Source organism: Musca autumnalis, unplaced genomic scaffold (genome assembly GCF_047663935.1).
Source record: "Musca autumnalis isolate F117 unplaced genomic scaffold, ASM4766393v1 scaffold_1, whole genome shotgun sequence".
NCBI lineage: Eukaryota > Metazoa > Arthropoda > Insecta > Diptera > Muscidae > Musca > Musca autumnalis.
This window is the reverse complement of record NW_027411644.1, coordinates 236433464-236505552: the sequence shown is the minus strand read 5'-3', so window position 1 is coordinate 236505552 and position 72089 is coordinate 236433464. Positions and strand designations below refer to the sequence as shown.

The window sequence follows — 72089 nt, the reverse complement described above, 5'->3', positions numbered from 1 at the left end:
CCCAAGACCAGAAGGTTATGACCTATAACCTGGAGTACAGCTAATTATCGGCGGGATGTATACGTTCAGCAACTCTACCTCGGCAGTTCCACACCTCACAGTTACTCCCCATACATTCCATGTATGGGTCCTTAGAGCTAGGCTCAATAGCGATAGGTTTCTATTGAATAGACTGGTGCAATAGGAAAGCTAATCCCCACCTCCACTTCTGGTGCGATCCTTCCTCAGTACGTTGAAACCATCAAAACGCTGTAAGGTGCAGTTGTTGTTAAGCTTGGTTTCCTTCACCGCCACGACCATGATATTTTTCCGACTCATGAAGTCCACTATTTCCTCGATCTTTCATCGGAGTCCATTGCAATTAAATTGCATAAAGCATTCATTTTCAGGGAATTTAACAACTACGGCTAGTATTGTGTGCTGTGTGTGAGTTTGCTGTCGAGGGGACTGCGGAGGAGTTGTTGTTGTTGTAGCAGCTTCTTCATATATATATGTGTATGTCTTAATTTTATTGATTCGGCTCTGCCCCCAGGTCCAACTTCAGAAAGGACGCCACCTAAATAGGATTAGTCCAAAGTGAGATTGGAGTTAGGTTAGTCGGGTTTGCTGGGGGGTTCGGGCATATCCACCAGATGGTTATTTGGGTGGTCTTGCCTATCCAAGCAAGTACTGCATTGTCAACATCCTGTTGTGTCGACGCGTGGGCAGGATCTTGGTTTCTTCATGCAAATGGTACACAGACGGCATGAGGTGACTCACTGTTGTTTTTTTTTTTTGGGCAGCATTCTGGCAGATTTGTAGTTATCCCATTGCGTATCACTTACGTTAGCAAACCACGCTGTTGCCGCATAGCTTACCACAGACCGATATATCGCGTCTTATGTGGTTAACAGGGTTTCTTTATCCGCACCCCAAGTGCTGCCTGCTAGGGACTTGAGGACCTTGTTCCTGTTTCTCAACTTATCGCAGATAACTGTAGCATGCTCGGACGACTTATACATGCTATCGAATGTGACCCTCAGGACTTTGGGTAGTTTGTGGTCGTAATAATTGAACGTCGACCTGTACATTCAGTGGGAGCTTCATTTGCGCCGTCCATGTGGTTCAGAGACAATTCGTATGTTCTAGAAAGTTGTTTACTGATATCTTTTCTACATTATTGTTGTTGAATGTTTTCTTGAATTTTGAATTATTTGGTTAATAATTTTCGTGTTGCATAGCGTTATTCCAACACCTTAAACAATCAACGACTTTTCACATTTTTATGCATGAAAGTTGAATACTCTTACCGTCAAACCAGATCATAGACACTATAACATTATTTTCTAGACTCCGATTCGCCAAAGGGCAGAACAGAACATTATAACATCATTATTTAAAAAAAATCTCCTTAAATTTTTACTATCCTACTTTGCGAACTTTTGCAGCAACCCACGGAAAAGTAGCATAACTATGCAGCTGTATTTTTTGCGAAACTGTCTGTAACGCATTTTATGATGTTGTTTTCAACTGGCGCTGGTATTGGCCTATGTAGACTTTTGTTTTCATTCCTAATGCCACAAACGAGTACACATGTTTCAAGTCTCTGGTCTAACACTGGTCTATCCTTCTACGCGTTATTGTAAGTGACTTTCCGCTTGGTAATAAAACGAAATTAGATTGCAATTTATGATTCCAGTTCTTGGATGGGTTTTACAACTGTTGTCTGTCTATGTAATTTTTATGATCATTGGTGGCATAATGGTGATGACGACGACAGTCTGTTGGTTGACTCCACATTTTCCATGGGTGCTTATTTACCCTTTGCCAGTTAATAACTAGCGAAACAACTGGTGGCCGGCCGGATGGCGTTGATTTTTTTTCTTTATAGCTCGTGTCAGTTTTCTAGTCAGAAAACCACTGTTGTCGGGTGTTATGTGTCACCTTGTGTACACGGCATTCATATTTGTGTGGCTATTGATTTGTTTTGACATCGATTTGACTTATTGGTTTTTAATTGATTTTCTGTTTTCTTGGCTGGTCGTCGATCGGTCGGTCGATAATCGGTGGACAATTTTTTACATTTTCATTCGTCGTGTTGTAGCAATAAAATTAAATCGTTAAAATATTGCGATTGTAAAAACAAATAAATCTTATAGAATAACAATAACTGCAACAACAATGAGATAATTGAAATAAATGTCATTGTTTTATGTCACTTTAGATGGAAGATGGATTGTTCTTCGGTATTTGTCTTTGCAATAATTTATGATAATTTTATTGCTCAGTTGGGCTTTCGGTACGGATATTGGGGGAGGGAAATCCTCTAATCAAAGTACAATAAATCATATGGACAAAAAATCCTGTTTGGTGTCTCCAACTCGAATGTTGATAGATGCTTTGCAATATCATTCATTTGTTTTTTTCAGGTAGCTGGTAATTTTATTTTGACAGCCCTTATAGTTTCACCTTTTATGTGGTGAATGTCAATCTGCATCTCTTGGTCCTTTTCCATGATTTTTCAGGTATTAGGCCACGTTATTATGGCCAAATTCAGACAATATCCCAGACACTATGTAATGTAATAGGAAACAGACTTATGACTCTATAATTACAGCTCAAAAAATCTCATATATTTTCTTATGGAGCGGACATAGGAGCCATCGGCTCCTGCTACCTTATTATTCTTCAGCCAGTTAATTGTTGTCTTCAACTCATCTTGGCCGGGCGGTATACACTCTCTACCATCATCTAGGATTAAATCTGTGGTGTATCTTCATCGTCTTCGTTAGTATCGTACACCAACAGTTTTTAAGCATGATGTTTACATTACCACACCATATTATCTGAATCAGTTACCAGATTACCTTGCTCATATCAACATGAGGATGTGCATGTACCAAAGCCAATAATACGTGCTTCTTTCCGACTACTTTATTCCCGATTTTCCTTTTCTATCCACGGTGTTCTTGAACCAATTTTACATGAAAGGAGCTTACATCTGGAAAGTTTTTGCGTATTCTGAAACTACAATGTTCATACCCAGCAAAAAAAGTCCTCCCAAAATCATGGGTTTTGTAAGGGATTTTTGGCAGCCGTAACTACTCGCAAACCCCCTTTCTTCCCCATTATTTTTACATGGGCATGTCGCACTCAGTTTGTAGTTATTTTATGACCACTAGAATAATTAGTTATTCTGTGGCCACTAGAAGTTGAAAAGTAAGTTGAAAAAAATATATTTTTAGAACAGTTGATGTAGAGATTTTTTTTAATTTCATCACACTTCTTACTTTTATTTTACTTTATTTAATTTCGCTCGCTGTGCGAGTTGAACACACGAACCCTCTGATTTCTAGCCAAAGACACTACATACTATGCCACGCACACGAACATTAAGGGTTGCTTAAGAACTTAAATATGCAGTGCACCACGAACTGTTATTTTTTAATTAAAAAAACTCGCGTGCCGACAGTGAGCGTTGAACACACAACCCTAGGATTTATAGTCGGACACACACTCACTGTGCCACCGTTCTCATTACTTAGTGAGGAGCAAAGTAAGTAGGTTTGCCTTGTAATTTTTTAAGAAGTATCCCATTACTTTTCAGATTACTTGTAATGGAAAAGAAGCTAGTTTACATTACTTTGTAATGGGTTACGTAATGACTAATGGATCCGAATTTTTGCTGGGTAGATGAGAAAAGTAAAAAAAAAACGCCAGAGCGTTTTTTAAATAAATCGCGATTAAAGTGCACATTTTTAGGGTTTTTTAAGTTTTCACGATTTTGTTAAAAACCGCAAGCTCTATCAAAATAGAACTAAAGAAAATTTTGTAGCAGTGAAAATTCTCTACAAGGTTGTCCTTTATAGAGCTTTCATAGGTTTTACCATTTTAGAGATATAGAAGTTCTAATTGGGACAATTCACTGACTGTATCGTCTCCTTATAAAACAATGTCATGACGGCAATTTCCAATCTTAAACTTAAATATCTCAAAAATTGTACCTCTGAAAATGTTTATCGTATTAACATACATATGTTCAGACAACTATCCCAGAAGGTACAAGGGAGGTTTCTCTCATTTGAATGAGTTAATCCAGATCTACTTTTTTTATCGCCGCGTAGACACATGGCTGAGAAGTGTTACCTCCCGCCATCATAAAGATTATAATGCATGCTGAAGATTGTAGCATCATAACATTGAGTCCCATATGTTATAAGTTAATATAGTTCTTTCATCTGTGGAATAAAAAATATCCGTCGCCACACTTGGACTGCTCAAATGAGATCCCACCTAAACCTATTGTTGATGGTGCCCTAATTCCGATGATCAAATAAAGGGTTATCCATTTTGTGGTTTGAAAAGTGTGGGACTGAAATTCGACATCTGTCAAACTAAGCTGTTAAACCAATTCTTTTTCTTTTCAGTTGAAAGTCTGACAATGACGAAAATGGATCGCTCAACTATCACAAAAATTTTCATTTTTTTATTGACTTTTAGTGATTTTAGAACAAATTTTCTTCAGCGATGAAGCCCATTTCTCACTCGGTTGGTATGTTAATAAACAAAATTGTCGTGTTAGGGGTTCAAGTTATTGAAGAGAGGCCATTGCATCCAGAAAAAGTCACTGTTTGGTGCGCTCTTTGGTCCGAAGGTGTGATTGGACATTACTTCTTCGAAAACGTCTGTCTCCGTCAATTCGTAGCGTAATGGTCATATGATAACCGACTTTTTACCTGCTATTGAAGAATACGACTTGGAGAATATGTGGTTTCAACTAGACGGTGCCACATGCCACGTAACCAGTGTTACCGAATTTGACGATTTTTTGGACTAAAAGTGACAAATGACGATTTGACGATTCTATGGTCTAAAATGACGATTTTCACTTAAGCTAAAATTGCATGATATAAAATATAATACCTATAATTTGATCAACATTTCTCGAAAGAATTTTAGAAAAACGATGTTGCAAACTCGATTTTATGAGGTTATTAATGTTCTTAGCAATTTCCAGCCAGATTGGCTATATTTAGGTATATGTCTGGAATACTGGTATTTTGATGGTTTTGCCCCACCTTCGACTAATATCAGCTGAAAATTTTCGTTAAGACTTGTTAATTGATGAAAATCTTCCATGAACATTTTTCGAGATACAATGAGAATAACTTGTTACTAATGCCAGTCAGTTTGGAATGACAGGTTTTCTCGATTTCCGTCATTGAATGACCTCAAACATGGTCAAACTGTCATGCAACGATTTTTTGAGCAATGCCCATATTTACATTCGGCAATTTTCTTTGAGACAATTGTCAGTTCGAAAGAGGAATAGGTGAGGCATATGGTAACCCTTTGCCTCTCAAAACCCTCTCTCATCGACAAACTGACAATTGTCGCAATGAAAATTGCCTAATGTAAATATGGACAATGCTGTCATTCATACTACGCTTATATATGACCGGATTTAATAAACCCACTGGGTTTCAAATGTCAACTCCTTTGCGTATACGTCCAATAAATCCACATTAAGAAGGTTAACCCTGCAAAAGGCTATAAAATAAACATGGCCTAACATCTTGTGAAAGTTGATTTAATAGCGGCATTTAAGATTGATATTATATATATTTATTCCTTTAAACTCCTATAAGGAGCATAGGGATTAGATTTATTGCTGTGGATTGTTTAACTTATGTAGTCAGTTTTATTGCAATAACGCATTACACGGTAACCAAACGTAGTTTTGGAACATGTTGACGACTTTTGACGATTTTCCAAATTTTATTGACGATTTGACGATTTTTTTGACGTTTTCCGATCAAAAACTGTCGGCAACTCGGGCGAATATGGCATTATTGCAAGAGACATTTCCTGGACGCGTAATTTCTCGTCGTAGCGATATCAACTGGCCAGCAAAATCATGAGATTTGCACATATAGTGAAATGAAATGAAAAAGTTTAGTGACCACTGGGAATCTCTATTGACAGAGTATAGGTAATTTAGTCAAAAAGTGTACCTAACTTTCTCAAAATACCTAAAATCGGGAGGTACTGTTAGAGAGGCGCTTTACCAAAACATGGATAAATGTTTGGTGGAGAAGTTTCGTGACTGTAGGGAACCTAAAATGTTAAATTACAGGTAGTTCATATGTATCTAAAACTCGCAAAATACAGAAAATCGGGGGTACCGTATATGAGGGCTATACCAAAACACTGACCACAATAGTAGTGGAGAAGAACTGAGAACCTAAAGTATCAAATTACCACTACAAAATCGGGAGGTGCCGTTATTTGGGGGTCTATACCAAAACGTGATCCGATATAGCCCATATTCGAACTTAACGTGCCTATGTTAAAAAAGACACTCGAGTACAAAAATATAACAACAATAGACGGACAAGGTTTCGTCGATTCAGAATTTTATCATAATAAAGAATATATACTTGTACTTTATAAGTTCACAAATTATTATTCAATGCTGGAGTGTATAGGTGAGCTTTATTCTAAAGAATATTTTACAATATATTTTCTTAAAAAGCCTGCAACATAATTCGGTTTTATTCTAACTAAATAAGTTCTATACTTCCATATTGAACACCATCTTAGTTTGCTTTCAGTTTATTTAAAAAATTCTTAAATTTCAAATTCACTAGAATTATTGTATTGACCCAATGCTCTTCAACTGCAAACTTTTACTTTGCCGTGGCCTATTGACATAAGGAACATAAATTGCGATGACCAGCCTCAAATACATAACAACTGGTAATTTTCAAGACAATTCATTTTTGTGTTTATTTTTCGTCACGACATAGAAGAACGTTGTCCATTCACAGAAAAATACTTTCAATTTTCACACAATTATGTTGATTTTCGTCGCCTTGAAAAGTGGGTGTTCTCAGTACACAAAACATTAAATTAAACAATTCCGATAATTTTATCTATTTCTATTCCAATTTGCATATTTGCATGTACAATCGACATTTTGTACATAGACTGACAATTATTTGTGCATTTTGTAATGTCATTGTTATTGTTGTTATTCTTTTAGGTCATGTAAATTGATAAATTAATTATTGACAAAAAAGGTCACACTCATGTCGAAATGTTAAATTGCCAAAGAATTACTCACCACCAGCGCACCAAACTCAGAAATACGCCTTCTTTGGCAGGAATTGTAAAAAAAAATAGTTAACTTCCATATACCAACATCGGATGTGGCTGGCTGGCCATTGTTCAAGTGGCAGTTCATTTTGCTTTGAAAATAAACACCATTCATTGTTGTTGATGTGTCACGACATTTCCGATAAAATATGACATGCACCCACATTGAAATTTTCATAAAATGTAGGGTTAGCTTCATGGCAGAACTACCAGGTAGTGGCATCGTAAAATTTTGAATTTGTTATGTCAAAACTTTCTTTATGTTGTTGGGGAAATTACAACAAATATTATTTTTTATAAAGGGATTTGACTTTTCATATTCGATCAGCTGGTGTGATACCACTACCTGGTAGTTCTGCCATGGTTAGCTTGCTATACAAACAAAAAAGAAAAGCAAAAAAAAAAAATGGAATATGTTACTACAAGAAAAAAATTGTTTTTGTATTTTTTAGTATTTTACTTCTCTAATTTTGGATGCCATGTTTTGTGATATCATCTTCAACATGGTCTTTCCATCGGAGTTTTGGCCTTCCGTCAAGTGGCTTGTAATCATATGTCCTTCTTGGCTTGTAATCATATGTCCTTGCTGACATGACCCAGCCAACGCAAATGCAGATATCCTCCACAAAATATACGGCCATTCTCTTCACCAAATGCAAAGCTCACGTGAGTGAATGTCATGGTCAATGGTAGAAGAATTCCGACCCCAAACTGCCCCAAAATTCTAGGGGCCACATTCGACAGCACGTTCACGTCGTCCGCGCATGCCGCAGCTATCTGTGACAAACAGAAAAGGAGGAACAAGGTCAACAAGCCGGCAGCATTTGGGGTGTAGATAAAGAAACCTTGTTGACCTCATATAATGCGATAGGTCGGTCTGTGGTAAACTATGCGGTGTCAGTGTGGTCCGCAAGTTTACGTGATACGCAATGGGGAAGACTCAAACTTGTCAGAATGCCGCCCTGAGAACAGGAACGGGGTGCTTCATCAAGTCTTCACCATCTTCTTCCAGTACAGCAACACAATGAGATGCTTTCGTTGCAGTACTTGCTTGTGTGTTACCGTGAGAGCCATCCCAATCGCCACCTGGTGGATAGGCCCGACACAGGCAGGCACATCAAGAAGGATCTTCACGTTCTAGGAGGTCCAATGATACAAGAGAGAACCCCTAGATCAACAAGCATATTAAGCTGCTTTGAATAGCATTCACAAGGATGTAGTTGCTAGGACCATAAGCAACTATAGTGTGAATAAAGTCTTCGGAGTACATTCCACATATATCGCAGCTGAGGAGCATCAACTGCCACGACAAAGCTGAGTGGTTTTGGCTTGATTTCGCTCGGGATATTACAGTTGCCTAAATTCTTATAGGGCAAAGATAGATAGCACCGTGCAAAACATCTGCCCGGCATGGGCCTGCACAATATGCTGCACCTTTTCAACTGCCTTGCCAAACCGACTCATCTAACTCCAGTGGATCTGTGGTTACATCCCATCAAAGCAGCCACATTCCTGGAACTGGAGAAATACCCATAGCCAGATTGTGAAGAACGAACACACAAATATATAATAATAAACACTGTTAAAAAACAACTACAACCATCAACGAATATTCGGCCATAAATATTTAAAAGAATTATTCTCTCAAACACACCAAGTTCTGCCTCATCTGTTTTCCTAAGTACCCATGCTTCGGATCCATACATAAGTACGAGTAGTATCAGTACTTTTCTGTTACTATTAACTTAGACCTCTTTATTTAAAATCTCATGTTTGTTTTATTTATGACTGTTTTTGTTGTTGTTGTATCAACACAAATATGAGTGGGAAAGATATGCAGCGTGTTGGGTGGGTATCGTGTCATTAATTCGGCCACAATATAAATAGATGCTACTGTATCGTAATTAGACTAAAACAACTCATATTTGCCTTGACAGCTGGCGTTCTTCTGCTGCGATGGATGGGGACTGTACCGTTGAACTGCCTGCGCAACTGCATCAGTATGAACGTTTTTCAAGCCTGCCTGATAGGATCGTTAATCTAGAGGTTTTCGTTAATACCTTTAGAACTTTCTCCTTTTAGATAATGAAGATAATGAATGAATGAATAGGCAAGATAATGAATGAGAGTCACCCTACTAGATCGTGGAAGGGATACTCACGGCGGGTACTAAATCGGCATAATATTATTGTGTTGATGCAAAATCGTCGTCTCCTGATGAAGATGATACGCTGGTGTCATGAGGAGGCACACTATTGTAGTTCTCAGTGCGCCAATCTGGCAGGAATTAATATTCTTCCACTGTGTAGCGCTAACATTTGCATACCACGCTGGCGCCGCATTTCTTTGTCAGCACCCCAAATGCTGCCCGACAGCGACTTGAGAACCTTGTGGGACATGTGTTGAGTATTTTGTTATCAATTCGGAACCAATACGAATTGAGGCGACTGCATCTTCCGTATCGTAATTGGGATAAAACCACTCATACCCACGGCAATAACATCCAAGCAGTATCGGTTAAATCTTTGTCTACTCATCAAAGTTATCGCCTGGTGTCATGAGGAGGCACCTTGTTACAGTCATTAGAGCGGCGGCATTCTGGCATGTTTGAATAATGCTCCCCTGCGCAGCGCTTACATTTTCATACCAGATTGGCACCGCATACCTTACCACAGACCAGTTTTGTAAGAAGTCAAAAAGGTTTCTTTTTCAGCACTCCAACTGCTGTCCGCCAGCTACTTGAGAACCTTCTTCGTACCTCTGATGTTTTCGCAAATAGCTGTGGCTTACACGGACGTGCTAGTATATTTAGGTCAACGTTGCATCTAATATCATGAGGTAGTTAGTGGTCGAAATCAGGATAACATAGGCCAGTATGGTTAGGGGGAGTCTCATTTCATACTTCAGGTGGTAACAGTGTGGAGTGGTTTAGCGGCAGATATTGTTAATTTTCTTCAGATCGTACAATCATCAGCATACATTACGACCTCTATGCGGTCTGCAGTGTATATAATTTCAGAAAAGTAGAGGTAAAACATTTCCGGAGATCTCACCCCTCCTTTTAGAACTTCCTGCTGTACTCTGCAGGTCTACGATAGTGTGGAATTTCGGAAAGGTAGAGGTTAAACAGTTCCGGAAATATCGCAACTTCTGGGGAAACTCCCTGTTTCACTCTACGGCTTTTGGACATATTTTTCCTGAATTCTACAAACGATCGTCGTCCCCACAAATTGTTGATTATCCCACGTTTCTATCACGACTGGACGTCTGCAACATCGCCCATTGTAAATTTTGTGTGCAGTTACTGTCACGCTGTTGAAATTTACAGCCGTTCTATCATCCTTCTTTCCAATATTTTAGAGTAATTTAATCGTGGCTCATAATTTACTTACTTTTTACCATTATTGCATTGCTTCAGGTGGTCTAGCCAAATTTTCCCCTTATGTTCGCCTGCTAGCCAGTTGATTTCAAGAGTTAGTTCACTAGCTTATGGGTTCTTCTGGGTTCGTTCGACAAAGATCATCACGCTCTGAGGGAATGGACAATTCTTTGAAGCCGTTATGAAGTTGTGTGGTTTGTTTACGGAGACGATGATCGGATGATGGTCTGAGGCAAGAGATATTACGGGTTGCTAGGATAGGTCATTTATCAGACAGGGTGCCAAAATGGTGATGTCTGGCGAGCTTCTCTTATCCTCGTAGGATACTGTGTAGTTACCAATTTGCTCGACCAGCGCTGTAATCCTCTGGTCACTGCCTAGGAAGGAATGTCAAAGCTCATGATAAGCATTGAAGTTGCCAAACTAATGTCGGGCATATAACTCAAGCCACAGCTATTCATCGGCGGTATGTACACACCACGCAAATCTACCTCGCAGTCCCACTCGTTACTACTCTCCCTATACATTCCGTAGTTAATCACAGTTAACTCTCTATGATTAATATATGGTAAAACCCAAAAATGTTTTACAATCGATGAATCCGAGTTTTACCCATTCAGAATTCACGAACTGTTAACATATTTTATATAGTATGACTGTAATTCTTTAAAACTAAGTTTTTAGGAGGGATCCCATAATGTCGACTATTAAAATTAATTTTCGTGGAAGCTGTGTCAATGTAGAAAAATGGGTAAAAATGGGTTGAAGCCAACAAGTTTTTTATGTTCCCTTCCTACTTCTGGCTTATGCATACATTTTATAGACCCATTTCCAAAGAAAGAATGACAGAATACTCCATGGACAACATGACACTAGTGTATGATTTTTCGCTATATCCACTGCATCCACCTAAAATTGATGCTGACATTTTGAAGCCGGAATTTCGGGGTTTTTGAATTTCTTTAATTATCCGGACGCGCAACAAGATAACATTTCATAATAGGATTATAGAACTTGTGATTTTACGTTATTTAATGCATGTCTCATGAGTGCGCTCCTTACAGTATCCTAGTAATTGGAGTTTAAAGATCAAAATTTGATGGGTGAATTTTCTTAAAAGCCTATTTTTTGCGTTTAAAATTTACAAGTGTTATTCAATTTCATTTGAACGCCGCGTGAATTTAGTTTTTTTACGCGGCGTATCTAATGAGCCCTTCCGCGATCGAATCCATCCACTAAAACCGCGGATTAAGATACCTGGGAATAGGAAATTCAGCAAAAAATATTTTGACAAACTCACGTACTAAACCGCTATTTTTTTTTAAATTTTTTTACAAAAATTGAATCCTTTATACGCGATTATAATATTTTCAAAAACGCATGTCATAAATTACAGAGATACGCGAGTCATTTACGCAAAATAGAATTTGGAGGCACATCCGCGGTTCTTGAAGTATCTATTTGAAATAGGTGTACAGTCAGGGACAAAAGTTTACATACACCCCATAAATCTCGGGTTTTAGGATAAGTAATGATTTTCATGAAATTCCAAGTATGCAGTTTTATTTATTCTCACTTTCTGTTGTTGAGAATTGTTTGGCTTTAGGCTTTTCATAAATAAAAATCCAATTTTCTGATTTTGAAGCTTTATTTTCCAATATTTCGATTGGACTCTCCAATCATCTTCAGGGAATTGAAAGATAGTTGTGGTAACTTCTACCAAGAGCTTTCTTCAACTTCTTCTTTATTCTCACTAATAAACAATACTTGAAAAAGCAAAAGTATAATCCATAACACAAATAACGGTAAATTTTACAAAAACCAAAAAATGATGGGGACAAAAGTTTACATACACCCCAAGGAATTATGTGTATTACCGTAGAATTGATGGAATTAGCAGCAAAATGTATACATTTTATTGTTTCTGCGAACGTCTCTGGGTGTCCAAGATATATTTTAGAGAAACAAAAATAATTTTTGGGGGTTAAATGCCGTTATTTAAGGTCAGAATTCTTGTATTCCTCATCAAAGCTGACTCTTGCTTAATTCTTTGCGTTTTTAGGTATTGTACTTTATAAAAAGCACAAAATTAGTTTCAGATGGCAAATCTTGAGCCCCTAGAAAGCTTTTAAGTTGATCTTGTATATACCATCCTGAACGTCGATAATGCACGTTTTTCCTCAGATTTCGCTGGAAGTTAATAGATTCAGCAGAATTCTTTGCGCAAATTTCATCCAGAAGGCCTTGAATTGCCTTGCAATATGGTCTGATACAATCCTTGGACATACATTTTGCTGCTAATTCCATCAATTCTACGGTAATACACATAATTCCTTGGGGTGTATGTAAACTTTTGTCCCCATCATTTTTTGGTTTTTGTAAAATTTACCGTTATTTGTGTTATGGATTATACTTTTGCTTTTTCAAGTATTGTTTATTAGTGAGAATAAATAAAACTGCATACTTGGAATTTCATGAAAATCATTACTTATCCTAAAACCCGAGATTTATGGGGTGTATGTAAACTTTTGTCCCTGACTCTATATTGACGTATTTTTGATGGGCGCTAATGAAACTGGATGTGCATGAAAATCGTATGCACATTGCGCGACTTTTACCCACTTTAAGGTTTTTGGCATTGTGAGATGCAATTGACGGCACACTTTGGCCGCTGAGTGAAACATCGAAATATGTATAGATATTGAAAGAGATTGATTCGCTATATACAAAATCGGATGCGTATCAAATGATTTTAACTAATTCGTGAATAACATGCTTTTTAATTTTTATATTTTTTGAATAATTGTAATTTTAATATTACTCTTAATTTCCTATTCTTATAAATTATCACAGTTAGCAGTAAAGCTCTCGCGAAGGTAACCATACTTCTTGATAAAGTTTTAGCAGTATATATTAATTACACTATGCAACACTGAAAATGCAAACAACTTCTAGTATGCATTTTTAGAAAGTACATATTTAGACTACAAAAACCCTAGTAGGAACTGTCAGATCCAGTTCGGATTTTATGGCCTCATCTAAACCGGGCCAAATCTATACTTTTTTGCATTTATCAGGCCTTTATCTCAGAAACGAATAGGAATTTGGCCTTGCTGTCTTTAGCAATATTGTAGCACTAATTTAGTAGAATTTATCTTTTGAAAAAACCACATAAGAAAAACTTCATCTAGGGCATCAAAATCTATAAAATATAGACAATTTTACATAATTGCTGAAATTCTGGTTAGTATCGGCTAAACTATTGGAAGTTGAACCCAGTAAACTTTTGCAAAAATCTTCCAAATAAAGTTCTCAACAATTCTTTAGAACATTCTGAAACTCTAAAATGCTTACTTCATGTTGTTTCAGCGGTATTTTGCATCATATCTTTTACAACATATATTTCAAACACAGTTCACACCAACAGTTTTTTTCTCGCATTTCGGATTTCACTACATTATTGACATTTTTATTAAATCGTCGTTGAAAAATGTACTGAAAACAACGGCATAGAGGCATTTTACAACAATGACATGTTCTGAAGAGTTGTATATTACATTCCAGGGAATATTTTTCCAAAAAAAAATTAACGGTTTTGGAGATACGGTGCGAAATGTATAAAAATTGTGGAATTTTTGCATATATTTTGAAATGTGAGGCAATAAATGTAGTTTTTCGAGTTCAATATTATTTCATATATTTTATTTTTGTCTTTATCTACAAATTTGCTTCAGAGGTCAGAAGAAGATTTGCATTGGTTTCAGAGATATAGCACCGAATATCTTTAAAAACTCAATATTTAACCATGTTTAGATGGGACCATAAAATCCGACTAGGGTTTCTTGTCGTTTGGGTCTGTACTTTCAAAAAATCATCAGTTCGAATTGTTTGCACAAGATCACCTTAAAAATGTTGCACAGTGTTATTGTATGGGATTTTAGCGAAATAGTTGGAGAACTCCCAAATATTTTTTTCTAATCGAATCAAAAAAAAAAAAAAATTATTTGGAATAATATTTTACAATAAGTTTTTTCTGTTTTGTTGTTGCTATGAAATACAATTTATAAAGCCAATGTTGCGTTGTCTAGATTCTGTACGTATTTTCAATTTATTTTTTAGAGGTTTATACGGACTCTGGTGCAGTATAATGTAGATTTGCTCCCAAATTTTTTTTTTTTTATTTTTTGGATTTTCGGCAAATATAAAAACAAATTTTAGAAATTATGGTGCATCTACGGATTGATGTCAAATTCTGTTACTGATATATGCATACATTTTTTCAATACAACAACTAAGCAATTCTATAATATTTTTATACCCTAATATTTGTATACCTTTAGGCTAGAAGGGTATATGAGGAAAAGTCAAAATTTTTTAGTTTCCATGAAGCCAAGGTTTGCACTATTATAATACGCGAACTATTGTAGTTTACCAGTAACTATGACTATTGCTGGATTATTTTAGATGTTTTTGTACAAAGCTCAAAAATTTAGCAAAAAAATTTAATTTACGTGGTAGTTACGACCGCGTAAAGGAAAAAACATAGGTAAAAACACGTTGAAGCTAAACAGGTTTTTTACATTGCTATTCGGTTTCTGATTAAACCATTCAAATGACGGACATCTGTCCAAAGTAAAAGTAGGAGAATACAAAATAAAGAGTACACTTCTAATGTATCACTTTCCAAAATTTCCACTGCATCCACCTTTTATGGATGCTGACATTTTGAAGCCGGATTTCAGGTGTTTTTTGTATTTTTTATGTAACTGGGACGCGCATTCGCATATTTCGAAAAACCAATTATAGGACTAAAGAACTCGCGATTTCGCATAATCTGATATGTATATTAAGTATGTAGCCCAAACAGCAGCAGAGTAATCTACTGCCAAAGGCCAAAATTTAGTGCGATATTTTTTCTAAAAAACCTATTTTTTGGGTACAGTATTTACAATATCGTTTTGAGTGTGCTGGTACCCCGCTATATTTTAGTTTTTCGACGATCCGGATCATATGAATTACAGATCGTAAAAATCCATCTACTAAAACGGCGGAAATGGCTACTGCAAAAATTAAAAAATTTGCGAAAAAGGTTTTTCAAAATATCGCTGACTAATTCGCGTTTTATGTGGATCGTTTCCATTTCCATGAAGAAAGTGAATCATCACTCGCGTTTGTGCGAAAACAGCGGTTTGAAAAATTTAGTGGCATGGGAGCTGTATCCGATTTATCCAAAAAATACTGTGTGATGCTACATCCACGGTTCTTGATGGATTTTATTGAAATATGTTTAGATCGATGTATTTTTTCACGGTTGATAGTGAAATCGGATGCGCATAAAAAGTGTATGCACTTTGTGCAAAATATAAGCGTTATACAGTTTGTTGCACACTAAACTGCAGACGATGCTACATCTTAGCGGCCAAAGTAAATCCTGGCAAATGTGTACAAATTAAAAGAGAAGAATTCGCTGTATTGGTAAACCGCATGCGCATCAAATGATTTTGAGGATTTCGCGATGTACACGCATTTCAAAATAAACATTACCCGATACAATTTTATTTCAAGAGTATTCCCCATTTAAAGGAACCCAACATTTATTTGAAATATATCCATATCTTCTGCTAGATGTTAGCGTGTTTTCGAGAAGTGATTAGAATAAAAAATGTGATTTATTGCGTGAAATTTAACTAAAATAGAAGAAAAACTCCGACCTATTTTTCTTACATTTTGTTCAACTAATTCACAAAATAAATTTTAATAAATATTTTCTCTTACAAAAATTTTATCTTCTTCTTCTTTATTGCGTATTCGATGTTCGAATGTTAGCGATCATATTACAATTGTCAAAAAATTACATATTTATGTTTTTATAAATTATTAACAAAATAGGAAAATATATCTCTATTTCTCGCAATGCTTATTAAATTTTCGGCGTTCTGGAATTCTGTCCATTGCTGGATATTTTGAATCCATGACATCTCTTTTCTTCCTCTGGTACGTCTTCCTTCTATGTTTGCTTGAAGTATTTCCTGGAGAATGGTGTATTTACGGTTTCGCATAATGTGCCCTAGATATGCTGTTTTCCGTTTCTTTATGTTGTTTAATAATTCTCTTGTTGTATTCATTCTTCGCAATACTTCAATATTTGGTACATGCAGGACCCATGGTATTTTTAGTGCTCGACGGTACACCCACATCTCAAATGCTTCGAGTCGTTTGATATCTGCCGCTTTTAACGTCCACACTTCGACTGAATATAACAAGACTGGCCATATATACGCTTTTATGAAACGAGATTTTGTTGCAACATTTATATGATGGCTTATTAGGACTTTTTTATATTTATGAAATGCATCTCTTGCCATTTCTATGCGACATTTGATTTCTTTTGAGTAGTCCCATTGATCATTTAGTAAAACTCCCAGGTATTTGAAACTTTGTACCCTCTCAATTTGGAAATTTTGTATTTTTAAAATCAACTCGTTATGAGCGTTGTTCTTACTTATTATCATGAATTTTGTTTTGAGGGTGTTTATTTTTAGCCCATACAACTCACTACTTGATGTTAGTCTATCAACAAGATTTTGTAGGCCTGATATGCTGTCGGATATTAAAGTAGTGTCATCAGCATATCTGATATTATTTAGGTAATTGTTGTTTATCAATATACCTTCTTGGATGCCATCTACTGCTTCGTGAAAAATTTTTTGGGAGTAAATGTTGAAGAGTAGTGGAGATAAAATGCATCCTTGTCGAACTCCTTTAGATATTGCTACATCTTCAGTTAAATCTCCATTTATGTTAACTTGGGCAGTCTGGTGCCAGTACAAGCTTTTAATACACCTTATCTCTTTCTCATCGATTCCAATTGCTGTGAGAATTTCCATGAGCTTATCATGCTCCACAGTGTCGAATGCTTTTTCGTAATCTATAAAGCATAAAAATACGTCTTTGTGGACATTTCTACATTTTTGAACGAGTATTTGTATGCAGAATAAAGCCTCACGGGTTCCCTTTCCTTCCTTAAAACCAAATTGAGTTTCTCCCATTTCCTTTTCACATTTCTCATATATTCTCTTCTGGATAATTTTAAGAAAAATTTTAAGAGCATGACTCATTAAACTAATGAGACGATAGTCATTGCATTTTTTGGCATGGGGTTTTTTTGGTAATGTTATGAAGGTAGATTTTAGCCAATCCTGTGGGTATATACCAGTATCGTAGATGTAGTTAAAAAGTTTTGTCAGTAGCTCAATGTTGCTGTTATTTAGCATTTTTAATAATTCAATTGGAATTTCATCAGGTCCTGTTGCTTTTCCATCTCGAAGGGATTTTATTGCTGATTCTACTTCATTATTTGTGATGCTGTTTCCTGTCATATAATCTGATGCATTGTTAACGTAGCTTGATCTGTTATCATCCTTAAATAGTGTTTGGATATATTCTTTCCAGATATGTTTCTTTTCTGCAATTTCAAAGACCGGTTCATTGTTGTTATTGAAAAGGACAGATGGATTTGTATTCCTATATTGTCCAGATGCTTCCTTCAATTTCTTATGCAGGTTGAAATCGTCATGTAGGCTCATAAGTCTTTCAATTTCGTGACATTGAGTATTTAGGTGATTATTTTTAGCATTACGTATCTCTCTTTGAATTTCTCTATTTAGTTCCCAGTATTTTTCGTAATCTTTATTTTTAAATGCTCTTCTTTCATCCATTAGCTGCAGGATTTCTTGAGTCATCCAAGTTTTGGTCTTTGGTTTTATAAAATTGCCTAGGGTGTTTCTGGCTATTGAGTTTATAGTATTCTTTACATTATTCCATATATTTTCTATATCTTCGCTGTCGACATTATTCAGCTCTGTATTTAGTTTTGTACATACATCCGATTTTAGTGTTTGGTTTTGAAGTTTTCCTAAGTCAAGTTTTTTACTTTGTGCCTTTTTAGAATGAGTTTTTAGTTTTATGCGTATCTTTGCCATTAAAAGGTTATGATCAGATGGTACATCAGCACTCGGATATGTTGTGGCCTTCCTAATTGATGAGCAGTGTCGCCTGTTGATAAGAATGAAGTCTATTTGGTTTCTAATGATGTTGCCAATTCTGTCCTGTGGAGATTTCCAAGTGTAGAGCTTTCTTGGCGGTAGAGTGAAAAGTGTATTTGCTATCTTCATGTTGAATTCTTGACAGAATTGAATGAGTCGTTCGCCTCTTTCATTTCTTTCTCCCAATCCATATCGTCCTGTAACACCAGTTACTTCACCTCTCCCTACTTTTGCATTAAAATCACCTTGGATGATATTTATATCATGTGGTTTTGTAAGTTTAACAAGACTTTCTATTTCATCATAAAACATTTCTACTTCTTCATTGCTTCTGTCTGATGTGGGAGCATATACTTGAATTATATTGATGTTGAGCGGCCTTGCTTTTATTTTGATCATCATGGTCCTATCTGACTTTGGAAAAAATCCTACCTCGCTTTTGGAAATGTTCCCTCTAATGATAATCCCAACACCATTCCTATGATTCTTGTTCGAATTTCCAGAGAAGAAGATTTTGGCACCATGGGATACGAATTCCGAAACATTCGGCCACCAGGTTTCACATACACCTAGGATATCTATATTTAGTCTTTCCATTTCGGATATTGTGTTGCTTAGTTTGCCTGACTCATAAAGGCTTCTAACATTCCAAGTACCAATGTTAAGCGTCGTTTTAGTTTTACCTCCGGGGATTCTTAGCACCCTCGAGTTACCGGAGATTGAGGGCCATATGTTTGTTTCTGCATTCATTGTAATATGGTTTTCAAGGGATAATACATCAGTGATTTCCCCTTATCTTCTGATGGGTTGTAAGTTTTCCGTCCTCGTTTCAGCCGCTCTTCTTAGAGTACAGACGCTGTTTGCAGCCGCCCACTGTGGAAACAGACACCGCTACCTGTTGGTCCGCGAGAGGTATTTGATTTCCCTCTTACCACCCATATCTGGGAAGCATTCCCCTATCCGCCACCTGGGGACGCGTCCTCTAGGGGTTACAGGCTCCCCCGAGGATTTATAAATTTTATAAATTTCCTCAATATATTTTTTTTTGTTTTCGCTATAATATGAAAACCACTAAACGGATTTGTATAGTTTTGGTTTCATTTGAATCTTCGCGATGTATAGATTACGTATATATTTTTTATATATTTTTCAGAGGCATAAGCAGGTTGAATTTTATTAAAACAAGTTGCAAACTACCAATTGTTTGGAATTCTTTCCTAATTTCCTCGAAAATGCACAACTTTTTCACTAAAGTTATGGGACCTCAGTAAACATATAGTATGTAGGGAGCCCCTAATTAAGAGAGTTTCTCAATATAATGATTAGAGTCTTTTAAAGATTTTTTTCTTTTTATCAGAATTGAAACCGCCATAACTTTTGCGCGCAACAACCAAAATTAGTATCACGAACAGATTTCAGAATGACATTTTTTTCCCAATCTATGTACCAAAAATCTTTCATGTAGCTTAAAAAAAAATTTATTTTTTTTATGGAAAACTAAAAAATTTTGTCTTTTCTTCATATACACTTTAATACGAAAAATGTCTGTCTGGCTTGTGCGCACGATAACTCTCGAACAGTTCAACCGAATATTGGGTATCGTAATATTTTGTCCAGACTTAGTTTAAGTTCGAAGATGGGCCATATCGGTCCACTCCTTCTGGTACCTACCCCACAAAAGCTGAAAATGTTTCTGTAAAATGGTCTGAACGATAACTCTCGAAGGGAGCAATCGATTTGGTCAGAACTTTGCACATCGTATTATTCCTTTCAGATATAGATCTGGTTCGAATATGAATTATATTTGTCCACTCCTTCGGGTACCTCCCACACAAAATTCGGATAAAGTGAAGTTTAAGGCTCCTCTCGGATGGTTTTGTAATTTTTTCAGTTTTCCTTGCGGCTCCCTTTATGACGGTACAATTTTTTTCTTGCGGAAGTCCATACTTCCTGAGATATTGGCGTAAAAGCTCCAAGAAACCCTGACGGCACCAACCAAAATGGCAAATCCGCAAGATAATCCTCCCAGGGAGTTTTTGATTGATGCATTCTTTGCACATCGTATTATTTCATCCAGTCCAGTATGGGATTGAAATATAGACTATATCAGTACACTCCTTCGGGTACCTCCCACACAAAATCGCATCGTTTTGACCCTTTCTCAGTAGATTGTTGGAGCGGCCTCATTTACAATGGTTCATTTTGTTCCGGAGTAAGTCAATACTTCCTAAGATAATGGCCCAAAAGCTTCAAAAGCCTGTCGGATATTGTGCAAGGTAACTCTAAAACTTTTTCACAAAATTGTTTCAAACTTATTTTAACATCATTTAATATTTTAAGTCCTTTATGAGGAAGTTTGGTTGCCAAAAATGTTTGGTATATGTCAATATGGTATACCTACGGTACCTACAGATTTTAAAGCAAACTCGTGATATAAAATCAATATATTTTTATACGGCATAATTATTGTGTTTTGTACTTGTTTCTTTATAAGAGAATAAAAACCGCTATAACTTTTGCGCGCACCGGCCAATTTTGTGAACGCGAACAGATTTGAAAACAGATTTTTTCCCTTAAGCTCTATACCAAAAATCGTAAATATGCTCGCAAAAAATTTTTTTAAATTTTTTTAAATGGAATTGTAAAGGTATTTTTTTTTACCACATATACTTTATCATGCCGCAAATGATAATTTCGATGAGATATAAACAGAAAAACAAACTTAATATACCCTCCATACTATGGTGGAGGGTATAAAAATAAGAGTATTTGGTTTCCACGAAATAAAACTCCTCCTCGTTTGATTCCATTTCGATTCTCTATACACAATTCTCCAAAATCCTGTGCAACGTAAAACCATAACGAATATGAAATTGTGGGTGTTTAAGGTTTCCATCGCCACCATGTTTTCGAATGGTTTAAGCCCACATTGAGGAACTGACGATTTCCTCTGACGAAATGATGAATGAAAGTCATCGATGAAATCGATACAAAAAAAAAAAAAATTAGTTTCTTTGTGTTCTATTGAATCTTTTCGGTTTTATTACTTTATGCTGGTTTTGCAAAAAAATGCGTTGGACATTAGCAACAGATTTCAGCATTTGTTCTAAGGAATTTATTCTACAACCTATGCAATGACACCACAAGGTTCTATTCTATTTTTGAATGTCATAGTGGGTTTGAATGAAATTAAAAAAGCTTAACTATTGCTGCTAATACCCTTTGGGGATAACTTAAGCCTGTACTTGCCTTATTGTGCGTCATTTCTTTTCTAACCTCAAGCATGGCTAAATATACAATTCGTTTATGACTGGAAGAGAATTAAATATGTATTTTATATAATTGGAAACAAATGAAATGTTGAAAACATTTGGTTAATTTTATATTTGCCATTCTAATCCGCCTTCATAAATCAATTTAACGGCATGATAAACACCATAATCAGTGCTGTAGAAATTCTAATGAAAAAATAATTGGTCGACTTGTAAGGTTGCCGTAGATACGATTTAAAACAATTATTCACACTTATCGTCGTTGTACATGACCGTCCACGTCTCCCTCCCTCAAGAATAATAGGCAGCTGTGAAATTGTACCACAAAAAACATCCGCCATAAATGTGTGGTCGATGGTGTTGTGTAAATCATTTAAGAAATTAATTAATCTTGGTAAAAAATTCAAATCTATAATTTACTGCAAAAGAAAAAAATAAATGTGGCAAATTGGTTGGTTGCTATATGCCACCACCAGCATCACCATCACCACCACCGTCATCCATACCAATTACTGTGAAATTTACACACTTGCGCCGTTACAAGTTTAAGGCCCGCATAATCTGTGACCAATGTGAAATATGAAAAATGCGTTTAATTACGAATTCATTTGTGGCCACACTCGAATGTTTAAATCTATGGAGGTATGCGGACAGGTATGTATGTACGTGTGTATGGGGGGCTTCGTTTGTGGACACAAAAGTGCTAATTGTTGCAAGGCAACAAAGGCGATTATGTGTGCTTCACCACATTTCGTGATTCGAAACAAAACTTGATTGTGCGAAAATGTCTCAAATGGTGTGCGGAAGAATTCCTGTTAAAATGCTGGTATTTGTCATCCAATCAAGCTTGGTAATGCATATTTGGTTGTCTTTTTCTGTGAAATTTAAATGGGAAGTAGTCATTTCTAGGAACAGCATTTATGGATATATGAATGATATTTAAGAACAATTGTACAAATGTGGAAATCAAAGGGGACGAAGAACCCTTTACAAACTAGTGTAAGGAGACCTGTAATATCTGTATTCGGAAGGTACACTCAGAAAAATATATGTTAGATATATGTTTGGATGCAAACAATATATGTTTGGGACTGATTGCAAACAAACATATGTTTGGGTCCAAACAAATATATGTTTGCAACATATTGTAACATATCTCAATTTTAGGGTTTTGGGTAGGGAAATCCTGCAGCGGGAATTTTCAGAGTTTTGGCCCGGAAATCGGGAAATACATTTATATATATGCATTTATCACAACTGATATTGAATGAATAAACTATGATGAGAAATTATATGACCGTCTCTTTTATACTATAGAATCAGAATTCGATTAGATTATGCAGAATCAGGAAATGACAAGGGACTTTGATATAATATTAATCCACAATTTTTTTTTTCAGGTATAAAGTTATTAGGGCCGCTCCAAAAACTTGGAATATAACGACGTATTTTCGCCCTGCTTCATAAAAGTGCAATTTTTTTTTTTATTTTAAAGTCTCAATTTTTGGAGCAATCTTATGGGGTTATGGCCACTTATTGAGCACCAATAAACCATCTTTCATGATTTTTTTAGAGGAAATCTACAAAACTTTTTAAAAGATTTTTTTCATCTGAAAGTTCGAACCTTGACCTAACTTCTTGCATCTTGCATAGTTTTCTGACAAATGCCCTCCTACCATACACTGTTTTTACTAAAGCAGTTTGCGGTGCCCACAGTAGCTCGGAAACGAATAAACCGATTAGCATATATTTTTGTGGGATCCTTAAGAACCTAATAATCTTGTCCTTATGCGAAACAGAGTTAAAAAAAAATATCCATATCCAAAAAATGTTGAACTGTCAAAGTCAAAATTTGGATTTTAACGGAATAAAATAAATAGTTTTTCGGCCTTAATTTCGTTAAAATTAAGGGCAATATTTTTATGTGTATAACACTGTACAACACAAAAATTAATTACAAGATAATTCGGCCAAATTATGAAAGAGGACCGAAAAAAAGAAGACACGTGTATCGGTGTTTTGAAACTTTACGTCGGGAAGTAACCTAAATAGGCGTGGCTATTTCCGCCCATTTCTACAGGTTTTGAAATATTCGACGTCAGATTCCTTGGAATCCTTGCATTTTAGGTATAAAGTGTCTTTGGCAATATCACTGAAAACAATGCTGAGTATCTTTTTATGAAAAATATTAACCCTCATGCGATTCACTAAACGGGTCTTTTTGGTCCTTTTTTCAAAAACGTTTAAAAACTCCTTTAAAATGTGATCGTATTAGATCAAAATATTCTACAAAATTATTTGTCATAAAATTTTACTATAAGTCCCCGAATACACCAAAACTCAAAATTGTACCTAAACGCCAGGAGGTAAAATCTCGTTTTAGGGTTAATGTTGTACTTTATTTGAGTTTATTAAGTTTTGTCCCACAAAACTTCATTCTAGATAGAAGGCGTCAAAGACAAAAATATTCTCCGTCAAATTTCCATATAAGTCGCCGAATAAATGAAATATGTATTTTCAATATATATCAAGAAAATATATACATGAAATTTGCATGAAAGTAACATGAAAGTTAGTTTTAGCTGAATGATGTTAAAAAAAGACATATTCTACACAAAATTTTACTGTAAGTCCCAGAACAAACTAGATATCTAATTAAAATACTTTGTTAAGAAAATGACGTTACAAAATTAAATATTATAGGTAGAAATTATTGTTTAAACTTTAAGACTCTTAATTAAAATGTATTCCATATTGAGTCAAAATCTTCTAAAATACTTCACTTTTTGGGGATTGTGTCAAAAGAAGAAATGTTCCAAATCAAATTTCATTATGAGTCTCTGAACAAAAGAAATTTGTAGCTTTTTGTGGATTTTGAGTTTGTATATATACATATTTCACCCAAAAATATATTTGTTTGTACCCAAACATGTATTTGTTTTAGGACCCAAACATATGTTATACAAAAGACCAGTAAACAAGTATCAGTTGGCTTTGCCGACAGAGATATAGATAACCTCAGACTGTGAGGCTGTGGGTTAAACCTGCTCTGAAGCCTACATTTTGTGAACTTTTGTGGAGGAGGTATCGAAAAAGTGGACCGATTTTCGATTTTTTCGTAAATTTGGAAGAACGATTACGATGTGCAAAGTAGTAGGGTTTTTACAACTTTAGAATAATTACACTGTGACACAAAATAGAACTCAAAGTCTGGGGGTGGAGTATACTAAGAACCCAAAAGGAAATTGTCGCCATAGGTCAAGTTTCTGAGATATCGTACGATGAAGTTTTTGAGTTTTTCTCTATAATACTTGGGAAAATAGCTCAATATCTCTGATTGGCGTTGTTGTAGCTTCGTTTTGAGATGATCTGTCATCAGTCAAATCGATTGCGAATCTTTTTGTAGAACATTTCATTCTTCTAACTTAATGTTTTTCATGTCCTTTATTTCTTTCCAAAAGAAATTTTCACCTTGAAATCACCCTAAAACCATTTGATCACCCTGAAATCACGATACACCTCGCCAGAATCATATTGGGATGCATGAGAATGTATGAGAATATGATCCGTGTCATGTTCCAACAACTTTGATTCTGCTAAATTAGAAGGTCTCGCAGACCTAGTTCGGTTATCTCAACGAAATCGAGTTGGGACAGGCCTAGACCTTTAAATCTTCGCATTTGTGCAGGGCAGGAATAGAGGAAATGTGGTTCCATCCTCTTCTTCGTTTCTATAGCTGCGGCAATGGTGGTTACGTGGTGGATGTAGACGCTTTGCACGGGTACCAGGAGCACCGAGACCGGTTAACGCCGTATTAAATCCTACTAGGCTCCGTCGCTTTTGGATAATCAGGAACGTTGTGCCTTTAACATTGTAATGTGGCCATATACTTGTGATAGATAATAATCAACTTGTGATAGATAAGACTTAAAAATGTCGCCTTTAAATGTTAGGACTGACGCCTTCGGGATCTCCCTGGATCTCCCGTTACCAAAAAGTCCCTTGACCTGAGGTGCAGGTAAGAAGTACCCAAGTCAGAACCTTAACTTCCCAGCAAACCAAATGTCGGATGTCCGACACATCTGAACAATTTCCGAAGTAAAATCGTTCAGATTTCGTTGCGATTTCGGAGAGAATGTCGGAATTAAATTTCCCTTCGAATATACCAATTTTTTCCATCGTTCCGAAAGCGGACGTAGCAATCCGACATCGGACGTAGCGTCCGAATTTCGTACCAATTTCGTTACGGTGTCCATACTATTGGCTTGCTGGGTTATTACATTTCTCTATGAATGCTAGCTTTGATTTGATAGCTTTCGATTTAAATGCTAGTAGCGCTGCCTTGACTGTCCACAAAAAATCCTACTGAGCTTAAGGACTTATGGGCCGAAAAATGAAAATTTTCTTGACTTTTTTAAAAGAAATCTACCAAATTTTTTAGAAGATTTTGTTTTTACCTGATAGATCACTCCTTGAGCTAGTATCGGATTTTCTTGTGTTGAAAAATATTGCACAGTGTTCCGACGAATTGCCACTTACGAAACAGTGTTTTTGCTAAAGTAGTGACCACTGTAGCTCGAAAACGAATCAACCGATCAGCGTATGTTTTTGTGGGATCATTAAGAATCTAATAATATTGTACTTAAGCGAAACAGAATTGAAAAATATAATTTTTTAAAAAAATTGTGAACAGTCAAAGTCAAAATTTCGATTTTACCTAAAAGTGGATAGTTTTTTCGCAAGAAATCCGTCAAAATATTTTTTTTTTTTTTTAAAAAGTCTCTCGATTAAGTACAATCTTTTTATATGTATAATAATCCCACAAAAACATATGAAGATCGTATCATATGTTTTCAAGCTACAGTGGGCACCGCATTCAAAAATTCCATTTCGAGAAAACCACGTTTAAAACTTCGATGTTACATACAAATCTCAATGATGTTTATACCCTACACCAAACTGTGGGGGTATTATGTATTTGTGCATTTGTATGTAATATACAAAAGGAAACGAAATAGACCCATAGTTCATTTTTGGGATATACATATAATCACTTTGTGAGTCGATTTATGCATATCCGTCCGTCCGTCTGTCCATGTATTTTTGTTCGCAACGTACAGGTCGCGTTTTTTGTCCGAGTCAGCTGAAAATTAGGGAATATAATTTTTTTAGCCATAGAAATAACGCTATTGCTTTTGGTGAAAATCGGTTCAGATTTGGATATAGCTCTCATATATATTTTTGGCCGATTTGACGTATTTGCTTCACCAAACACACTATATACGTCCGATTTTGATGAAGTTTGGAATGTGTGACTGAATTCGGTCTGAAAATAAATGTGTCAAATAACATCGAAATCGGTTCAGATTTGGATATAGCTCCCATATATATTTTCGAACCGATTTTGATGAAGTTTGGAATGTGTGACTGAATTCGATCTAGAAATAAGTATGCCAATTTATATCGAAATCGGTTCAGATTTGGGTATAGCTTCCATATATATTTTCGCCCGATTGCTGGTATTTGAACTGAACTAGGTCTAGAAATACGTTTGCAAAATTATATCGAAATCTGTTTCAGATTTGGATATAGCTCCTATATATATTTTCGACCGATTTGCTGCACCAAACACGCTATATACGTCCGATGTTGATGCAATATGGAATGTGTTACTAAATTCGGTATAAAAATAAATGTGCCAAATTACATCGAAATCGGTTCAGATTTCGATATAGCACCCATATATATTTTCAGCCGATTTGACGTATTTGCTGCATCAAATACGTTCGATGTTGATGAAATTTGGAATGTGTGACTGAACTCGGCATAGAAATAAGTGTGCCAAATTATATCGAAATCGGTTCAGATTTGGATATAGCTCATATATATATTTTCGGCCGATTTTACGTATTTGCTGCACCAAACACGCTATATACAACCGATTCTGACGATATTTAGAATGTGTTTAGGGGTGGAAGTGGGTTTTTTAATTATGTTCGATTTTATTTTTGTTATGTCTTATTTTGTTACCCTTTGTGTTCCTTTTAGTTAAAATAAAAGATGTTTGCTTTCTTTTGATTTCATGTTCAATTCAATTTATTTTCGATTTGGTATTTCTGTTTCATATTTATTTTAATTTATTCACATATGTATATCTAGTTTTGTTCTAAGTTTATGAATTTTTGTTTAATTTTATTTACAAATTTAGTTTTACAAGATTTTATTTATTTTATGTTGTATTTTCGATCTAAGTTTCAATGTTGTTTTATTTCTAATTTTCTATTTGTCTATTTGTTGTTATTATTTGCCTTGTTGTTAAAATTTTGCCTCCTTTGTTCTCTAGGTCTTAGTTGTGTCGATCACTTTGATGGTTGTTTGTTAACTAACTAGTTTCAATGCATTGCAGATGACATGGAGAAGTCATCGAGACAAAAAAAAAAAAAGAATTAACAATAACAACATCACAGCAGGTCCGTTAGTTAACTCTCATAACTATGAGCGAGGTCTGCTTGTTTGTTGTTGTCAATTCCAGTGGGAGAATTCGACGAAAATATTTTAAAGAAGAAATAGGTCAACGAACACATAATAATGGCAATGAGAATTTTGAGTAAATAGAACGACGAATTTATGCATATAGGTCATTCCATATGCATATAAAATGGTTTACAAATAGTAAATAATTTTTATACCATTTAATACAAATACTATATTTTATGAAGTGGTTTAATGTCGATGAACATTAAACATATCGGCCCCTCCGTGATGTGTTGCAACTTGATGGACATCAATGTATTCACTTTTAAAGGATGATGATTTTTAAACTCATTAGCATTACTGGTGTGATGTTGACACATTTGGAGGTTTGGCGAACATTTTGGATGGTAATTTGTTGGTGATGATTGTTGAAGATGGTGATATTATTATTGATGTTGGTACGTTTGAAACTGGTGACATCGTTTTGTTTCTGTGAGTTGTGATGTCGATGATCTGGATCAATGCAATGATTATTTGATGACTTTGATTAATAGTTGAAAGATTGCTGATGAGTGATGTCTACAGGATCATCCAAATATAAAGTCTTCTCGCATACAGATCAAGTTTGGCGATTTACAGGTTTGACTAGTGGACATATGAAATTTTTAAATGTGCAGCAAATATTTTAAACGGTTTGAAATAAAGTTTTCTTGCACAAATCTGCAAAGAATGAGAGTTAATATAGTGTTAATTTGAGTTTGTAAATGGGATTATTTGATTTCACGAAGAATATTGTGACTTTGTTGACTGTTAATGTGCAGTTTTAGGGCCAAGGTTAAAGTCTGAGGAAGATGGTTGCAAATTTTCATGTCTCGTTGACTGCGTTGCTGGATGTTGATCCATGTATAAATTGATGACCTTATAATGATGATGAATTTTGCTCGTCTTTGATGGTGATGACATGGTGTTCAATCTGAAGGTTTGGGCTGACGTCAATTGTTGTTTATTACGGTTGGATTTGATATGTCTATTGTCTGTGTATGCTGGAACTCCGTGTCCATTTGTAGACTTCCTACTATATTTATGGCCTGGTAATTGGTAGTTTATTTGGATCCCGTTGGTCACGTTGAAGTCTTCTAATTCCACCAAATCTGTAATGAACGATAATGAATATGGTTTCGATATAGATATGAAGTAAGATTTCGCAATGATTATTTTTAAGTTGGAATGTCTTTGTCGCAAAACAATAGTTTGATGTCCATTGTTGATTATTCTCTTTACTGATTTTAGTCGAAATTTCCAAGAAGTTCCAGTGAATAGCGGCTTCATACGTATTTGTTGTGGAGGAATATGACTGGAGTTAGGCAAGTGTGCGAACATTTTGTATGTGCGAGATGTACAGCGGAATTTTCGTTGATTAATGAAAATATTCATCTTTTTTATTTTGGATGGCAATATATTTTTGTGTGGAAATTTGGATTTGCTTCTTTTGAGATTTGAATAATCCGCTTCAAATGTCGATTTCTTTTGTGAATAAGAAAAGTAGGTTGTTAGTTGAAAATTTCTTATATGAAAAGCTTTCGAATCTTCGTTTGTAGTAGATTGAACTGGCTTATAAGAATGTCTATCAAACACTGTTGTTTTAAATATTAGGAGTCCCAGTAAATGTAAAGAAACTTCGAGGACGAACAATTTTGTAACGAGGTCTAGGTCTATTGGATATTCAGCGTTTCTGCAAGATTGACAATGGGAAGCAGCTAGACATTTTTCTTGTTTTTCGAATGTCAAACTAAACTGCGGATTACTTGTGATCGGAGCAGAATTGTCTGGAAACAATGGCGAGGGAATTGTGAAAATACAAGGTTGTGCTGTTGTTTCGATAGCTGCTGGATTTTGGACTGATATAAATGTGTGACTATTCTTCATTGGAAGTCTAAGTTGATATTTACCAAAAAGAAAGATTGATCTGAAATCGCTGATGGCCTTCACAAGTTGTTGATTAAGTTTCTGTTGAATGGGCATTGGATGATGCTTGATGTCTAAGTTTGAACAAAGTAAATTAAACAAAAAGGTCTTTCTAAAAGAAGCGCAGTCGTTTAATTTGAATTCAGGTTTCAATCGCGGGCAAAGTAAGAAATTACAAGCTTGTGTTGAGGATTTTGTCTTCGCTGGATGTAGTCCTAAATTGTGTTTTTCTTTATTTCTCCTAGGAAGTCTAAGTCGCGTTTCAAGGTCGTCGGAATTAAAGGTCAATCCGGAATCGGTGATTGCTCGGGCCTCGTAATTTCGACTGTTGGACTTAACTTGTATTAGAGAAGATGATGGCAAGGTCTCTTCCGATTTGGTTTCAAGTCTATCCTCATCGCAAAGAGTTAAGTGTTGGGAATTGTTTGACTTGGCGTCATTTGTAGATTGTAAATGGCATTCCGATATGGTCTGAGGTCTGTTCTCATCGGGAAGGCATTCTAAAATCGTAATATTGGATATGTTTGGAGGTGTGAATAAAAGAGTCTCGTGCGACATATTTGGAGGCATATCGCGAAGATCTAAAGACGTCAAATTATTTGTGTTTATAGGAGGTATAGTCAGCAAGGTGTCTTCTTTTATTCTTTGAGGTCTAATGGGAAGAACTAAGGACGATAATTGTCCCTGTTCAATTTGTGGTGTGGACAAAGATGCGTTTTTCGAAATTTCCGGAAGTCTATCGCAGAAATTTGAAGATGGACAATTGTTTGTAAAGACTATGTGTTGTGGTGCTAAGGTTTCTTCTGATATTTGTGGAATACGATCGTCAAAACCGGACAAAGTGCTTTGATTGTTGTCAAAGGAAGGTTTGAAAAACAAAGCTTCTTCAGATATTTTTTGATATTTACCACGAAGTGGTAACGACGACAGTTTTTTGTTGTTCTTAAAAGATGTGGACTGTATTTTAAGTTGTGATAATTGAAGTCTTTGGTTGTGGTAGGATGAGCCTACTTTGATTGAAGTCGCGCAAATCGCATCAATTTCGGTATTGAGAAATGCATACAAAAATTTATAAGTACATAAAGCTTTTCTAAAGGTCTCTCGTAAATGCTTCAGATTGTTGGGATTTTTACTTTCAAAGTCTCGACAATTTTCGTAATAATATTTAACATGTGACCATACGTAATCAAGATGTGCTCGCAGTACTTTAAGCTCATGGATATTGTTTTCCACCGAGCTTCTCACTTCTTCTTTGAAGTCAAGTAAATCATTGTAAACGTTATTGAATTTTGTAAAAAGGGCCATATTTGCTTGTAAACTGTGACGTCAGACGAGATGAGTATAAGAACAGGGATGGAAGGAAGTCCGAAATCGTTCTCTAATAGATATGTATGTTTGTTGTTGTACGTACAGATTCCAAAATGTTTTATACTTGCTCATTTGATGTATTTTCACTTCTCTTTAGGTTTGTAATTCGATTTACAGTTTGAAGTCGATGTGTTGGGTCCCAGGAAATCCAAATGTCCAATGTGAATATTTCAAGATGTTGCCGTTAGAAGAAACGGGATGTCATTTGTTGCAATTGTACATCAGTTTTGATTTGGCTTTCAAATGTTAGTTCCGTTGTTTTAAAATGTCACTTTTTAATTTACTTCTTGAACTAGTTTGTTTTATTTGGTGTTATTGCATTTTTAGGTCACAAAGTTAATAAAATGTCACTGGCACAATCATATTTTTGTTTTAAAGATGCAAATTTTCGAGAATACACTATTCGGCTCGCGAGGACCAATGTTTAGGGGTGGAAGTGGGTTTTTTAATTATGTTCGATTTTATTTTTGTTATGTCTTATTTTGTTACCCTTTGTGTTCCTTTTAGTTAAAATAAAAGATGTTTGCTTTCTTTTGATTTCATGTTCAATTCAATTTATTTTCGATTTGGTATTTCTGTTTCATATTTATTTTAATTTATTCACATATGTATATCTAGTTTTGTTCTAAGTTTATGAATTTTTGTTTAATTTTATTTACAAATTTAGTTTTACAAGATTTTATTTATTTTATGTTGTATTTTCGATCTAAGTTTCAATGTTGTTTTATTTCTAATTTTCTATTTGTCTATTTGTTGTTATTATTTGCCTTGTTGTTAAAATTTTGCCTCCTTTGTTCTCTAGGTCTTAGTTGTGTCGATCACTTTGATGGTTGTTTGTTAACTAACTAGTTTCAATGCATTGCAGATGACATGGAGAAGTCATCGAGACAAAAAAAAAAAGAATTAACAATAACAACATCACAGCAGGTCCGTTAGTTAACTCTCATAACTATGAGCGAGGTCTGCTTGTTTGTTGTTGTAGTAGGCTCATCCTACCACAACCAAAGACTTCAATTATCACAACTTAAAATACAGTCCACATCTTTTAAGAACAACAAAAAACTGTCGTCGTTACCACTTCGTGGTAAATATCAAAAAATATCTGAAGAAGCTTTGTTTTTCAGATATTTTTTGATATTTACCACGAAGTGGTAACGACGACAGTTTTTTGTTGTTCTTAAAAGATGTGGACTGTATTTTAAGTTGTGATAATTGAAGTCTTTGGTTGTGGTAGGACACATAATAATGGCAATGAGAATTTTGAGTAAATAGAACGACGAATTTATGCATATAGGTCATTCCATATGCATATAAAATGGTTTACAAATAGTAAATAATTTTTATACCATTTAATACAAATACTATATTTTATGAAGTGGTTTAATGTCGATGAACATTAAACAGAATGTATGACTGAACTAGGCATAGAAATAAGAGTGCCAAATTATATCGAAATCGGTTCAGATTTGGATATAGCTCCCATATATATTTTCGCCCGATTTTTTGCTGCACCAAACACCCTATATATGTTTGATTTTGATGAAATATGGAATGTGTTACTGAATTCGGTCTAAAAAGAAATGTGCAAATTACATGGACATCGATTTAGATATAGCTCCCATATATATTTTCGCCCGATTTCACGTATTTGCTGCACGAAACACGCTATATACGTCCGATTTTGATGAAATTTGGAATGCGTAACGGAATTTTGTCTAGTAATAAGTGTACCATATTATATAGAAATGAGTTCTAATTGATATATATCTCCTATATATATTTTACATATTCACAGTGGTGTAGGGTATCATTTAGTTGTCCCCGCCCGACTATGCTCCTTTCCTTATTGGTTTTCTTTATAACACAGCTAATTTTTGTCCGTTCGACTTGAATTTTTTTTTGCAACATATTCTATTCTACTTGAACTTTTGTAAAATTTGTAAGTGACCAAAACTCCTTTTTTATTATTTCTGTTCCAATGTTGGCCACCACTCTAGTGCTTCATATGTGAGTATTTGTCTACTTATGCTGGTGTACATTCATAAAACCACTTTAGGTTTCAGTAGGCCTATTCTGTAAGTTTAATCGATTAAAAAGTTGTTAAAATTTCTTTTGTTTTTGTAACAACAATAAAACAAACAAATGAAATTGTTGTAAAATAAACAATGAGTAAAGTTGTTAAAAAGTTACAGAATAAACCTACAGGGCCCAACTGCTGGCACACATTTTGCGACATGAACGAATTAGTTGGTATGATATTGCCGGTAGCATTAAGGTTCATATAAATCCTTGTTAAGGTTACATTGTTTTTGAAGTGCATACCTTCAGTCCAAAGTAAGATTTATTGGTGAGGAACTTGAGATGAAAAAGGGGTCAATATAAGGGCATGGGATTTGTAGCGGTAAATCCCATTAGCATCCTTTCGTGATATCCCTCATCTGCTATGACAGCCTTTCTTTTCTCTTCATTATATGATAAAATCATTTTACCTTTTTGTTACCACCGTTGTGAAAGATAACTTGGAATTGTCTCTGTCGTATTTACAGTTCACTGACTGGCTGCAAATATTCAATCACCGCATACCACAACTTCTGGGAAATACTCGAATTTCATAGCGATGTTAAAGAATGGTGGCGTTTGCATTCATTTCTTTCGAATTCTTGGGTTTTCCGCACATTCAAGAATGTTATAATTGTCAACTATTTGAGGTGATTTTTTGGAATTACCGTGTAATTGCCGTAAAGAATTTTAAAGGGCAACGTTCACCTTCGTTTGTGCTCAAATGAAGTGTTGTAAATAGTTTGATTTATTAAGTAACTTAGCAGGTTTTTGACTTGGTGAATAAAATTTACATTCATAATGACAGTTGTGTACCTTTTGGTTGATGTTGGAAGAAGAAGAAGGTGGTTATGACATGCCATGAACTTGCCATACGCCTAAGGTAGTAAATGTTGTTAGAGGAGCCATAATCAAGTTAGGAATTTGGTACATTTCCATTTTACATCCGCCATTTCGTTGCAATTAATTAAGCTTATAAAAATTCATTATGAAGCGAAGCAAATATTAGAATTTTCAAGAAAATTTTGAAATATTTCCGCTACCCATTACTTTATTAAACGATTTGTATTTTCATAAATTAATTATGCAAAAAAGTGTGTGTGTGTTTTTTTTTCATTGCATACCTTATCTGGTGCTATGCAAATGACGTGTAAATTTGTTTGTAGAACATTTATCTTTCTTTCACTTTTTTGCCTGACTTATGTTCACATGAAGGTGATTAATTGTTTATTTTAAATATAGTATTTAAGATAAATTAATTAATTCTAATTGAACAATTATAATGTACAAGTAAAACAATTAATTAAACCACATGCGTACCTGGGTGAATGAAAGATTGCAGGTGATACATACATAGGTGGGGTAATGTTCAGACAATATCCCCCTTACGTTGAAATGCTTTCTTCAATTCCATTTTAAAATGTCTTTAATATTCACATACAAATGACATTTTATTGATATATAAAGTTCCAAACGAGTATTTTTTATGGGTTAACAAAGTAGAAGAGAAAGACGAACAGAACCAGAGAATGTTCTACGAGCGCCTAGAGAGAGCATATGCCCCATACCCTGATCATGACCATGACCATTAAGATTGTTCTAGGAGATATTAATGCTCAAACTGGGAAGTAAAATATATATTAAAATATTTTCCACAAATATTTTCGTCTGCGGCGCTTTTCGTTTTTATACCCTCAGCCTTTAGGCTAAGAAGGGTATATACACTTTGATACGATGAAAATGTGCCTCATCGAAATAATGGTTTTAGACCCCAAGTATGTTTGGACGAAATGTGTTTCAGACAATTTTGAGTCGATCTAGCCATGTCCGTCCGTCTGTCTGTCGGTCTGTCTGTCTGTCCTGCTGGCTGGAGCGCACGATAACTCTCGAACGGATGAACCGATTCGGTTCAAATTTTGGCTTTCGTAATATTTTGCCCAAACTTAGTTTAAGTTCGAAGATGAGCTACATCGGTCCACTCCTTTCGGTACCTTCCCCACAAAAGTTCGAAAATGTTCGGAAAGTTTGTGCGCACGATAACTCTTGAAGGGAGTGACCGATTTGGTCCATACTTTCCCCATCGTAAAATGTGCACCAAACTTAGATTATGTTTCAAAATAGACTCAATCGGCCCACTCCTTCGAGTACCTCCCACACAAAATTTCGGAAAAGTTCAGTTTAGGGCCATCTCTCGAATCGCTCTGATTTTTGTTTTAGCAACTTGTATTCACTGCCCTCCATACGGCGGTACAAGTTTCATTAGGCGCAAGTCCATACTTCCTGAGAAAATTGCCTTAAAGTTGCAAAAAAAACCCTATGATACCTTGTGAGGTGGCTGGACCGCAAGATAATTCTAGAACGGATCTGCCGATTCGGTCCAAAATTTGGCCTTAGTAATATTTTGTCCAAACATAGTTTAAGTTTGAAGATAAGCCATATCGGTCTACTCCTTCAGGTACCTCCATCACAAAAGTTCAAAAATGTTCGGAAAATTTGTTCTTACGGTAATTCTTGAAGGGAGTGGCCGAATTGGTCCATACTTTACACATCCTAATGTATCTACTAGATATAGATCAGGTTCAAATATGGACTATATTTGTCCACTCCATCCGGTACCTCCCACACAAAACTTCGGATAAGTTCACTTTAAGACCTGCTATCGAATCACTTTGATTTTTGTTGAAGGAACTTGCATTCACTGCCTCAATTACGATGGTAAACGTTTTTTCAGGGGTAAGTCCATACTTCTTGAGCAAACATCCCGAAGGTTGTAAAACCCCCTATGGCACCATATGTAGTGGCTGGCCAATGTAGATCCATTCGTTTTAGTATCTCCTCCGCAAAACTTTTGATCTTTAATCCTAATCAACATTTTTGTCAATTTCAAACTCCCAACATTTTTAAAACCCCCTAAATACATACGATTTTTGGGAAAAAATTGTTTCAATATACACAGACTGAGGGTATATCTCTGTCGGCAAGGCCGACTGACACTTTTTTACTTGTTCAAAAAGTATTTGAAAAATCGCGCGATTTTGTACAAAAATATTTTCGACTGCAGCGCTTTTCGTTTTTCAGAAAGTATTTGAATATTTTTACAAAAATTGTTTATCTTCTTAAATTGTGAAAATATTTTTGTAAAAAATGCTCGATTTTTTTCAAAAATATTTTCTCCTGCTGCTCTTTTCGTTTTTCAGAAAGTATTTGAATATTTTTACAAAAACTTTTTATCTTTCTAAGATGTGAAAATAATTTTTGTAAAAATCGCGCGATGTTTTCAAAAATATTTTCGCCTGCGGCGCTTTTCGATTTTTAGAAAGTATTTCAATATTTTTATAAAAACATTTTATCTTCTTAAATTGTGAAAATATTTTTGTAAAAAATCGCGCGATTTTTTTAAATATTTTCGTCTGCGGCACTTTTCGTTTTTCAGAAAGTATTTCAATGTTTTTACTTAAAATGTGAAAATATTTTTGTAAAAAATCGCGCGGACATAGCTCCCAAAGAATTTGGGATTTATGTCCGCAAACCAAGGCGGATATAACTCCCAAAATCGTTTTGGGAGTTATGTCACGGCACCCACTCGGAGACCGTTGGTCCATTGTGTTCATCCTGTGTAGGTTACAGTTGCAGACGGCGATTTAAAGATGTAAGGCTGTTGATATGGATAAGGATCATAAGGTATCCTCATCTTATTTCACCATATGATGAGATGATAAGATGATGATGAGGTACATATGAGGTAAGAATGTAAAGATGAGAAGTTTTGATGACGAGGTAGAGATGATGTTGTACTGGAAAAGACCCTTGCCAAGGGTCTTTGGCAACTTTAGTAAAACAATGGTATCTATGTTAGACAGGAAGGCCAGAGTATCTATCTCAAATCTACCCAGTGTTCGGTACCTCCTTGTTTACAATAAGGGGCACCTACAAAACAGATATTCGACAGTCTCTATCTCCTCCGCATATTCACATAGTCTGCAATAGTCAATGTCACTGTCTTCCAATTTTGAGGTTAGAGATCTCACTCTGCAGTGACCTATTATAAGTCCCACCGCGATTTTCATCGCTAACTTATCAAGTGAGAGGAGCGACGCCGTTCATCGACGAGAGACCACAGGCCAGATTGCCTTCAATGCCCAACAACCAGGTTCCAATAGCCATCTTTTATGTGCCCTCTCATTGAAGATCTCACGAAGTTTACCGATGTAGTAGCACATCGGTGGCCGGACGGTTTCATCAACTGATAAGTCGATAGACTTAAAACCACCTCGAGCTAGTTCATCTGCTGCCACGTTTCCCATAATGTTACTGTGACCCGGAACCTAACATAGCTTTGCGATATCATGTATGTCATGCAGAGCTTTCCTGCAATTAAGAATAGCTCTTGAATTAATGGTCCATGACTTGAGTGGCTTGAGGGCCGCCTGACTATCGACATATATAGTCACCGGTCCTGTAAGACTACCTTCAAGCCTTTTCACCAGTTCAGCTGCTTTCCTGATAGCAAGATTCTCCGCCCGAAAAACACTACAATTATCGTTGAGCTTGTATAAATTTTTAATTAATGGATTGTCGCAATAGACTCCGGCGCCAGTACCTTCTTCCATATTGGACCCGTCTGTGTATATTGCCAGACCGTCCAGAGGAGATGTGCACTCAGTCCATGCGTCCGTGCTTGGGAAGATCACGGTTAAAGAGTCAAATTTCAAGGAAGTAGGCATATAATCGCTTACGCAACCATTGTCACCTAACTCAAGTCGACTAGCAATTAGTTTTAAGACGTTCGAGTGTCCGAAGTGTAAACCACGCCAAGATCCTGACTCCGGAGTCTAAAAGCAGTTCTTGCCGCCTGAAACTGGATTTGGCCAGAGGTTGGAAATCCAAGATGACGTTTAAAGTAGCTTGAAAAGTGCTTTAATCGATCTGAAATGACGCAGTTCTTTGTACAGTTGATAGTTTGGAGAGTAACGCTTTGTTCCCAAGTACTTGCCACCAAACCAACCCTCCATAGGTAAGTATGGATAGAACAACGGTTACATACAGCCAGTGTATAACTTGCGGTCTCAATTCCTTTTCCAAGTCATACGACGGTCCACAATAGTGTCGATGTATTTGGCTTCCGTAGAAAGTTCCAGGGCCACAGTGAACCAGGAACTTTCTGCGGTCTCAATCCCCAGCTTTTCCTAATAGAGTTCTTGGAGTTCTTCCTTCGTTCGCTCCTCGATATTCCTTTTCCATGTCATACGACGGTCCACAATATTGCCGATGTATTTGGCTTCTGTAGAAAGTTCCAGGGCCACAGGGAACCAGGTAACTGATACATATAGCGTGCTTTTGGCATCGAATATGGACGGCGGTGATATACCCAAGAACCAATCCCAAAAGACGGCATTGAGTGTTAACCACCACCCAACCAAAGTGAGGTGAAGAAGAAAATCATCGGTGAAGAACAATAAGGAGATCAGGTGATTAACAAAATTTGGCTGGACTAATCAGTTTCCTATGTCCTGTGCATAAGAAAGGAGACAAGACGGTTCGGGCCAATTGCAGAGGCAAAAGTCTGCTTCCCATTGCATATAAAGTGCTGTCGGGAGTATTGTGTAAATGGCTTATACCTATGGCCAATGAAATAATCGGACAAAACCAATGCGGTTTTAGACGTGGAAAATCTACCGTCGACCAAATCTTCGCCAAAACCTAGAGCAACCCCATGAGAAACAGATCGACACAGACCACCTATTCGTTGAATATAAAGTCACCTTCGACAGCCCAATAAGTCAAAAGTGTTCCAAGCCATGCCTGATTCAGTTTTGGTATTCCTGCAAAAGTAATAAGATTATGCAAAATAACAATAATTGACACGAGATCATCAATTAAAATTGGATGACATTTTATGGTGTGAAAGGTTTCGGCCAACTCGGATACTCAATTCATAAGTTTTAATGTTCATCACTCACTTGAGTTGATGCCGTCAGGGATATTTAGATCTTTTGGGATATTATCTCAGAGAGTATAGATTGGCACCCGAATGGAAATGTTGCCATCTTTAGAGGCCCCTTTTACAGTGTCCGCTAATTAATGTGTGGAAGAAATATTACGATGTGAAAAGTTTGGACGAATCGGGTTTTCCCTTCGAGAGTTATCGTGCTCAACATTTTAGCGACAACAATTGAACTTTTGTCGGAGAGATACCCGAAGAAGTGGACGGATATAGTCCATTTTCGAACTTGATCTATGTTTGGACAAAATATTACGAGAACCAAATTTTGGACCAATTTTGTTTATCCGTTCGAGCCAGAAGGAGTAGACCTATATCCATTCTCGAACTTTATTCGCTGAAATATTACGATATGAAAAGCACATGCCACAAAACATGGTGGTCGTAAGGAAGTATGGACTTGCTCCTGAAAAAACTTGTACCGTCGTAATAGTGGGCGTAATGTGAAGTTGTTGACCTTTTTGTGGGAGATCAGCCAGACGGACGGTTAAGGCTAAATCAACTCCAAATTGTCTGAAACGGATTTCGTCCAAGATATTTGCGCCGTAAAACAATTATTTCTATGAGGCGAATTTCGGTCGTATGAATATGTATATAACTTGAGGGTATAACAATAATTCTCATATATGTTACCTATAGGTAACAAATAATTTTATTTATTTATTTGAAAATTGTATTATATAAAAAATAGCACTAGCAACTAAGACTATCGGCTAAATAAACACAAACAAATAAGTTTTATGCCCTACGATGGCATTTTTATAATTTTTTTAAGTTTGAGATGTGGGTATCATAACCAATCGGTCTAATTACTAAACTGGTACATGGAATCTAAACAGTATACACGAATTAAATTCAAAATCCTTCAAACGTAACAAGAACGCAACTTATGCGGGTGAAGATCAAGTTTTGCAGATTTCGGCCCATTGTCGAGAGTAGAATGGAAAATACAATTATAGAGAAATATGGATCACAAAGACTACCTGCAGGCATTAAAAACCTGGATTTGATTGTATAGGAGGTGTATGAAGGAATGACCCTAAATATTGGGACATTTCCAGGCCCATTCCTCGGGAAGTAACAATCATATTGTTGCATGATAACAAAAACTGTCCGTTATTAAAAACCAGCCGAAAAGTGGCCCTATACTGGCTTTAAGCAAAAAATGTTGAACTTTTGTGGAGAGGTCAGCTGATGGAATGAACCCAGAGGCAACTTTAGTTGGTTAGCGTGGGAGCTTTTTGTAAGAAATATGCACTTGTTTACGAACATTTTTGGTTACTAAAGTTTTTATATGATTACTATCAAAATCAGTGATCACTAAAAATTAAGATATTGCCCACTAAAATAAAATTCTGAATTTCTGGGTGTCTGCAAACTCACTTTAGCATGTTTTAAAGGTATTAAACTCATTTGCACCCCAAATTGGTTTTAAATTTGGATTTTGTGTTGGTTAGAAAACACAAAAACCTGTCTATACTCGTATCCATAGGTCCACGTTTTGGTATGGTATAGCCAGGTATTTCGTAGTTGTTAGCTACATTTTCTAACAAATTAGCTTTGATTTGGTAGTTGGTGTTCCGAGAGGTCAAAAATTATCCACCTAAAATTGTGGACATAGCATATAGTCTCTACAACGGTACCGCTCGATTTCAAATTCAGTTCAGAATACTTCATGATGTAGGGTATAAAAAGTTCGGATCCTCCGAACTTAAAGCTTTTTTACAAACTTGGGGGTTACAAAGACTATTCAACTTTGCTGATGTCTACGAAATTTTCTCTCCATCTTTGATTTTGGACACCACTATTGCTGTTTTGTAATATACTAAAAAGTTCTTTGACTGCTTCACAAACTTGTTGCACTATTGATTGTCGGTGTAGAAAATATTGATATTGGCAATAAAATATTATTTCCACCATAAACAAAAAATCTTTATGAAAATAATATTTTGTTATCGTATATTCATTGATTCTAAACGATAACAAAACATTAATCCGCAAATGAATTTATAATTGACAACCTGTTACACCTGCACAATGCGGCAATTTAAATACGTTTTTTATTGCAAAATCCTATATCCATTGACACTCATAACAAAGTTGTGAAAATAAAAATGGATAACAATCTAAAAGCATTTGTCAAATACAGGATATTTCTTATCTCAAACGGCAATCGGCATCGATAATTTACTCTCCTTGAAAATCACATTAATTTCAAGAACATAGATTTGCATTCTTCGTTCCGCAATGTGACAGTTTTGCATCAGTCAGTCGTGGCAGCTAGACAATTGTCGTCATTTTTCACGATTACAGTCAGTCATAATTGCTTCACACCTATTAACGTTTTCGCCCGCTGTTATTAAAGCTAAGTAAAACAAAAGCGAACATTTACATATAACAATCAGATAACACAGATAGGTGGTTTTACAGTGTTCAATTCGATCAGATAGCGGCGACTAGCATCAACTTGGCTTGTTTAATGTACATACATACGTTATGCACTTAACTGTTACCTTACTTTCTGTCGAGCATACAAAAGTCACAACGAATATACTGATTTACTATGTCAGCACCTGTTGCTGAATCTAATTAATATTGAACATGACTTTGACATGAAAGCTTACATGTAAACAGACAATAGAACATTTGTAAACGCTCTTTTTTAATTAGAAAAGAAAGCGTAAACATAATTTTACAATATACATATGTACATTGCGTCCATTCACTAGAAAAAGAAGTGATCATTGTTGACCATTAAACATTGGCTTAACCATAGGTCATTGACTATAAACAGGTAGGAGGTTAATGATTTCACCATAGATACTATGATTGTGACAATAAATCTCGAAAATCGTAAATCTCTATTGGCCATAGGTCAATAAAAATTTTACAAAGATGACTATTTACGAGAGTTAGTGGACTATTGACCATAGGTCAATGGCTATCGACCATAGGTCAATGACTATTGGCAGTGACTATTGACCATAGGTCAATGGCTATCGACCATAGGTCAATGACTATTGGCAGTGACTATTGATCAATGCCCAATGATTATTAACCATAGGTCAATGACTATTGACCATAGGTCAATGACTATTGACCATAGGTCAATGACTATTGACCATAGGTCAATGACTATTGACAATAGGTCAATGACTATTGACCATAGGTCAATGACTATTAATCATATGTCTATGACTATTTACCATAGGTCCATGAATATTGACCATAGATAGATGACTATTGTCCATATGTCAATGTTGACTATATGTCAATGACTATTGACCAAAGGCCAATGTTTATTGACCAAAAGTCGATACTTATTGGCAATACATCAAAAACTATTGACCATAGCTTAATGACTATTGATCATAAGTCAATGACTATTGACCATATGTCAATGACTATGGACCATATGTCAATGACTATTGACCAAACGTCAATGATTATTGACCAAAGGTCAATGACTATTGACCAAAAGTCGATGCTTATTGGCAAAACGTCAAACAAAATTGACCATAGGTCAATGACTATTGACCATAGGTCAATGACTATTGACCATAGGTCAATGACTATTAACCATAGGTCAATGACTATTGACCACAGGTTAATGACTATTCACCAAAAGTCGATGCTTATTGGCAATACGTCAAACACAATTGACCATAGGTCAATGACTATTGACCATAGGTCAATGACTATTGACCATAGGTTAATGACTATTGACCATAGGTCAATGACTATTGACCATAGGTCAATGACTATTGACCATAGGTCAATGAATATTGACCATAGGTCAATGAATATTGACCATAGGTCAATGAATATTGACCATAGGTGAAAGATTATTGACCATAGGTGAAGGATTATTGACCACAGGTCAATGACTATGGACCATAGGTCAATGACTATTGACAATATATCAACGACTATTGACCATAGGTCAATGACTATTGACCATAGGTCAATGTCTATTGACCATAGGTCAATGACTATTGTCCATAAGTCAATGACTATTGACAATATATCAACGACTATTGACCATAGGTCAATGACTATTGACCATAGGTCAATAACTATTGACAATAGGTCAATGACTACAGACCAAAGATCAATGAATATTGACCAAAGTTCAATGACTATTGACCAAAGATCAATGGCTATTGACATAGGCCATAAGTCAATGAAAATTGACCAAAGGTCAATGAAAATTGACCAAAGGTCAATGAAAAGTGACCAAAGGTCAATGAAAATTTACGAAAGATCAATGACTATTGACCAAAGGTCTATAAAAATTTACCAAAGGTCAATGACTGTTGACCAAAGTTCAATGACTATTGACCAAAGATCAATGACTATTGACATAGGCCATAAGTCAATGAAAATTGACCAAAGGTCAATGAAAATTGACCAAAGGTCAATGAAAAGTGACCAAAGGTCAATGAAAATTTACGAAAGATCAATGACTATTGACCAAAGGTCTATAAAAATTTACCAAAGGTCAATGACTGTTGACCAAAGTTCAATGACTATTGACCAAAGATCAATGACTATTGACCATAGGTTAATGTCTATTGAACATATGTCAATGGCTGTTGACCATAGGGCAATGACTGTTGACCATAGGTCAATGGCTGTTGACCATAGGTCAACGACTATTTTATTGTTCATAGGTCAATGACTATTCTATTGACCATAGGTTAATGGCTATTGACCAAAGTTCAATGACTATTGACCAAAGATCAATGACTATTGACCATAGACCATAAGTCAGTGACTATTGATCAATGGGCAATGACTATTTACCATAAGTCAAGACTATTGACCATAGGTCAATGACTATCAACCATGGGTCAGTGACTATTGACCATAGGTCAATGCCTATTGACCACATGTCAATAACTATTTACCATAGGGTAATGACTATTGACATAAGGTTAATGCCTTTTGACCATAAAGCTATAACTATTGATCATTTAGTGATGACTATTAGCCAAGGTCAATGACAATTGACCATAAGTCAATTACTATAGGTCAGTGACCATTGACTACAGGTAAATGTTTATGCTCTACACTTAAATGAACCAAACTAATGGTTTTGCGGCGATACCTTTATAAAAAGACGAACTGGGAAATCTTGCTTGTGTACATATGTTATGTTTTCCGCATCATATTCTGCAGTTTTCCAGTTCGATCAAGGTGGTAGGGATAACACTGGGCTGTCATGATCCTTAGAGTCACATTAACTGCCAAACTAACTATGATTAATAATTACACAAATTTATCAATATGTCAAACCACACACAAAACAAAACCTGTTGAAGCTACCAAGAATGTGACTAAACTGTTATGCAAAATACACTTTGTCGTCGCTGTGGCGTTTAACCACTAATTGTGAGATTATTTAAGTATTATCATGGATTTTAAATCAATGCTAAGTAGAGCTGAACAGTAGTTAACACTTGTTCTTTTAATTGTTCTTATCATTTTGAACTAATCTCAAATAATACTAGAAGCTTAGCAGAATGGGAAAGCATGACAATAAAGTTCTGTGTGTAAAACACGATGTCATAAAATATAAAAATTACTGAAGTGGAACAAATAATATTATAGAAAACAAGCATTATTACCATTAATACATTGTGGTAATTAGAGAGCTTTTCATGTTCATCGAATTCCTTGCCTCGAGATGAACACATGTTGAAGTGTATATGTAAATGAGCATTTATATACTATAGTGTGCGCGAGTGTGCTCATGTACGCATAAATTACAACTTAATCTCAATTAAATTAATTTGCAAATTTCATTGTGAAACAAAACGTGGTTAAATTGCTGCTGGCAATGATGATGTTGTACAACCAACAAACCATCCAACCATCATCACTGGTTACCATTCAACTCATTTACAGGCATTTTAGGTTAGCAAATGTGAATTCATTAGCAAAACTACTATTTCCTCCTGTGGTGTAAACACGTTAAGGTACTTGTTTGGTAGTTTTCATAGCCCCCAGGAACAGCTGTTACATCAATAAACGCCCATTAACAATTTCATTAGTAAAAAGAGAACAGTTTAAACACCAAACCTAAAAACCCTTCTTGTAAACATTGCGAATACAGTCAGGAACAAAGTTTTTAGTTTTAATGTTGGTCACAATGCTTTAGAATAAGACAAAATTAGAAATATATTTCAATTTCAGATCAAGATTTTCCAAATATGTACAATTTCATGTTGGGGTGATGGTGCTGGGAAAATATGATAAAAGACAAAAGGGTTTCGAAAGTCAAATTGGAAGAATTTGGATATGGTAAAAATGGTTAAAAAAGGTTTTACAATCGTTGATGTTCAGGTATATCATTTAATAAATCGCGAACTGTAAATATATTTTATAAAATAAGAACATATTTCTGTGGATAAAAAATAATTTACCTGGAAGCTATGTTGTTGGTAATATGAACAAGTAAAAAAGGATCAGTCGGCTTTGCCGACAGAGATATATCCTTAGCCTATTTGAATTTAAACTTTCATCTACGGACATATCGAATGTATTTAGGGTCTTTTCACTGCTTTGTGGCCCTTTTCAGACTTTTGAACTTGTCCACAAAAATGTGGATTGCATGAACTTCTCCACGGAAAACATAATATCGTTTTAAACAGAACCACAACGAACAGCATCGGTATAAATTTCCAAAGGTTCTTCGAACAGACCCTAAACTGCACTTAGACACAAATGTTTAATTTTTGTGGAAGAGGCACCCTAAGGATAGGACCGATATAGGCTGTTTTAGAAGTTGAACTAAATTTGGACAAAATATTAGGAGATCCAAAGTTTGGAATAAATTGCCTCGTTCAAGAGATATCGTGCATATCATTTTAGCGATATTTTTTAAATATTGGACTAATCGGTTGGACTAAATCGGTTGATCAGTTCGAGAGTTATCGTAGTCCCCAACCACTACATATGGTGCCATAGAGGGTTTTTACACCTTTCGGCCTTTTTTCTCAGGAAGTATGGACTTGCCCCTGAAAAAACTTTCACCGTCGTAATTTGCGGCAGCGAATACAAGTTGCTTCAATAAAAATCAAAGGGATTCAAGAGCATGTCTTAAAGTGAACTTATCTGAAATTTTGTGTGGGAGGTACCCGAAGGAGTGGACAAATATAGTCCATATTCAAACTTGATCTATATCTGGTAGATATATTTGGATGTGTAAAGTATGGACCATATCAGTCACTCCCTTGAAGAGTTATCGTGTGCACAATTTTTTCGAACATTTTTTAACTTTTGAGAGGGAGGTACCTGAAGGAGTGGACCGATATGGCTTATCTTCGAACTTTAACTAAGTTTGGACAAAATATTTCAAAGGCCAAATTTTGGACCGAATCGGCAGATCCGTTCTAGAGTTATCTTGCGCACCAGCCAGACAGACAGACAGACGGACATTGCTAAATCGACTCCAAATTGTCTGAAACCCATTTCGTCCAAACATACTTGGGGTCTAAAACCATTACTTCGATGAGGCACATTTCGCCCGTATGAAAGTGTATATACCCTCGTTAGCATAAATGCTGAGGGTATAAAAAAGGAAACGAAATAGACCCATAGTTCCTTTTGGGGATATACATATAATCACTTTCTGAGTCTATTTGTCCATGTCCGTCCGTCCTTCTGTCCATGTATTTTTGTTCCCATAACGTTTGAGCGCAGCATCCAATTTTGTGAACGCGAACAGATTTGAAACCACGATTTTTTTCGCAACACATGTATCAAAAGTGTCAGATGTGCTCGCAAAAAATATATGTATATATATATTTTTTAATGGAATTGTAAAGGAAATTTGAAATTTACCATATGTATAAGCTTTCACATTTGCCAGGAATATTCACATTGCTCTGAGTATCGAACCGACCGAACTTAATATACCCTCCACCACGACTTGTATTAAAGTAAAATTGAACAATTAATTTATGAAGAAGACTAAATACAAAATTTCAGCAAAAGACAATGTGGTTAAACTTTAAAATACAAAAATTCGGGAGTTGCCGTTCATTGGGGGCTATATCAAAACATCGCACTGTGGTCCCAGGCCGCGACAAAAATACCAAAATCGATGTCTACAAATTATGATTGTAACTATTCAAATCTATCGTATACACATCCAATTTTAGTATTCCGGCTTTCTTTTTACAACTTCTAACGGTATTTGCTAAAGCAGAGCTACAGAAGTGAGCATTTCCATTTGTAGAAATTGAGACATTGAAATTTCCAATAACGTAGTGACAAGTTACAAATGATATCACAAAAAAGTAATGTGTAAAATTACAATAGTAAGAAATGGAAGTTAAAGTTAATGGTATTGTTATTGTTTTTAATTGATAACATCATAAAGTTGTATCTTTATTTTGTTGTAAAATTGATCTCTTTTGAAATGTATTTTTGTGAGTGTTTCTTATTTAATATTGTGAAAAGAAATAGACTTTTAGTACCTTGGATCGCGGATCCTCACGTTATTTTTATTTAAATGTTCGTAAAAGTGTCCAGAATTAGAAAAAAATTATCTCGTCTGCCGAAAGTTGCCGAGCGGTATTCAGTTTTCATTATACTGAGTATACTGGAAGTGTTTTGAATGGGTTTCTGGGTGTTTTCAAGCAATCGGTGTTGTTGTTTTGCATTTTTTTTTCGATCTTATTTTATAAAAAATGATGTTTTTAGGATTACAGTATGAATGTGTGTTTTCAAATTTGTATGTTTTTGAAATATGGCGTTCAAAAAACTTTATCAATGCCACCATGGGACGGACAGCATTAGAAGAAATTATAGCAAATCTTCAGGTGGATGTTGCGGGATATGATTTCATTTTATACACTGTCTCTGCAAGGAATTTTAAGAATTTGGATACACAACGAGATGACAAAAAAAATTATAAACATCATGCAAATTGGCTTGCTATAAAAGACACCATTATTTTCAATCTGCCGTTGAAAGTAAAAACGCGGCCTGCCGTAGATTTAAGCTCCACACGGAAATGGTTATATTGACATGCAGGACCACCTGTATGGTCTTGTTTGCTGTTTATATGCCCTGGTACATTTTTAGTCGATCTGGGAACTCTCCTAATCCAGAAATCCTGTAGCTAGTATTTATTTTAATAGATGCCAACCCATCATCGCGAACTAAACGTCTCATAAAACATCTTAGTTTCCAGATATTCCCGGTTTGAGAACTATAGGACATTGTTTACATCTAATATAATCTGGTACGCCCTTGGTCCATGTGTTAAACCTCTTAGTAAGAATATTCTATGCCTTATATTGTTGATAATTGTTACCAGTTAATCCTTGTCAAGAATAAAATTCATAAAATATCATGATTTTTACAAACGTATATGTAAAAAATTTAGACCAAATACTTAATATGCCAAATATCTGGAGTTAAAATGATATAGGACTATACCCAAATGTGGACGTATATTGATGAATTTTTGGAAGAATGTTTGATACAGATTATAAACTCGAAATGTCAGATTGCAGCAAATTCAGTTGGGAAATATGGTCAAAATCTTGAAATTATTAAAAAACAGGAGGTACGTCTATATGGAGAATATACCAAAGCATGGACCTCTATTGACCATGGACCTATGCAAGATGTTTTATACCACCAAAGAACACAAAATGTCAAATTACATCGAATTCACTTTGAAAATATAGACATAATCTTGAAATTAATAAAAAACTGGAGGTACCGTTATGAGGGGTCTACAACTAAAAGTGGACCAATCCTGACGATTTTTTGGGAAAATTATCTTCTAGTCACTACTAGTTTACGGTAAAATTTTCAGATCGATATCTTGATTATAAATATTTTTGTCGCTCTCTCCCATACAAACTAAACCACAGTGCATCGATCTGTACCTACAAATTTCTGGCGGAAAATTTTTAGACTCAAACAAGACTAAATACCACATTTCCGATATTTCGGTAAAACCTTCAAAATTATATGAAGGTGTGGACCTATACCTACAAATTTCTTGGATAAAGTTTTATACCCTCAATGAAGACTAAGTACCAAATTTAAGTCATTTCAGTGTGATGATGCGGCTCAAATCTTCAATCACGTGGTACCGTTCTATGTGGGCGTGGAACTATACCGAACGTTTAATATGCCAAATGAAGACCAAATACCAATTTTTAGCCATTTCAGTGGATAATTGTGGCCACAACCTTCAAAATACCGAAATCTGGAGGTACCGTTCTATGGGGGCTATATGAAGGCGTGAGCCTATACCGACAAATTTCTGGGGGGAAGCCATTTCGGTGTAATAATGAGGCTAAAACATTCAAAATGCCGAAAATCGGGTGGTACCGTTCCATGTGGGCTATATCAAAAAGTGAGCCGATATAGCCCATTTGCAATACCAAACACCCTGGGAGTGATTGAAACTTCTATACCAAATTACAAAGCTCTAACTTAACAATTGCGAGCTGTATCTTGATTTCAACAGACGGACGGACGGGCATGGTTATATCGAATTAGAATTTTACCCTGATCAAGAATATATATATATATATATACATATATATATATATATATATATATATATATATATATATATATATATATATATATATCTATATATATCTATTTACAAACGGAATGGCAAATTTAATGTTGCCATAAATAATTTAAAAACCTTGTTTTTTCTGTTACACTGTTCCAATCATTAGCTATCGACAACAAGAGTGCCTACTAATTATAAAACTGTTAATGGTAACATAAAAATAATAACACTTCTTGTTTTTGGGTTAATTAAAATGAATTAACATTGGTAATAATGAGTACGGCAACAATTTCAAAGGTTTTGTAGGACTCCTGCTGTCGATAATTGTTTTTAGTTTTTTTTTGTTCAACAAGTCTAACGACTTTTGGAACAGCAATTGTTACAATTATTAAGTGCGAAATATTCCCAATATTATTACCATAAAAAGCACCAACAACAAATTTACAATAACAACAGTTAACATGGTAATAACATATTTGAAAAAGAATTATTTTAGTTTGGGAAGCAAGCACCCATTTTTTGAGTTCTAAAATTTATAGTAAAAAAACACGGTGTTGTGCCTTAACCAAATTAAAATGGAAGGTGCTTACACCTAGGAAGTTTTTGCAGATTTTGAAACTACAATGCTCACAGATGAGAAATATCAAGAAACGAAAAAAATCGACGGAGGGATTTTCAAAAAAATCGCGATTTAAGTTTACATTTTTAGGGGTTCTTTAGGTTTTCACGATTTTGCTTGGAAACTGCGAGTCCTATTTAAATGGGCCTAAGAAAAATGTCGTAGCTGTGAAAATTCTCCACAAGATTGCCCTTTATGATATTTCCGTAGGTTTTACCGTTTTTGAGATATAGAAGTTCAAATTGAGAAAATGCACTGACTGTATCACCTCCTCAGTGCGCCTTAACTAACTTTTGATGAAAACCGCTTACACATGGGAAGATTTCGCGGATTCTGAAACAGCAATGTTAATAGATAAGAAAAATAAAGAAAACAGAAAAAATCGCCGGAGGGATTTTTAAATAAATCGCGATCAAAATTCACAATTTTAGGTTTTTTTAGGTTTTCACGATTTTGCTTGGAAACCGCAAGTCGTATCGAAATAAGTTTAAAAAAATGTTGAAGCTGTGAAAATTCTCTACAAGACTGACCTTTAGGTTTTTTCGTAGGTTTTACCATTTTTGAGATATAGAGGTTCAATTCAAATTTTTAGGTTTTTATCTTAAGTCTTCAAGATGTTGCTTGGAAACCGCAAGTCATAAAAAAATGGGACTAAAGAAAATGTTGAAGCTGTGAAAATTCTTTACAAGACTGTATGACTTATTTTTTCCTAGGTTGTACCATTTTCAAGATATATAAGTTTTATTTGGGAAATTGCAGTAATGACATTGTTTTATAAGGGGGCGATGCAGTCAATTTGAACTTCTATAACTCAAAAACGGTAACACCTACGGAAGTATCATAAAGGCTAATCTTGTGGAGAACTTTCACAGCTACAACATTTTCTTTAGGCCCATTTACATAGGGCTCGCGGTTTCGAAGCAAAATCGTGAAAACCTAAAGAACCCCTAAAAATGTGAACTTAAATCGCGATTTATTTGAAAATCCCTCCGGCGATTTTTTTGTTTCTTGATATTTCTCATCTATAAGCATTGTAGTTTCAGAATCTGCAAAAACTTCCCAGGTGTAAGCACCTTCCATTTAAAATTAGTTAAGGCGCACCGTGAAAAGTGAACAAAGGCTATAGTCGGGACTGGCCGACTATGTGATACCCTACACCACTACTCCTGTGCATAATGTTTTCACTGGTAAACTTTTATACCAACTAACCTGGGGCTAACTGAACCAAAATAATTGACAATTTTATATTTGACTACTGTCGACAAAGCTTTAAAGGCTTTGCAGAAGCGAAGCAGAGGTATTTGTCATTAAACTATACTTCAAAATACTAAAAGTGGAATAGCCTAAACATTTTGCAATAACTCTGACATTTTGTCATTAATTTCCGACAGAAGCAGAGATATCCGCATTGGAAATAAAATTCCACAGATTGGAAATTGGTCCTAGTTGCGACTCGATCAAAATTGTAATATGCATTGTCGACTATTGCGATATATCCATTGTTTGACTATCTAAGACAGCCTATTTTATGTCGTTGTAAAAGTGAACTTTTCTTCTTCGATAGACAGGCTTTGCTTTTGGAATACTCCTACTAGAAGCGGATATATTTGCATGAGAACAAAGCGTTGAATTTTTTTCCACATTCGTTGTTTGCCAATTCTTAAGTAGTTTCTTTGCAGCATGATTTATACACTTTTTCATGCGCTCATTGTTCAAGAACTTTTTCAACTCCGATTAAGACACTACCAAAACATGGTTTCTGAACGCTTCAACAGCATCTTCTGGCAACAAAAATCGTCACGTCTTTTTTTCTTTTATGTGCGAGAATCAAATGAAGTCAATTCCACGTTTTGTCCGGTTAGCGCTACGCAGTGCAAATTCAAAACTGCCAGAATTCCGCCCTGAGGACTGCCACCTCATGTTACCAGTTCATGAGGAGAAGAAGGTTTTATCGGTGCATCAGCACAACGGGATGTTATCGACGCAATACATGCTTTGGTGTTATTTAGTGTGCATCCCTGTCAAGATCTAGTGGAAAGACTTCCCCGACACAGGCACGTCAGGAGGGATCTTCATGATCTAGAGTGACGTCCAAAGGTAGTTGAGCAGGCAGTACATAGGTACGTTGTGAATGATATACTCGGAGACCTCATCCAATGCAGCAGAAGAACGCAATACGCCAAGACAAACACTAGTGGTTTCAGCCCAGTTAAGATCCGGACGATGCAGCCGCCTTAATTATTGGGTTCGAATTGATGCCACAATACTCAACACAAGGCATGCATGTGGATTGAGACTACAGGACACGCTGCATTTGTTTAGCTGCCCAGCTAACTCCACTTACCTCTCTGCTGATAATTTATGGAAGCAGCCAGTATAGGCTGTAGAATTTTTTGAGTCTGGATATAGTGGAACCAGGTAACTGAAATAATATACGAACAAACTCATGTGCGTTGCTGCAACAACAACCGAAGACATCCATTATAAATCTGGAATTCCCATCCTAATATTAGAAATATTCTTTTTTTGGGTGACGTAGCGGATGGAAGATACCAAGGAACGGTCCTGACCGGCTTTAACATGGCAAAGCCCTGGATTTATCTTGGTCCCTCTTTCATCTCAAGTGGACACTGACCTTCCCGTGGTGTCACCTGGGGAGCTGCCTTTAACACCCGTTAAAGGTAGTGAGCTAACATGTGCTGAGCGTTCACCCATAAGAACGTTAAAAACTTGGGTTTAGGATTCGGGTGAGTAACCCTCCCCTAGAAAAAGCAGCTTACTATGAAAATACGAAAGAAAAGAAAAACAAACCCCTCTAAAGTTGACGAACCCCGCAAACGTTTTAAGGACCATGATCTGCGAATCTGCAATTCACGTATTGGCAGATGTACTTGAAAAGAACAAGACCGACATTACTGCCATACAGGAAATTCGATGGATTGGGAAAGGCGTCACAACAACACCTATAGGTGACGCACTGTATTATAGCTGCCATGGCACAAAGCATGAGTTTGGTTGCGGATTTGTAGTTGGTAGGAGGTTAAACATCTGGTCTCCAGCTTCAACATCACTGAAGACAAGGACGAACAGACCAAAGATGTATTTTACGAGCGCTTGGAAGAAACTTATGACCGTTGCCCTGCCCATGACATTAAAATTATTCTAGGCGATTTTAATGCCTAAATTGGAAAGGAGAATATCTTTGGCCCAACAGTCTGGCAATTCAGTCTCCACAGTGAAAAATCTGACAATGGTATGAGGCTGATAGACTTTGCAGCTGCAAGAAACATGGTAGTTAGCAATACCAGATTTAATCATCTCGATATTCATAAGGGCACCTGGCTGTCTCCAGATAAAGGAACAAGTAATCAAATTGATCATGTTGTGATAGATGGAAGACATTCATCGAGCGTGTTGGATGTACGATCGTTCCGAGTCGCAAACATTGATTCGGACCACTACCTTGTTGCAGCAAAGGTACGTACCCGTCTAAACGTTGCAAATAAAGCACGAACAGACACAACGCGGAAGTTGGACATCGATAGGCTGCAAACACAACAGATAGCCACAGCATATTCCACTCAACTAGCCCAATTGCTTAATGAGAGCACTCCTTGTCCCGATAACATAACAACACAATGGCAAAATATTGCCCACTCCATGCAAACAGCCGCAAAATCCATACTTGGATACCAGAGACCACCACAAAGGAATTCATGGTATGACCAGGAGTGTCGTGCTGCTACCGAAGAGAAAAATGCGGCATATAGAGCTACTTTACAATCAGTAGCGGAAGGGTGAAAAAATCGAGATGTACAGGAGTCCGAAAATTTTACAAACGAGTGAAACATCAAACAGATGGCTTTGGTACAGGCACATCCTCCTGTAGAGACCAGCAAGGTAATCTGGTAACAGATACAGATAGCGTGCTCAGGATATGGAAGGAACATTTCTCCAATCTGCTGGTATCCAATAGTAGCGAAGACGATGATACCACAGATCCAATCCCAGAAGATGGTATAGAATGTATACCGCCCAGCCAAGATGGGGTAAAGAAAGCAATAAGTCGGCTGAAGAATAATAAAGCAGCAGGTGCCGATGGCTTACCAGCCGAGCTGTTCAAAACTGGAGGCGACACGCTGATGAGATGTATTCATCAGCTAGTTAGCACCATCTGGCAGGAAGAACGAGTACCAGACTATTGGAACCTGAGCATCCTGTGCCCTATCCACAAGAAAGGAGATAAGACTGTATGCTCTAGCTATAGGGGCATAAGTCGTCTCCCTATTGCGTACAAGATAGTGTCAGGGATAATGTGCGGACGAATAAAGCCTATGGTCAATGAAATAATTGGGTCATACCAATGCGGGTTTAGACCTGGCAAATCCACCATTGACCAGTTATTTACCCTGCGGCAAATCCTGGAGAAGACCCGAGAGATGCAGATCGACACTTACCACGTTTTTGTTGATTACAAAGCAGCCTTCGACAGCCCCCTACGTTCAAATATATTCCAAGTCATGTCTGAATTTGGTAACCCTGCAAAACTCATCCGGCTTTGTAGAATGACATTAACGGATACTCGATCGTCAGTTAAAGTAAAGAACCTCTCTGAAGAGTTTTGTACCAGAAGAGGTTTCAGACAAGGTGATGGCATCTCGTGTGATCGTTTCAACATTCTGCTGGAAAAGGTTATACGAGATGCGAAGGTGAAAAGAAGTGGCAGAATATATACAAACAACCATATGTTACTTGCTTATGCAGATGACATTGACATCGTAGGTTGATCGGCAAAGGACGCAACTGATAACTTTGATAAAGTCGAAAGGGAATCTGCTAAAGTGGGCCTGGCGGTAAACGGCGAGAAGACAAAGTTAATGGTGTTGTCGCGCAATGCATCCATTGAGATCGGGCCAACTGTTGACATTGGTTCCTATAATTTTGAGGTAGTAAGGGACTTCGTCTACCTCGGTACCGCCGTAAACACAACCAACAACATCAGTTGTGAAATACGAGGAAGAATAGTGTTGGCCAACAGATGCTACTTCGGGCTGAGTAAGCAGTTTAGGAATAAAGGCACATTTCCAACACAAAATTTCGGAAAAGTTAGGACCTGCTCTCGAACCGGTTTGACTTTTGTTGTAACAACTTGGATTCTCAAAAGTAATACGATGACCCACAGAAATGACGCGATATCTATAAACAAATATCTCTCCCACAACAAAATTTTCTCCTTAATGGACTTTGTCGGTCCATGCCTTCAAGTACCTCCTCCACAACACTTTTGAACTTTAATCCTAATCCACATTTTTGTCGACAAGTTAAAATGTCCAAAAAGAGCCACAAAATTCTGAAAATACCCTAAATACATGCGATCTGTCTGTCCGTAGAGGAAAGTTTAAGGCACATAGGCTATCTCTGTCGGCAAAACCGACTGATACTTTTTTACTTGTTTAATAACCCTTTACCAAAATTCCATTTAAAGTAACGCCCTCTTACTTTATCGTGTGCTGAGGAAACAATTACGTTAAACTAAGTCAAAGAGGAAAATTAGGTATGTATTTTAACTTTCGGAACAAGTAGTGTAATATAAACATACATATGTATGTATGTATGAATTTTTGTTGGTAGTTGAGTTGTTGTCTTGCTTGGTAATGCCCAAATCCCCAGTCATAGATATTTGAATAGGCAGATAGACAAATGAGTGGATGGATGGATGGATAGGCAGTCAAGCAGGTGGTCAGTTAGACAGGCGGGCCGGCCGTCTATTGCCATGTCCATCATTTTTTCTTTTATGCTACTCAATCACACACATCATACCGGTGTTTTTGGCATGTTAAGACCAAATATCAGTGATTTAGAATGTGATTTGTAAATGAATTGAACAAATTGTGCAGCAAAACAGACAATTAATTATAAACAGAGGCTTCTTTTAAGTTGTAGTGCAGAGAACACAGAAATATCTGCGCAATGTTTTACATAATTTTAATTAATATTGTAAAAATCTTGTTCTACTAATATGCTGTTGTTTTAGATTTTGTTAATTTCAAAAATTCCAAATAAAACAAAATATTACAAAAATTCCTTATTGCTACTTTAAATAAAATTAATAACCATCATCAGAATCGATATAAGAAAAAACAAAAACTCGAATGTTATTAATGTTGTCTTGAAATCTAGTCTAGTCTCGCATTTCTTGTGTAAATTGGACAATTGCTGGCTATAATTATCCACACTAATCATTCATGGTTAGTAACGGATAGAGGGGCGGTTTTATGTGGCATTAACACTTTTTAATGCAAAACATATTTTTATTTCAGCTGTTATGGTTGGGAATTCGTTTGGTTTTTTAGAAGTAGGTGGCACCAATTGCTTTGGCGACAGCATAGCATCATTTATTTGGGTGTGGTGATGGTGGCGTTAGTGTTATGAAATACATTTTCTATTGGTTTTTTGTAACATTTTTGCATATTGTTAATAAAAATTAGAATAAGATACCGTTAACAGATTTCCAAACAGATGCATACATATGTGTGACAATTTGTATACAAAGAACATTTAAAGATATTTCAATTTTAGAAACATAAAATAGGATGGCTCACATTTTTATACACCCAACATTGTATGGAGGGCGTATTTACTTACTTATTTAGTTGGCCCTCTACAGAACATAACCCTCTACGACAAACAAATTAACTGTTTTTCCTATGTGGAATACCGTGTTTTTCGACCTCGTCTTCCACTTCCATCGAGTACTTGGCCTTTCAGTTCTCCGTGTACTGCCATGTGCCCCGTATTTATACGCCTTTTAGCCAGGGACGTAGCCAGGATTTCATTTCGGGGGGGCCCACCTGACCAAAATTTTGAAAGTTCATGTTAGCGAAAATGTTTTATTTAGCAAAAATGTAAACCTTAATTTAGACATATTTTACTGATGAAATAATTTTCATTACTATTTTTTAATTCAAATTGCGTAAGACTTCTTGGCCTATTTTATCTTGTTTTTAGAATTTTTTTGACAATATGTCACAGTTAATGTATCGTTTCAAAACAACGAATATATTAATAATCCCATATATTTTTGGGCGTATCTTTTATCAAATAATTCACAACTACAGTGAATGTTATGAAATTCAGTGATATCACTTCGGTAAGACCAAAAGAAAGCGAATACAATCGGAAAACCTTAGAAATATCATAACATTTAATTTTCAAATATCTTAACATTATAATTTTCAAATATATGCAAAAATCCAATGTCTACTTATCACAAAGAATTTCTAAAGACCGAGAACTAATGCTGAGCAATAGTTACTCTATCCATCAAGAAATTCTAGCACCTAATCGCGGTTATGTTAATGACAAATATTGTTACTAAATCGTGCATCTGTCGATAGACTAATTTTGACGTCCAATCGTCGGACTTCACTTAGAGAAATTCCGGTTTCCTATTCTGGATCTTCTCACAAATTGATCAGGAGCAAGGGAAACTCTGGAATCCAGTCTTAGATTCTTTTAAAATGAAATTATGTCGCCCAATCCAAGGTCCATCTATACCTGTATACATTCTTTTAGCAAAAATCCATAAACACAATTTTCCCAATCTACGTTTTTATACCCTCAGCTTTTAGCCAAACTGTGCCTCATCAAAATAATGGATTAGGGCCAAAGTGTGTTTGGAAGAAAACTGTTTCAGAAAACTTGGAGTCGACTTAGCTATGTCCGTTCGTCTGGGTAGCTGCCTGGAGAGCACGATAATTCTCAAACAGATCAACCGATTCGGTCCAAAATTTGGCCTTCGTGATATGTTGATCAACTTCGAAGATGGGCCATATCGATCTACTCTTTCGGCAAACTTCCGCAGAGTATTTCAAAAATTTTCAGCGAAGTGCAGTTTAAGACCTCCCTGGATAAGCTGTTTAAGCTTAAGACCCCAATGGTCATGGCTTCACTTCTTTTATGCTAATAATTTAGTTATAAGTAAAAATATGAAATTAATAAATAAAAATAACTCTCTGGAAACGCTTTGCTTTTTTGCAAGAAGTCTTCTCGGGGCCGTACAAGTTTTTCAGAGGCAAGTCTATACTTCAACAGAAAATGGCCCGAAAGCTGTAAAGATCACCTAAGGCAATCATATGTAGTGGCTAGTGCGCACGACAACTTTCGAACCGGATACTATGTTGGTCCAAACTTTGTTTATCGCAATATTTCAGCGAGCCTTATATATACAAATTTCGAAAATGGTGCTTTTCGTTCTACTTCTTCTGGATATAGCTTCCATATATATTTTCGTCCGATTTCATGCATTTTATGCACCAAACACGCAATTGGCCTACAAATAAATTTGTCAAAATATATTATACCTTATTCGGGGTAGCGAAGCGCACCGGATTCAGCTAGTAAAATATAAACATTGACCTCAAGCTCAATAATCTTGATTTTATTAACCTTCGAAACGTCGAACAAAACATAAAAATTCGACAGAAAAATCCTTTTGCCCAATGGACATTTACGACACTGCGGATAAACGTATTTATCGATATCTTTTTATACCCTCCACCATATGGAGGTTATAATTAAATTTGTCATTCCGTTTACTTACTTACTTAGCTGGCCCATTACAGAACATTTGTTCTATAGGCCGAACTAAGAAGAGATCTCCATTCCTCTCTATTTGTTGCTTTGCACTCTGGAATACCGCGCCTTTTCATATTATCATCCACTTGTTTGCGCCATCTATTCCTTGGCCTGCCAATTCTGCGTGCACCGCCATGTGGCATGTATTCATACGCCTTTTTAGCGGGTTCATCATCGCTCATTCTTATGATATGGCCTAGCCAACGCAATCGCTGCATCTCGATACGTTTAACTATATTGATGTCGTTGTATAGCAGATACAGCTCGTGGTTCATGCGACGTCGATATTCACCGTCAACGCAGATTGGTCCGTAGATCTTTCGAAGAATTTTTCTCTCAAACACACCAAGCACTGTCATGTCTGCTTGCGCAAGTACCCAGGCTTCGGAGCCATACATCAGCACGGGTAGTATCAGTGTTTTGTAAAGCGTTTTTTTGTTTGACGAGATGTGGCTTTGTTTTTAAACTGCTTACTTAAACCAAAGTAGCATCTGTTGGCCAATACAATTCTTCTTTTTATTTCACAACTGATGTCGTTTGTTGTGTTTACGGAGGTGCCGAGGTAGACGAAGTCTTTTAATACCTCAATATTATAGGAACCAACATCCACAGTCGGTCCGAGCTCAATGGATGCATTGCGCGTCGACACCATCAACTTGGTCTTCTCACCGTTTACCGCCAGACCCACTTTAGCAGATTCTCCTTCGACCTTTATAAAGGTATCAGTTACTTCTTTTACTGATCGGCCCATGATGTCTATATCATCAGCATAAGCAAGTAACATGTGACTATTGGTGTAGATTGTGCCACTTCTTTTGACGTTTGCCTCTCGTATAACCTTTTCTAGCAGGATGTTGAAGAGGTCACACGAAAGGCTGTCTCCTTGTCTGAAACCTCTTTTGGTACAAAACTCTTCGGAGAGGTTCTTTCCTATTTTAACTGAGGACCTCGTGTCAGTTAAAGTCATTTTACAAAGCCGGATGAGCTTTGCGGGAATACCAAATTCAGACATGGCTTGGAATACCTTTGAACGCAGCGGGCTGTCGAAGGCTGCTTTATAATCGACAAAAAGGTGGTAGGTGTCGATCTGCATCTCTTGGGTCTTCTCCAGGATTTGCCGCAGGGTAAATATCTGGTCAATGGTGGACTTGCTAGGTCTAAAGCCGCATTGGTATGGTCCAATTATCTCGTTGACCATAGGCTTTAGTCGTTCGCACAATATCCCTGACACGATCTTGTAGGCAATAGGGAGTAGACTTATGCCCCTATAGTTAGAGCATACAGTCTTATCTCCCTTCTTGTGGACGGGGCACAGGATACTCAGGTTCCAATCGTCGGGTACTCGTTCTTCCTGCCAGATGGTGCTAACTAGCTGATGAATACACCTTATCAGCGTGTCGCCTCCGGTTTTGAACAGCTCGGCTGGTAAGCCATCGGCCCCTGCTGCCTTATTATTCTTCAGCCGATTTATTGCTGTCTTTACCTCATCTTGGCTGGGCGGTATACATTCAATACCATCTTCTGGTAAACTTCGATTTACAAATAGAAAAATTCAAATTACAAATAGAAAAATTCGAATTACAAATGAAAAAAATCAAATTACAAATGAAATAATTCGAATTTCAAATGGAATTCTCAAATTACAAATGAAATAATTCGAAATTCAATTGGAATTCTCAAATTACAAGTGAAATGTTTCGAATTTGAAATGAAATAATCAAATTAAAACTGAAAAATAGGGTTACCAGCCAAGTCGGACTATAGGAAAGGTTTGGAATTAAATGACTAACATTAAAATAAATAAATAATTCGAATATACAAATTTCGAATGATTTGTGATATAAATGCTAGTCTCCAAGCTTAGCCTTCGTCCACCCACTAAAAAACACCATTCAATATGCCTGATGATCGGTCTAACCACCCGTGAAACGTAGCATAGTGGTTGAATGTGTGGGACTTCGGTGGATTCCTAATTTTTCAATGTACCTATTAGGTCTAAATAGCTCAACTCGAAAGAGAATTAATTCAAATATCACTCTAAAAGTGACCTTCGCCTTAACAAGGCAAAACAAAAAAAACAAAAAAAAATGATTTCAGCATGAGCCAGGCTGGGATTCGAACCTGGGACCCCAACAACCAAGTGACACGGTTGCAGGCGTCTTAGCGTTCTAAGCCACCATCAACTTGTCAAAGATTCCGATGACAAATATTGATGATCAAAATCTTCTGATACAGAAGAACAAATAAAATAAAGGTGGAAAAAAGCTGCCTTAGTATTTGTAATAAAGCATTGAAAAATAGGGTTACCAGCCAAGTCGGACTATAGGAAAGGTTTGGAATTAAATGACTAACATTAAAATAAATAAATAATTCGAATATACAAATTTCGAATGATTTGTGATATAAATGCTAGTCTCCAAGCTTAGCCTTCGTCCACCCACTAAAAAACACCATTCAATATGCCTGATGATCGGTCTAACCACCCGTGAAACGTAGCATAATTTTTCAATGTACCTATTAGGTCTAAATAGCTCAACTCGAAAGAGAATTAATTCAAATATCACTCTAAAAATGACCTTCGCCTTAAAAGGGGAAAAAAAAAACTCAAATTCTTCGAATTACATGTGAAAATGGTGTAGTACAAGGCACTAGATTACCCAACTCTACTCAATCACGAAATTTTGCGGTAAAGGTTTAGGTCGAAGAAGATGCCTAAAATTTTGGATGATGATCTGATAGTATTACGTTTGTATGAAAAATAAAAACATTTTATTTTTGGTCCATATTTGAATTCCTGGAGGGCATAAACCGGTAAAGTCGCTTATAAAAAAATAATCACTGACCTTTCCTCTGATGAAAATTGCAATAATATGCGTGCTTTATAATGGACTTACTGCCTAATATATAATGAGTTTCAGTCTTAATTTTCCTGTCCCCACTTCGATGTTGAATATCAAATAACGTGGATATTATGAGATAATTATATAATAACGAATACGTTATATTTAATTTACAATTATGATCAATTTTGTACCTATTTTGCAAAACCGGTTAACTGGTTTTGAACAATTTTAAAAACCGAAAACCGGGTTTTGAAAAAGTTAAAAATTTCGGTTAACCGAAAACCGTTTTGTTTGGAAAAACCGGGTTTTTTGACACACTAGTTTTGGGCAATTTAAAAGTGAATGCAATTTTAAAACTGACATCAGTCAAACGTACTTCATCGGGGGAGTTGCAGGTCAAGGGGAGGGGCATGAGCATGGGTGGAAGAATCAGAAACTTAGGAAATAACAGAAATTTCTTGACATTTAAGTTTTGGATATAATAAAATTCAGAGTCCAGAGTGCAGCTGTATCGTTTATTAGCAAAAGTCAAAAGTCTTGGTCTAGAAAAACATATGAGCGTAGGGATCGTACCCGTATCAGAGTGAGTACTACTGACCTTTTGACGTTATAACGGGCGATATCATTGGAAATTCGGGATTCTGTAATGACAAAAAGTTTTCGAAAGCCCGTCAGATGATAATTTACCGCACACATTTTGTTTATAGACTTTTCCGTGAAGAGCACCGAAGGTTCTGACTCTTGCACCCATGCTCATTCTCCTCCCCTAGACTCCCACTACACCGATTAAGTACGTTTGACTGTATCAGTTTTAAAATTTTACTTACTTTAAACGTTTTTGTCTAATCACATTACATCTGCGCCATTCCTAACCATATATTTGTATTTGAATAGAATTCCGCTGTTTAATGATATGGGACCCACTGTTTAGCACAGAGTCCGAACGGCGTGTCCTAAGACACCACTTGTAGAGAAGTTTTTCATAACTCAGGAAATGTCGCCAACATTACTGAAAGGTACTTTGCCATCATTGAAAATTTGATACCATTGCACCACGCTGGCACCCTATTAGAAATGTCATAACATGGAAATTTTACACATTCTGACTTTTAAAGAATAGACGTCCTATACATTTAATATGATCAATACAAAAAAATCATAAAATATCTTCGTTTCTAATATTATGCCATAGAGTGGAGCTATATTTCAAATTCCTCAAATTTTCATGGTAAAATTATTTACTGGTGCCACCGTGGTACAGTTGGATGCACACCCGCCTTGCACGCTAAAGGCTTGATTCCCGGCCAGCCAACATAAAATTTCCACCGATGGCAAATACCCCCCAATAAAGTTGGCGACATTTTCTGAGTATTTCAGCCATGTAAAACTTCTCTACAGGTGGTGTCTTAAGACACGCCTTTCGGACTCGGCGAAAAACTGTGGTGCACTCCCTGTCCCTTCTGGGATTTTTGTGGAACAATTATTATATTGTTATTTAAAGTTATTTCTTACAATAACTTTATTTGTCCAAAAGGAATTTTGATTTGCTGAAAGCTAATTCGCAGGCTAGTGGTGTAGGGTATCGCATGGTCGGCCCGGTCCGACTATAGCCTTTGCTTACTTGTTTTTATATAAATTCGATCATATAACGGAATCCAAAAATTTCGAACGTTCGTAATTTGTCTTCGAACAAAAACTCGCTCGATAACGGATACGAGAATTAGGCCCCTGGGCTTTGAACTGTTAAAGCCGGCCAGAGCGGTTGCTTGGTATTTTGTTTTTATTACCGTGTATTTCATTATTACCTTGTAATTAATTCAGTTTTGAATATTCGTAATGGTCGTCCATATATAGTCTTATGTTCCCTTAAAATATTACTCCCATTGAATTTAAAGCTACACTTGAGGCGGTTTAGTATGACACTTTTGACATTTGACAAAACTTAAAACAAAACACAAACACTTCGACAAAATATGACAATGAATTTCGTGTTCGTGATATACCAGAAATGTTTAAGTTTTTTTACGAGTCTCTCTTACAAGTGTGAGAATTGTTACTTAGTGTCAATCAATTTATTTATGATTGAGATTGATTGATGGGGTTGAATGGTAGGTAGGTATGTTTGGGGCCAAATTATTTTGAATAAATTTTAACAATTCTTTGTCATGCTTAGTTTTTTTGCCATCGTTAAACATTGTTTCAAATTGTTAACATGTACTTTAGCAGTGTCAACCAATTGCTAAGGTTTTTACACAAACGATTTGGGGTGGCTGGTTCGACTTAAACAAAGAACAAAGCGTTTTTCATTTTGCGTTAATAACTGTCCAACGTATAAAAATAATTATTTCCACTTCTTTGAATTCATTATTTAATAACCATTGTAATCCGATTTCGCTTGTTCTTGAAATCAATACCACATTCTTATGACACTTTCATTTGCAAGCGTTTCCATTATAATTGATAATTGTTCTGACATCGATTACGTTGCTGTTGTTGATGGCGTCCGTCGTCCATACCCACTATTGACAATTTACCGCATGCTGTTATTTGTAAAAAAAAGATGAAAAAATATGAATTTTAAAACTGCGTTTAATATTAATCCATACAGTCGTCGTCCATACAACAATGTAGAGAAAACGTTGTGGCGTTCATAACGACGAATCAATTACCACCAAATGGCCAATTTAAAATGTCACCATTAATCTCCGTTCTAATATATTGGCCAAATGGCTGAATAAAACATGGCCTGAAGGGCGAAATCACAGCCAAGTGAAAAAATGTGGACAAATTGTTAATTACTCCCTACTGGTTTAGAATAATAAATCAAATTGGAATTGATTTGAATTCGCATGTTATATATTTAATTCGGAATTATTTGTCATCAGATCCAGTAGGAAATTGTTGTTAAACGGTTTGGGGAAAATAAATGTTCTTTGTTCTCTGCATATGGTGTAGTGAGAGACAATAGGTGTGTACAATGACATGAAATATTCGGAGGAGGAGTGAGTTCAGCCAGGCCGATAGGTTCCATAGGGAAAACACAAAGTTTGGAAAATATGTCACGGTGCTCTTGAACCAATTTTAAATGGAAGGTGCTTACACCTGGGAAGTTTTTGCGAATTCTGAAACTACAATGTTTATAGATGAGAAAAATCAAAAAAAAAAAAAATCACCGGAGCGCTTTTTAACTAAATCGCGATTCAAGTTGACATTTTTAAGGGTTTTTTAGGTTTTCACGATTTTGCTTCTAAACCATAAGTCCTATCGAAATGGTACAACAGAATGTATTGTAGCTATGAAAATTCTCTACAAGAATGACCTGTATGATATTTTCGTAGGTTTTACCGTTATTGGGATATAGAAGTTCAAATCGGGACAATGCATTCACTGTATCGCTTCTCTTTAAAACAATGTCATACATGGTGCGCCTTAACTAACTTTAAGTCAAATCCGCTTACACCTGGGAAGATTTTGCGGATTTTGAAATACCAATGTTAATAGATGAAAAAAATGCAACAACAAGAACAAATCGCTGGAGAGGTTTTTAAAAAAATCGCCGCCAAAATTCACATTATTAGGATTATTTTGGGTTTTCGCTATTTTGCTACGAAACCGTAAGTCCTATCGAAATGGAGCTAAAGAAAAAGCTGTAGCTGTGAAAATTCTCTGGAAGACTGGCCGTTATGATTTGTTCCTAGATTTTAGCATTTGTTAGATATAGAAGTTCATGTCACATTTGTAGGTTTTTTGTTAGGTTTCCACGATTTGATTGAAAACGGTAAGTCCTATCGAAAAGTGACTAGAAAAAATCTTATAGTTGTGAAAATTCTCTACAAGATTGTCTTTCGTAATTTTTTCCTAGGTTGTACCATTTTTGAAATATAAAGGTTTAAGTTGGGAAATTGCAGTCATGACCTTGTTTTGTCCCAATTTGAAGTTCTATGTCTCAATAACGTTAGAACCTACGAAATTATCATAAAGGTCAATCTTGCAGAGAATTTTCATAGCTACAATAGAACTTGCGGTTTCCAAATAAAATCGTGAATACCTAAGAAACCCTTAAAAATGTCAACTTTAATCGCGATTTATTTAAAAAGCGCTCCGGCAATTTTTTTGTTTTTTGATTTTTCTCATCTATGAACATTGTAGCTTCAGAATCCGCAAAAACTTCCTTCGATACCTTACAACCTGGAACTTCTTGCCAGATCCTTATGGTTTTCTTTAAACAGTCTCAGATTTAATAGTTAGGGAATTAACGCCTTTAAAGCACCATAGCTATCCATGTATACCATGACTATCCTATACAAAGACCTTCAGTTCAGTTTAGTTCTTCTCAATACATGCGTTCTTCCATCTTCGATCCATCAGTGAAGATGGATAGGCTATCAGGAAGTGGTCTGTTCTGCGCCCACTCACTTTTATCGGGGATTAATACCTCAGATGTGACAAAATTCATGCGAAATGTAGTCAGTTTCATCCCCCTGTCACTTAGCCCAATTTGGCTACATATCCGGTGCAGAACGCTTGCATGTCCAAGTCGTGAACAACGGTACATATTAAGCTCCTTGAGTCTTAAGGCACATTGGGATGCTTGGTACTCAAATAGAATATTCACAGGTTGGAAATCCAGCATACCATTCAATCCTGCCCGAGGGGTATTTTTTTACTACTGCAGTTATGAAAACTGACGCAGTTCGTTGCACAGTAGCTAACTTGGATAGGTTCAAAGTACTTCTTAGGCTCTGCCACCAGATGAGGTAGCAATAGGTTAAGATGGTCTGCCCCATCTTAACCTATGTCCTATACAGTCAGTGTATTATATGCGGCTTGAGATCCCAGCTTTAATCCATTGACTTCTTACAGTAATAATGTGCAATAAGGCGCCTCTTGGTGCATTCATCAGTGTTCCTCTTCCATCTTAGCGGATGCTAAAGGACCATCTTCAGATATTGCACACCATCCAGTATAGGTAGCACACAGTCAGCAAAATTTCTTAACCTGGTGAATAGTACTAACTCTGTCTTTGTAGGATTTACATCAAGAGCAGGCGAGAGAGTTTTACCAGTGCACCCTGCATCAGATCAGACAGCGTGGACAAAATTTGCCAGTGATTGGAATGACTACGTTATGTGCTTAGACAACTACAATAGTCTATCCTATTTCTTAAGTATCCCATTTCCCACCAGGAACCATAGTATAGTACCCCTCGCTGTGGGGTATTGTCATGATGTACAATGAGTCGTCCAGAGAGTTCGGTAAGGAAGTTAGTCACCAGAGACTAACTTCCTTACCGAACTCTCTGGACGACTCATTGTACATCATGACAATTCGAGCTCTTACACACCGATTCGAAGCAGCGCCTTTTTTACCGGACAAAATATGGAATTGATAGGTCATTTGCCGTAGAGCCCTGACTTGGAACCAGAAATCCGAATACTCGCTCGAATTCGCTCGAATTCCACTCGCGAGTGTAACTTCTTCTCGAATTCTAGTAAGTTGTGGGGGGGGGGGTCAACTTGCTCATTCCCACCACCAAAGAAAAACTTACCACACCCCCAAATAAACTTGCCCCTACACCACAAAAAAAATCGGACCTAAAAAAAAATTACCACCTCCCCCCAAATGTTCACTCGCGAGTAAATCGGAGGTCTGTTTGGAGACCAACGACTTCATTTGATTTCCGCACATCACGAAAAAAGGCGTGGTCAACGGTTTTAGTCGCCAGAAAATGGTGCTGAAGCATTCAAAACCCCCCAAAAAAATTTTTAAATCATGCTGAAGATACTTCAGAAAATAATAAAACTATTTTTGATGGTAAATATTTGCATTTTCATCATTAGGCGAGAAAGTTATCGAGTAAACCTCGTATCCACACTAGGCAGATAAGAATTAACTGACGTCCTTGCACTCCGGAAAGTGAGTATTCGCCAGTAGGCCTAGAATTTCTAGAGCGGAATTCGTCCGCGTCCCATCATTTCGCTGGATATCACCATGGATCTTTACTCCTCCTATTGCTTTACTGAAGTTTATCCAGGAATTTCTTTTAACCTTCCAAACTTCACTCTTATACTAATTGGAACTATCCATATAAATAGGTCCTTCTAACCTTATTATATTAGTCCCAATTTACATTAGGCAATTTTCCTTGCGGCAATTGTCAGTTTGTCGGTGAGAGAGGGTGTTGGGAGGCAAAGGGTTACTATACACCTCACCTCTCTCTCCATCAAAATGAAAATTGCCGCAAGGAAAATTGCCTAATATAAATATGGACTTACCTCTTGGTAGCTTTTCTAAGGTTAGCCAAATCTTTATTATTCCACCAAACTGGTTGAGTTCTCCTATCTACCTTGCCTGTCAACTTCCCTCTCTGTTTGAAGTTGTGGAATTTCACACAATCTTGAAGAATAAAATTTAGTCTTTTCTGAGCTATAATACAAGTTCCCCATTGGAAGTACAGAAACCTTATTTTTATATAAATAGGGTTATTGAACTCAAAGCGATGTCTACTTCAGTTCTGGCTTTGCAGTGACACAGGTTAATTTGGATAACTCAAAGACCATACTGTCTACGTTTTTCACTATGACTCAGGAATGTGGAACCGAAGCCACACCAACCCGAAGTACGGCTCTCCTTGGCGTGTGTGTGTGAATGGGGGAATCCGTCAATCCGTCCACTCCTTCGGATACCAACCACACAAAATTTTGGAAAAGTTCAGTTTCGGGCCATCTCTCGAATCGCTTTGATTTTTGTTTTAGCAACTTGTATTCACTGCCCCCAATACGACGGTACAAGTTTCATTAGGGGCAAGTCCATACTTCTTGAGAAAATAGCATGAAAGTTGCAAAAACCCCCTATGACACCGTGTGAGGTGGTTGGAGCGCAAGATAACTCTAGAACGGATCTGCCGATACGGTCCAAAACTTGGCCTTAGTAATTTTTTTGTCCAAAACATAGTTTAAGTTCGAAGATAAGCCATATCGGTCCACTCCTTCAGGTACCTTCCCCACAAAAGTTCAAAAATGTTCGAAAAAGTTGTTCGTACGATAACTCTTGAAGGGAGTGGCCGAATTGGTCCATACTTTGCACATCCTAATATATCTTCCTGATATAGATCAGGTTCAAATATGGACTATATTTGTCTACTCCACCCAGTACCTCCCACACAAAATTTCGGATAAGTTCACTTTAAGACCTAATATCGAATCGCTTTTATTTTTGTTGAAGCAACTTGCATTCGCTGCCTCAATTACGATGGTAAAAGTTTTTTTCAGGGCAAGTCCATACTTCTTGAGAAAACAGCCCGAAAAATGCAAAAAACCCCTATGGCTCATTATGTAGTGGCTGGAGAGCATGATAACTCTCGAACTGATCGACCGATTTGATCCAAAATTTGACCTTCGTCATATTTTGTCCAAACATAGTTTCAGTTCGAAGATGGTAATGATAATACTCCCTTCAAAACAGTTTATATGGGGCGACATTTTTCTTCTTTCCAAAACATGGACCAATATTTACAATTTTCCGAATTCGTTCTATGGGGGCTATATGAAGGCGTAGACCTATACCGACAAATTTCATATGGAATGTTTTATACCCCAAATGAAGACCAACCACCAAATTTCAGCCATTTTGTGAAATATTGAGGCCACAACCTTCAAAATACCGAAAAATCGGGAGGTACCGTCCTATGGGGGCTATATGAAGGCGTGGACCTATACCTACAAATTTCCGGGGAAAGTTTTATACACCCAACGAAGGCTAAATACCAAATTTCAGCCATTTCGCTGCGATAATGAGGCTAAAAACCTCAAAATACCGAAAATCGGGAGATATCGTCCTATGTGGTCTATATCAAAACCTGGGCCTATATAAACATTTTATTTTAGAAATATTTCTTAGACTGTGGAAACACAAAATACAAACTTACAATGGGACTAATACATTCCAAATATGTTAAAATGACGCGTACAATATATGAGGCCTTATATGGGGGCTATACCAAAACGTGGACCTATATAAACAAAATTTGGTAGAAATATTTTTTGCCTCTGGAGACACAAAATAGCAAATTACAACCAATTTGGTGGTCAAATGGAACAAATATCTTAAGATTTCCTTAAAAAGACGACCCGTCACGCGTCGCTTTGTATGGGGGCTATACGAAAACGTGGACCAACATAGCCCGCTTTCAATACCAAAAGTCCTACATATACACATGTAATATATTTTACCAAAATTTCATCCACCTACTTCAATCCGTTCGGAAGCTAGAGTGATTTCCACAGACGGACAGACAGATGGACATGGCTATATCGATGTAGAATTGCAAGCTGATCAAGAATATATATGGTTTGTGGGGTCTACAATGATTATTTCGAGTAGTTACAAACGGAATGACAAACTTAATATACCCCCCATCCAATGGTGGAGGGTATAAAATGTCATTAAAATCTCTTGAACGGGGCAACCAATTCGGTCCAAACTTTGTATCTCTTTATATTGCGTCCAAATTTAGTTTAACTTCTAAAATGGCCAATATCGGTCCTCTCCTTCGGGTACCTCCCCCACAAACGTTCAACATTTGTGTCTAAGTGCAGTTTAGGGTCTGTTCGAAGATCCTTTGGAAATGTATACCGATGCTGTTCGTTGTGGTCCTGTTTAAAGCGATATTTTGTTTTCCGTGGACAGGTCCATGCTTCCTGGCATACAGGCCCAAAAGTTATACGATACACTGAAATGACTAGTGGGCGCGATATCTTTCGAAAAGATATGACTCTCAAAATAAGATCCACTTCCATTACGGACTATGTCGTTCCATTCCTTTAAGTACCTTCTCTATAACACTTTTGAACTATAATCCCAATCCACATTTTTGTCGACAAGTTCAAGTATCCAAAGGGTCTACAAAAATCTGAATAGACCCGGCTGAAGCTTTTTTACTTGTTAGATAGGAGATCACTTCCTGATATATGTTGCTCCCCCCAAAGTTGTACTGCGAGATATTCAGTAAACCTTGTTGGCTTGCGAAAAGATCCCTACTCTTTTCTCAACCGCGCTTGAGACCGGCTTTGGCAGTGTTCGACCGTGGACCAATTTTACTCATTTTCAATATCAAACATCTTGGTAGTAATATAAACGTTTATACCAAATTATATAGATCTGTCTTAGAGGTGAGCGCGTATCGTACCGTGAGTAGTGCGTGTTCGTGCCTTCTCGAAAAACGCCGTGTTTGTGCGTGTCGTGCCAGAATACATTTTTGGCCGTGCGTGATCGTGTTTTTTTGTTCGACACGGTTTTGCACGACACGACTAAACACGATCTGCACTATGTGCCACATTCGTGCTAAATTTTTGATCTCCCTTCCGAAGTCGTGCAAGAGACCATGCAAAACACGAAAATCTAACAAGAATATAAAACCGACCAAAAAATGCCTAAAATTATTTTCTTCGTTTTTGTAGTCTGGTGCTTATTGTCGTTTTGTTATGGAGAGACCAGAGTATGAGTAAAAAAAGAAAGAACGGCGTGTAGTTCGGCCGTGCCGACCCACCACGAGTCGTATTGAAGTAAAATGGAACAATTTTCCTTCGTTTATGAAGAAGACTAAATACAAAATTTCAGTAATTTCGGTAAAAAATGTGGCTAATTTTCACAATAACGACATTCGGGAGGTACCGCTCTATGGGGGCTATATGGACCTGTACCGACAAATTTCTGAGGGAAAGTTTTATACCCC

The 72089-nt window shown here is 36.4% G+C and overlaps 1 long non-coding RNA gene across 1 annotated transcript; it reads right to left on the bottom strand.

Moving 5' to 3' along the window:
• Nucleotides 1–27928: 27928 nt before the first annotated feature.
• Nucleotides 27929–32602, bottom strand: LOC141389259 (uncharacterized). Its single transcript, XR_012409012.1, has 2 exons — nt 31684–32602; nt 27929–29458 (listed from the first exon to the last, which is right to left on the bottom strand). It is a non-coding gene; the product is annotated as an uncharacterized lncRNA (long non-coding RNA).
• Between the last annotated feature and the right edge of the window lie 39487 nt (nt 32603–72089).